Consider the following 71,559-nt stretch of genomic DNA (forward strand, 5'->3'; position numbering starts at 1 on the left):
GAAGAGCATTATTCTGATTCACAGGCACAAGAAACTCACATACATGATCAGAAGATCATCACAACATTCTCACTACATAGAAGGGAAGCAGTTGGCGAAGTAATGGGTTGTTTAACAATCAAAAGATAGATTGAGACGATTCTCAACAGCTTTAGGCTAAATCGCTATTCACACCTGAGCTACGTAATATCGACATCGAAATGATATAAAACCACATGTTCACACGCTGCGAGACTGGGACAGATACTGAATACTTTTTCTTGTTTTCCCACTATGAGATACAATTAACCTGCAGTTTGTTCGGCAAACTGGATTTTTCAACCCCTTATTACAAATTGGAAGGCGCCACACGCAACAAGTTTTTCCCGCTACAAACTTTGTTCACAGGGCTCTTCGATTAATTTCCTTGGCGTGTGAACTTCAGCCGTTAAGTTGACCTGTTCGCCATAGAGGTGGCGTCAATGCTAGGGACGACAAAGGTTAATATTTCGAGTTTTAATAGGCCATGACTTCGTGGAAACTGCTGTCATAAAATTTTGGACTATCTTTTGTGTGCGTCATTTTGTCTGCTGTTTTTACAGCAAGGCTTTTTCTTGGTTTTAACAAGTTTTAATGGTGTTTTTTAAGTCTTTTTGTAGGATTTTTGAATCTGTGAGGTGCTTAGAATATGAGTAATGCGTTCACTTTAGGATCAACATATCGTGCATTCGATCCCATGTCATGGCAGTGATAGTGTATCAGAACGAGCTCTCACTTGACCTCTAGTTTCAGATCTACCACAGACTGACCGATTTCGACTGCAGTAATGGGTACCACGTGATAGTTCTAGACGCAAAAAAAGCAGCGTTGATTCGCAAGTTAAAGCTTTGCTCAGCAAAACTCAATCTGTTAAAATTTCTCCTTTTTCATTATTGCCGTCTTTTTCATCGGCTTAATAAATTTCTGTATAAGTAAAGCATTTTTCGACTTTCTTTTGGTCTTGAAGGTTTTCTGCTCAGGTTTTTTTCGGCTTTGTTACCGCTTGCTAATTGTAATTTCAAATCCAATCAAATATCTGGCGTAGAGGTAAAACAACTGCTTGAGACCGCAAAGTTTTGCGGCTCAAATCCGGCTGGGCCCTTTTTTGTGCTTTTTCGAACTATCGTCCGTCTGTTTATATTTGTAGGCTTAGTTCTCGCAGCTCAATGGTTCAGCTTTATTCCAAGTTGCTGTAATCCCCATGCTTGAGACATCAAAGCCCGGGAGTTCGATTGCAGTTGAGACTTGTTTTTCTTGCAAATAGAGAGTTTTGGCTAATATGTCTGTCTGCTTATTTTTGTCTGCTTAGTTCCGCAGAAGGGACTTTGTTTAAAAACTTTGATTCTTTATAACATTCCCAAAGCTCTCTGTAGACTTTATAATGGTGCAGGCAATTTTGCTCTGGATATTTTGGACTGTTGCAATTTTTATTGACAAAATCGATTGTTTTGGATTTTTTTTCTGTTTGAGTTTCATTGTTGGTCATATTTGTATCGCAATTGGTGCGAAGCTCAGCTTCGCCGCGTTGTTTATAATTTCGTAACAGTAAATCAGATCTCTGATTTTCTTCTAATAGGACAATGAATAATTTAAATGCTTTGTCGATTCATTTTATTCGAAATCAAAAATATAAATAAATAAACGTAAGCGGAGTTGTCTCAACATCGTAAGTAGTTTTAAATGACTCAAATAAGATTTTTGTATCAAAAGCATTTTGGTGAATGAGTCAAGTTTTATCTTGAAAACATAGTTTTTACACAATTAATGCAACGATTTTCAAAAAGATGATACAAAAAAAAGGTTCTATCTTGAAAACATAGTTTTTACACAAGCAGCGCGTAGTGTATTATTACGAAGAGTTTTTTCTTACCTAAGTCGCAACTAGAAGTGCTCATTTGGTGGCATTTTGGTATATTTCATTGTGAGCATAACCAATTTAATGGCATATGTTGCTGCTTTATGTTAGGCTAGTGTTAGGTACTGTTAGAAAAAAACAGGTATTATGAAAATGTATGGAATTTGTTGTTTCGTTTTTTTTGCGAGGCTTTGGAAATTTTCAATTTTCTCAAAAACTACAGTACCGATTTTCAAAAAAACTGTACCAATGGCTGCTCTTCTATGTGCCTTAGAAAATATTCAATTTTTGAAATGTGAGCCTGCTGATTTTGAGATTTATAGTTCATTTAAACTAACATGGTGCTTAAATTTTTCCTGCTCAATCACTCGTACCTTTTTTTGTATAAAAGCTGATATGGACTTTGGAGAAAACCTTTTTTGTTTTTTCACCGCTTTTTTTTTTAGAAATTTCGTCACAATGCTCGAAAATTTCTAGCTAAATCTGATATTAAGGGTTCAATCTAAAAAATCAAGGTGCGGAAATGTTCAATAAAAAGATGTGGAAAACAGAGGTTTTTGCCATGCTCTAGTAGAAAAAAAATATTATGGGCTTAGGAAAAATCCATTTTTTTATCGATTTTTGGAAACCTTTTTTTTCGATAATTACCCAGCGACATCTGAAATAAAAAGTTCAATTGGAAAAGCGAATAGTAGTTTTCTCCTTTAAATAAGCGACTTATCCCCTACTTAAGCAGGTAATCAATAGGGTTTAGCGTAAAGTCTACTTTTTCACATTTTGAAAATAACTTGTTTATCAGTACAATATATGATTACAAACCTTAGAATAGCTAGATCCAGCATTAGTTAGGCCACTTGTTAACTTCCAAGCAACCGTGGTGCAGACACGAGTACGTGAGACTCATTAGGTCGGATATTCAAATCCGGAACATTTAAATATTTTTATTTTTTTTTTGTCGAATTTAGCTACATAACATTGGCAATTTGATAAAAACTATAGCTGCTTCATTGTTAGCTAGTGTCATCCAAATTACAAGCTGTGGTGGAGTAATTGTGTGGAGTAGGGTGTTTTTTTTTAAAAAATGTTTTCCCTATTTGACTTCGTTTTGTCTGTTTAGAGTTCGTTTTTGCATTTTCCTCGCTTGTGTTTGCGTAGCGCAGCTTCGCCTCTGTGTGAAAAATGTGGTATAACTGGCTGATTTGATTGTCATTTTTCTGCTCCGACTATTAAAAATGGGGAAAAATTTAGTATTCGGGTGTGTTTTAGGTTTGTTTTTCACGAAGCGAAATCAGGTACCATAAATAATCATCGCAATGAGTCGAGTGATGTATCATAAAAAAAGCCTTTTCAGCCGTGATTCAAATGACATCAAAAAGTTTTCCCATCGGTTTAAAAATCTACTATATTTAAATGTCTGTGACACGTATCTCGCAATATTTACGCTATCTTTACCATGGTTAAGCGTCTTAGCATATGTTTGCACGTTTAAACTATCTCGTATAGTGCAACGCTTAAATTTTTTTTTAGTTGCTCTAGATTGAATTTGTGTTCTTTTCGCCAAGTTTGAAATTAGCAACGCAAAAGTGGGTTGATGTCAGGGTTACCGTAGATACAAAGATTCTTGTAATTTTTTCGAAAATTTTCATCAAATTTTGATTTATGTAAGTCCAAAATTATTGAAATTCTTGACCGGGTAACTTGGTGCTGTCAAGGTAATCTCAGGGATTGCAAATTTTGCCTCCAAATATGACTGCTTGAACCCTTTGAGTTTTCAAGATATAACGTTTTTTTAAATAATTTTTTCAATAAATTTCAAAGAAATTATGCTAAAACTTGTCAAAAGCTGAATTTCTCAAGCCTGTAATTGGATTGTCTCAGGGTAATCTCAGGGGTTGCAAATCTTGTGTCCAAATTTAAGTGCTCGAATTTTTGTAGTTTTCGAGATGTTAGGTTTTTATGATTTTTTTTCACTATCAAACTAATCAAATTCCCAAGTATAGTTTTGAAATTAATTTCTCAACTCAGGCGTTGCAAATTGTGCCTCTAAAAGTTATTGCTCAAATGCCAATGGTTTTCGAGATATGACGTTTTTTCAATACTTTTCTTGAATTGAAAATTTTTTTTTGTTCTCTAGGTATCCTCAGAAGTTGCAGATCTAGCTACCAAAAAATAATTGGTCAAGTCATCTTAGTTCCTGAGATATGCCGTTTTTATGTTTTTTCAAAAATTTTCTAAAAACTACGATCTAAAAACTACGAAAATATATACTTAAAAATTTGAAATTTCTGACCCTTTGGTGGAGTGATGTCAGATTACTACCAGCGAATGCATATATGGCCTCATCTTAATTTTATCGCTCAATTTTTTTCATTAAACTAAAATTAAATAGAGAAAAAAGAGTATGATATTTTAAAACCAATCACATTGGATAATGTCTCCCATTTATGAAATTTTCTTAAAAGGCAGTTGTATCTTGTCGGCTATTTCAGAATTTCATTAACGAAGATCTGAAACCCGTTAGTTTTGCAGTTTTCACCATTTTAGTTTAACAAACCTTTAAGTCAGAAATGTTTTTATTGTTCAAATTTTGAAATGAAAAGAGTTGCTTGATTCACCTTTTTGTTTTACGGTTGCATTCATTTCGTTTTTTTTTCATTGAAATAATGTATAATCAACTTTCATTGCTCACTTATCTGCTTGAAACAACAGAGTTCCGTTACGCGCTTCTTTTTAATTTCAGTCTAATTTCGAGCGAGTAAAGCTAGCGAGGTCCTAATATAGGCTTAAATAAGCCTAATTCATATAATATAATTCAAGTTAAGCCATGAAGAAGTAGTTTTACACCAGTAAAATGGCTTTACTGGTGTAAAGCCATTTTTACTGGTGTAATTGTGTCGTTTGTAGTCAGCCGGAGGCCGGGGCTCGACTCAGTACCGTAAACTCTAAACTTGTGTTTTTATGCCCTTAATTTTTTCAGGGCTTTTTTAAATTAAACTTCTTTCCGTGTAGCAATCTCTCAAGGCCTAACAGTCATTTTTTTTGATGCAGATGATATATTTCCTGATCGTTAAAACCCCTCTCGTTTTATGTTCAAATGCTGGCCAGTGATATTTTGACTCCAAGTTTTGAATGAATTGACACCTCATTTTTTGTTAGAGCGTGGATCTACTCAATCTTGGTCGCTTTAGTTGCCACTTCGAACTTTTTGTTTTGAAATTTTTCCTAGTGCCTTTTTACAATAAAAAAATCCAGGTAGAAGGAAAATTGATGTAAAATATAGATAATTACCTTTGTGATAAGCAAGGCTGTTTTAGTATTATTATCGACCACGGGCGGATCTAGGATTTTCTCGAGGGGGCGGATTTTCAAGAAAAGATTTTAAAATTTTAGGTCCAAACAAATTGATTTTCTGAGCTCTACTAAATCACTATATAGACCCCGTTTTGACGAAATTTTCCAAAAAAAACAGGCCCAAATAATGCGTTTTTAGGCACTTTTTGGAAAATTTTGTCCAAAAAAATGCATTTTTTTTGGTGCGCGCTCTCACCTCAAAATTAGTATATATGTTGTTACACGAAAGTTTTTAATCAAAGAATCTGATCGATTTCAAGTAGTCATAATATAAAATTAAAATTGAGTACCTTTCAGCCGGAGGCCGGGGCTCGACTCAGTACCGTAAACTCTAAACTTGTGTTTTTATGCGCTTAATTTTTTCAGGGCTGTTTTAACTAAACTTCTTTCCGTGTAGCTTCCTTCTCAAGGCCTAGCAGTCAGCATTTTTAGATGCAGGAAGATGATATGTTTCCTGATTGTTGAAATCCCTCTCGTTTTATGTTCAAATGCTGGCCAGTGATATTTTGACTCCAAGTTTTGAATGAATTGACACCTCATTTTTCTTGTTAGAGCGTGGATCTACTCAATCTTGGTCGCTTTAGTTGCCGCTTCGAACTTTTTGTTAACTAATTCTCATTGCGAGAGCAAGTGTCTTGGAAGCGGGATCTAGACTTTTCATTGAACAGATTTGTAGCAAAGTGGTAACTGTATGAAGTGGTGACAGCTAGGAGTGGTAGAAAAGGGTGGCACGGGCAGTTTTATGAAAATTTACATAATCTTAACTCAAGGTAAAAACCAATTTTTTCAGTTTACTTATTTTGTTCGGCAATAGAGCTCCCGGTGAGATTTTTAGTTGCCTCTTGCTCAGTCCTTTAAAGAAGGAATTTTCAAGTTTCGCACGCATGTGGTTAAAACCGAGCATGTGCGAGGGATCATTCATTGCAAACTTTGTTGCTGTTTGGGGTCGGCTCGAATTTTTTCTGCGGAACTTGTGTTGGTGTTTTGCCTGGTGAGTTGTTTTGGTAGTTAGCACCTGAACTGAAATGACTCGAGAGAAATTGTTCTGTATATACTTGTTTCTTTTTTTCTGCAAGGTTTCGACTTTCTATGCGAAGGCTTATTTCTAAATTCAAAATAAAAATCATAAGATTTAGTCAACAGCGCCTAAATTGTGTCGTTTGCCGTCATCTAAATTTTATTTGGATTGTCACCTGCGTCTGTATTTTCAGGGCAGCTTCTAGCAACCCTTATGGGTTCGTCAGCTGTCCTCTCATACTTGCTCATATTTGATTGTGTTATATTCAATAGTGTATAATTGCTGCGATGAGAAATAAATTATTCTTGTTCTAGATTCAAATGTGTGCCATCAGTGGAGAGCAGTTTGACAAGAGTCTGATCTCGGCCTGTGCATGCATCCTCAGATCTCTCGACGTCAACTCAGTCACTCCAAAGTTCATTGAGGTACTTCAAATTGATAACAAAGCATTATTTTTAAAATCATTGAACCAAGTGAAGACACATTAGGTCGCGTAATTTTTTTTTTCGTGAAGTATAATTTTTGCATTTCGTGGTTAATTTTTTATCCAATTTTGTCGAATCGGGCTTTTTAATCGTTAAGGTGTAAATCATAAAAGTTATCTTTCATAAATTTTTCAACATTTACTTTGTTAGGAATTGATAAAATTAGTTCCAGTTTCATTGAGTTTGTTGACACTTTTCCAACTGTCTGCTGGCTATGGTCCTTATTTTTGGACGTGTAAACGTATTTTTCTTTCCCTATGTGGGAAAGTTGGTAATACAGTCCCTGAAAAGCGTTACCCTAAAAGACGAATAGTTTGGGTTGCACCTTAAAACTTCTGTAGCTCGTAATTTTTTAAAGGTCCTAACTTAAACGTTTAGGCGCTTGCATCTATCCTCAAGATGTTTCTAATCGAGACTGCCAGCAACACTCGGCGTTATGCCGAACACGCAAACAGACAATCGCTTCTGCCAGATGACATCATAGCTGCCCTGGTGTCAATCGGGTTTAATGTGAGTGCATTACCCCAATACTACCAGCAAACCCAGCAGAAGTGTCTATTGACTGGTTCTAAGATGCCGACTGTGAGTAACCCGGAATTAGAGGCCAGGCAACCGGACCCGAAGAGACTGAAGATTGGAAATCAAATAGAGAAGGTTAAAAAAAATCTCGAAATGATTGACTATTTCGCTGAAATGCCTAAGGCATTTACGCTGAGAATTAATTTGAAACAATAGATGGAATTATGATAACATTTTGATTTTTTGACCAATATGAGCGATAATTTATTTGTGGAATGTTTTTGGCCAAATCTGATCTAAGCATATGAGGCTATGACTGAAACTGGTGTGAAGTAAATAGATTGTTGCGGTACTTATTTGGGCACATTTTGTTTCAGCCTCCTTTCATTCCCTCTTACATGCTTCCTCTACCTGAGTCATACACCTTTGCTGAGACAAAAACGTTCGCAAGAATCAACGACAACTACCGCATTAGCCGAGAACACTATGCCACTCAAAGCCGAACATCAGACAGCTCCCTAATTGCAATTCACCTCAAACATTTCGCATCAAGTGCAGCCAGTGTGACTGGCTATGCTAAAACGCAGACGCTCTTTCATTCAGATCAAAATCAATTTCAACTTTTGAGTGCAGACGAAACTACTCCGTTGCAAAGTTTTCATGCTATTTTGGAGACCAGCGAGGCCCCTGTGTTACCTGATAGAAGGTATTCATATTTATTTTCTTCAGTGACAAAAAAAGTGTATTGAAATCTAAAGGAATATGCGTATAGACTTATGTTTTCTCGTATGGGTAATATCTTTTCTTCTGCAATGGGCAATATTTTTTTGGATATGGGAGTACATTTTCTTTTGTTGTGACAATATCATTTCTTCTTGTTTTATTGGGTTGACAATGTACTGAATTGTGCGTCGACAAGAACTACTTGCCGTGTCATATCTTTGCAAGATGGTTGTGTGTTTGATTCGCTGTCCAGGGTTGTAATTCTGGCTGGATAATCAATCTACATTTTCATTTGTCAGTTACACATTTTCGATGGTGCTTTCTGAAATGAAGGTGCTTTTCGATGGTGCTTTTCAATCTACAATTTTACCTCTTGTCAGTAACACCATTTTTAAAGTGTTTTTTAAAATGTAGTGTTGAGCATCGACAAGAACTACTTGCCCTGCCTGTAGTGTCATATCTTTGCAATATTATACTGTGTTTGATTCGCTGTCCTGGCTGGATAATCAATCTTTATTTTCACATGTCAGTTTCACATTTTCCTTTTCAAGTTCCTTTTTAATATATAATTTTGATCATCGACAAGAACTATTTGCCTTGCCTGTAGTGTCCAATCGGTGACATGTTATATTTTATTTGATTCGCTGTCCAAGGTTTTAATTTTGGCTGGATAATCAATCTACAATTTTACCTCTTGTCAGTAACACATTCTTGCAGAGAGTTTTTGATAACGTAGAGTTTGAGCATTGACAGGAACTTCTTGCGTTGCCTCCAGTGTCATCTCTTTCCAACGTATACGGTGTTTGATTCGCTGTACAATATTTCAATTCTGTCTGGATAATCAATTTACAATTTCAATGGTCAGTTACACATTTTCGAAGATGCTTTTTTTATTAAGAGTTTGAGCATCGATAAGAGCTACCTGCGTTGCCTGTAGTGTCATATCTCTGCAAGATGGTTGTGTTCGATTCGCTGTCCAGGGTTGTAATTCTGGCTGGATAATCAATCTACATTTTCACTTGTCACTTACACGTTTTCGAAAGTGCGTTTTAAAATGTAGTTTTGAGCATCGACAAGAACTACTTGCCCTGCCTGTAGTGTCATATCTTTGCAATATTATACTGTGTTTGATTCGCTGTCCCGAGTTGTTATTCTGGCTGGATAATCAATCTACATTTTCACTTTTCAGTTTTACCTTTTCAAAAGTACTTTTAAAAATATAGTGTTGAGCATCGACAAGAGCTACTTGCCCTGCCTGTAGTGTCATATCTTTGCAATATTGTACTGTTTGATTTGCTGTCCAGGGTTGTAGTTCTGGCTGGATAATCAATCTACATTTTCGCATATTTGTTTCCCATTTTCGAAGATACTTTTCAACTTATAATTTTGAGCATCGACAAGAACTGTTTGCCTTGCCTGTAGTGTAAAATCGTTGCAATTTTATACTTTATTTGAATCGCTGTCCAAGATTTCAATTCTGGCTGGATAATCAATCTACAATTTTACCTCTTGTCAGTAACATATTCTTGCAAAGGTTTTTTCGATAACGTAGAGTTTGAGCATTGACAAGAACTTCTGGCGTTGCCTTAAGTGTCATCTCTTTGCAACGTATACGGTGTTTGATTCGCTGTACAGGATTTCAATTCTGTCTGGATGATCAATTTACAGTTTCAATGGTCAGTTACACATTTTCGAAGGTGCTTTTTATTATATAGAGTTTGAGCATCGATAAGAGCTACCTGCGTTGCCTGTAGTGTCATATCTTTGCAAGATGGTTTTATTTGATTCGCTGTCCAGGGTTGTAATTCTGGCTGGATAATCCATCTACATTTTCACTTGTCAGGTACACATTTTCGAAAGTGCGTTATAAAATGTAGTTTTGAGCATCGACAAGAAATACTTGCCCTGCCTGTAGTGTCATGTCTTTGCAATATTATACTGTGTTTGATTCGCTGTCCAAGGTTTCAATTCTGGCTGGATAATCAATCTACAATTTTACCTCTTGTCAGTAACACATTCTTGCAAAGATTTTTTCGATAACGTAGAGTTTGAGCATTGACAAGAACTTCTTGCGTTGCCCTAAGTGTCATCTCTTTGCAACGTATACGGTGTTTGATTCGCTGTACAGGATTTCAATTCTGTCTGGATGATCAATTTACAGTTTCAATGGTCAGTTACACATTTTCGAAGGTGCTTTTTATTATATAGAGTTTGAGCATCGATAAGAGCTACCTGCGTTGCCTGTAGTGTCATATCTTTGCAAGATGGTTTTGTTTGATTCGCTGTCCAGGGTTGTAATTCTGGCTGGATAATCAATCTACATTTTCACTTGTCAGTTGCACATTTTCGAAAGTGCTTTTTAAAATGTAGTTTTGAGCATCGACAAGAACTACTTGCCCTGCCTGTAGTGTCATATCTTTGCAATATTGTAATGTTTTGATTCGCTGTCCAGAGTTGTAATTCTGGCTGGATAATCAATCTAATTTTTCACTTTTCAGTTACACCTTTTCAAAAGTGCTTTTTAAAATGTAGTGTTGAGCATCGACAGGAGCTACTTGCCCTGCCTGTAGTGTCATATCTTTTCAATTTTGTACTGTTCAAATCGCTGTCGAGGGTTGTAATTCTGGCTGAACAATCAATCTACATTTTCGCATATCAGTTTTACATTTCGAAGATACTTTTACAATTATAATTTTGAGCATCTACAAGAACTGTTTGCCTTGCCTGTAGTGTAAAATTGTTGCAATTTTATACTTTATTTGAATCGCTGTCCAAGGTTTCAATTCTGGCTGGATAATCAATCTACAATTTTACCTCTTGTCACTAACATATTCTTGCAAAGATTTTTTCGATAACGTAGAGTTTGAGCATTGACAAGAACTTGTTGCGTTGCCTTAAGTGTCATCTCTTTGCAACGTGTACGGTGTTTGATTTGCGCTACAGGATTTCAATTCTGTCTGGATAATCAATTTACAGTTTCAATGGTCAGTTACACATTTTCGAAGGTGCTTTTTTATAGAGTTTGAGCATCGATAAGAGCTACCTGCGTTGCCTGTAGTGTCATATCTTTGCAAGATGGTTGTGTTGGTTCGCTGTCCAGGGTTGTAATTCTGGCTGAATAATCAATCTATATTTTCATTGGTCAGTTACACATTTTCGAAAGTGCTTTTTAAAATGTAGTTGTGAGCATCGACAAGAACTACTTGCCCTGCCTATAGTGTCATATCTTTGCAATATTATACTGTGTTTGATTCGCTGTCCATAGTTGTAATTCTGGCTGGATAATCAATCTACATTTTCACTTGTCAGTTATACCTTTTCAAAATTGCTTTTTAAAATGTAGTGTTGAGCATCGACAAGAGCTACTTGCCCTGCCTGTAGTGTCATATCTTTGCAATATTGTACTGTTTGATTCGCTGTCCAGGGTTGTAATTCTGGCTGGACAATCAATCTACATTTTGCATATCAGTTTTACATTTTCGAAGATATTTTTCAAATTATAATTTTGAGCAGCGACAAGAACTGTTTGCCTTGCCTGTAGTGTAAAATCGTTGCAATTTTATACTTTATTTGAATCGCTGTCCAAGGTTTCAATTCTGGCTGGATAATCAATCTACAATTTTACCTCTTGTCAGTAACATATTCTTGCAAAGATTTTTTCGATAACGTAGAGTTTGAGCATTGAAAAGAGCTACTTGCCCTGCCTATAGTGTCATTTCTTTGCAATATTGTACTGTTTGTTTCGCTGTCCAGGGTTTTAATTCTGGCTGGACAATCAATCTACATTTCCGCATATCAGTTTTTCATTTCGAAGATACTTTTACTATTATAATTTTGAGCATCGACAAGAACTGTTTGCCTTGCCTGTAGTGTAAAATCGTTGCAATGTTATACTTTATTTGAATCGCTGTCCAAGGTTTCAATTCTGGCTGGATAATGAATCTACAATTTTACCTCTTGTCAGTAACATATTCTTGCAAAGATTTTTTCGATAACGTAGAGTTTGAGCATTGACAAGAACTTCTTGCGTTGCCTTAAGTGTCATCTCTTTGCAACGTTTTCGGTGTTTGATTCGCGTTACAGGATGTCAATTCTGTCTGGATAATCAATCTATATTTTCACTGGTCAGTTACACATTTTCGAAAGTGCTTTTTAAAATGTAGTTGTGAGCATCGACAAGAACTACTTGCCCTGCCTATAGTGTCATATCTTTGCAATATTATACTGTGTTTGATTCGCTGTCCATAGTTGTAATTCTGGCTGGATAATCAATCTACATTTTCACTTGTCAGTTACACCTTTTCAAAATTGCTTTTTAAAATGTAGTGTTGAGCATCGACAAGAGCTACTTGCCCTGCCTGTAGTGTCATATCTTTGCAATATTGTACTGTTTGATTCGCTGTCCAGGGTTGTAATTCTGGCTGGACAATCAATCTACATTTTGCATATCAGTTTTACATTTTCGAAGATATTTTTCAAATTATAATTTTGAGCAGCGACAAGAACTGTTTGCCTTGCCTGTAGTGTAAAATCGTTGCAATTTTATACTTTATTTGAATCGCTGTCCAAGGTTTCAATTCTGGCTGGATAATCAATCTACAATTTTACCTCTTGTCAGTAACATATTCTTGCAAAGATTTTTTCGATAACGTAGAGTTTGAGCATTGAAAAGAGCTACTTGCCCTGCCTATAGTGTCATTTCTTTGCAATATTGTACTGTTTGTTTCGCTGTCCAGGGTTTTAATTCTGGCTGGACAATCAATCTACATTTCCGCATATCAGTTTTTCATTTCGAAGATACTTTTACTATAATAATTTTGAGCATCGACAAGAACTGTTTGCCTTGCCTGTAGTGTAAAATCGTTGCAAGAATATCGTTTTAAAATGTAGTTTTGAGCATCGACAAGAAATACTTGCCCTGCCTGTAGTGTCATGTCTTTGCAATATTATACTGTGTTTGATTCGCTGTCCAGAGTTGTAATTCTGGCTGGATAATCAATCTACATTTTCACTTTTCAGTTTCACATTTTCGAAGATACTTTTCAAATTATAATTTTGAGCATCGACAAGAACTATTTGCCTTGCCTGTAGTGTAAAATCTTTGCAATGTTATACTTTATTTGAATCGCTGTCCAAGGTTTCAATTCTGGCTGGATAATGAATCTACAATTTTACCTCTTGTCAGTAACATATTCTTGCAAAGATTTTTTCGATAACGTAGAGTTTGAGCATTGACAAGAACTTCTTGCGTTGCCTTAAGTGTCATCTCTTTGCAACGTTTTCGGTGTTTGATTCGCGTTACAGGATGTCAATTCTGTCTGGATAATCAATTTACAGTTTCAATGGTAATTACACATTTTCGAAGGTGCTTCTTATTATATAGAGTTTGAGCATCGATAAGAGCTACCTGCGTTGTCTGTAGTGTCATATCTTTGCAAGATGGTTGTGTTGATTCGCTGTACAGGGTTGTAATTCTGGCTGGATAATCAATCTACATTTTTACTGGTCAGTTACACATTTTCGAAAGTGCGTTTTAAATTGTAGTTGTGAGCATCGACAAGAACTACTTGCCCTGCCTGTAGTGTCATATCTTTGCAATATTATACTGTGTTTGATTCGCTGTCCAGAGTTGTAATTCTGGCTGGATAATCAATCTACATTTTCATTTGTCAGTTACACCTTTTCAAAAGTACTTTTAAAAATATAGTGTTGAGCATCGACAAGAGCTACTTGCCCTTCCTGTAGTGTAAAATCGTGTAAAAAGAGTTTCCCATTTTCGAAGATACTTTTCAACTTATAATTTTGAGCATCGACAATAACTGCTTGCCTTGCCTGTAGTGTAAAATCGTTGCAATGTTATACTTTATTTGAATCGCTGTCCAAGCTTTCAATTCTGGCTGGATAATCAATCTACAATTTTACCTCTTGTCAGTAACATTTTGTTGCAAAGATTTTTTCGATAACGTAGAGTTTGAGCATTGACAAGAACTTCTGGCGTTGCCTTAAGTGTCATCTCTTTGCAACCTATACGGTGTTTGATTCGCTGTACAGGATTTCAATTCTGTCTGGATGATCAATTTACAGTTTCAATGGTCAGTTACACATTTTCGAAGGCGCTTTTTATTATATAGAGTTTGAGCATCGATAAGAGCTACTTGCGTTGCCTGTAGTGTCATATCTTTGCAAGATGGTTTTGTTTGATTCGCTGTCCAGGGTTATAATTCTGGCTGGATAATCAATCTACATTTTCATTTGTCAGTTACACATTTTCGAAAGTGCGTTTTAAAATGTAGTTTTGAGCATCGACAAGAAATACTTGCCCTGCCTGTAGTGTCATGTCTTTGCAATATTATACTGTGTTTGATTCGCTGTCCAGAGTTGTAATTCTGGCTGGATAATCAATCTACCTTTTCACTTTTCAGTTTCACATTTTCGAAGATACTTTTCAAATTATAATTTTGAGCATCGACAAGAACTATTTGCCTTGCCTGTAGTGTAAAATCTTTGCAATGTTATACTTTATTTGATTCGATGTCCAAGGTTTCAATTCTGGCTGGATAATCAATCTACAATTTTACCTCTTGTCAGTAACACATTCTTGCAAAGATTTTTTCGATTACGTAGAGTTTGAGCATTGACAAGAACTTCTTGCGTTGCCTTAAGTGTCATCTCTTTGCAACGTATACGGTGTTTGATTCGCTGTACAGGATTTCAATACTGTCTGGATGATCAATTTACAGTTTCAATGGTCAGTTACACATTTTCGAAGGTGCTTTTTTTTATATAGAGTTTGAGCATCGACAAGAACTACTTGCCCTGCCTGTAGTGTCATGTCTTTGCAATATTATACTGTGTTTGATTCGCTGTCCAGATTTGTAATTCTGGCTGGATAATCAATCTACATTTTCACTTTTCAGTTTCACATTTTCGAAGATACTTTTCAAATTATAATTTTGAGCATCGACAAGAACTATTTGCCTTGCCTGTAGTGTAAAATCTTTGCAATGTTATACTTTATTTGATTCGCTGTCCAAGGTTTCAATTCTGGCTGGATAATCAATCTACAATTTTACCTCTTGTCAGTAACACATTCTTGCAAAGATTTTTTCGATAACGTAGAGTTTGAGCATTGACAAGAACTTCTTGCGTTGCCTTAAGTGTCATCTCTTTGCAACGTATACGGTGTTTGATTCGCTGTACAGGATTTCAATACTGTCTTGATGATCAATTTACAGTTTCAATGGTCAGTTACACATTTTCGAAGGTGCTTTTTATTATATAGAGTTTGAGCATCGATAAGAGCTACCTGCATTGCCTGTATTGTCATATCTTTGCAAGATGGTTTTGTTTGATTCGCTGTCCAGGGTTGTAATTCTGGCTGGATAATCAATCTAAATTTTCACTTGTCAGTTACACGTTTTCGAAAGTGCGTTTTAAAATGTAGTTTTGAGCATCGACAAGAAATACTTGCCCTGCCTGTAGTGTCATGTCTTTGCAATATTATACTGTTTGATTCGCTGTCCAGAGTTGTGATTCTGGCTGGATAATCAATCTACATTTTCATTTTTCAGTTTCACATTTTCGAAGATACTTTTCAAATTAAAATTTTGAGCATCGACAAGAACTATTTGCCTCGCCTGTAGTGTAAAATCGTTGCAAAGTTATACTTTATTTGATTCGCTGTCCAAGGTTTCAATTCTGGCTGGATAATCAATCTACAATTTTACCTCTTGTCAGTAACACATTCTTGCAAAGATTTTTTCGATAACGTAGAGTTTGAGCATTGACAAGAACTTCTTGCGTTGCCTTAAGTGTCATCTCTTTGCAACTTATACGGTGTTTGATTCGCTGTACAGGATTTCAATTCTGTCTGGATGATCAATTTACAGTTTCAATGGTCAGTTACAAATTTTCGAAGTTGATTTTTAATTTATAGACTGTGAGCATCGATAAGAGCTACCTGCGTTGCCTGTATTGTCATATCTTTGCAAGATGGTTTTTTTCGCTGTCCAGGGTTGTAATTCTGGCTGGATAATCATTCTACTTTTTCACTTGTCAGTTACACATTTTTGAAAGTGCTTTTTAAAATGTAGTTTTGAGCATCGACAAGAACTACTTGCCCTGCCTGTAGTGTCATATCTTTGCAATATTGTACTGTGTTTGATTCGCTGTCCAGAGTTGTAATTCTGGCTGGATAATCAATCTACATTTTCACTTGTCAGTTACCTTTTCAAAAGTGCTTTTTAAAATGTAGTGTTGAGCATCGACAAGAACTGTTTGCCTTGCCTGTAGTGTAAAATCGCTGTCCAAGGTTTCAATTCTGGCTGGATAATCAATCTACATTTTTACCTCTTGTCAGTAACATATTCTTGCAAAGATTTTTTCGATAACATAGAGTTTGAGCATTGACAAGAATTTCTTGCGTTGCCTTAAGTGTCATCTCTTTGCAACGTACATGGTGTTTGATTTGCTGTACAGGATTTCAATTCTGTCTGGATGATCAATTTACAGTTTCAATGGTCAGTTACACATTTTCGAAGGTGCTTTTTATTATATAGAATTTGAGCATCGATAAGAGCTACCTGCGTTGCCTGTTGTGTCATATCTTTGCAAGATGGTTTTGTTTGATTCGCTGTCCAGGGTTGTAATTCTGGCTGGATAATCAATCTACATTTTCACTTGTCAGTTACACGTTTTCGAAAGTGCGTTTTAAAATGTAGTTTTGAGCATCGACAAGAAATACTTGCCCTGCCTGTAGTGTCATGTCTTTGCAATATTATACTGTTTGATTCGCTGTCCAGAGTTGTGATTCTGGCTGGATAATCAATCTACATTTTCACTTTTCAGTTTCACATTTTCGAAGATACTTTTCAAATTAAAATTTTGAGCATCGACAAGAACTATTTGCCTCGCCTGTAGTGTAAAATCGTTGCAATGTTATACTTTATTTGATTCGCTGTCCAAGGTTTCAATTCTGGCTGGATAATCAATCTACAATTTTACCTCTTGTCAGTAACACATTCTTGCAAAGGTTTTTTTCGATAACGTAGAGTTTGAGCATTGACAAGAACTTCTTGCGTTGCCTTAAGTGTCATCTCTTTGCAACTAATACGGTGTTTGATTCGCTGTACAGGATTTCAATTCTGTCTGGATGATCAATTTACAGTTTCAATGGTCAGTTACACATTTTCGAAGTTGATTTTTATTATATAGAATTTGAGCATCGATAAGAGCTACCTGCGTTGCCTGTTGTGTCATATCTTTGCAAGATGGTTTTGTTTGATTCGCTGTCCAGGGTTGTAATTCTGGCTGGATAATCAATCTACCTTTTCATTTGTCAGTTACACATTCTCGAAAGTGCTTTTTAAAATGTAGTTGTGAGCATCGACAAGAACTACTTGCCCTGCCTCTAGTGTCATATCTTTGCAATATTATACTGTGTTTGATTCGCTGTCCAGAGTTGTAATTCTGGCTGGATAATCAATCTTTATTTTCATTTGTCAGTTACACCTTTTCAAAAGTACTTTTAAAAATATAGTGTTGAGCATCGACAAGAGCTACTTGCCCTGCCTTTAGTGTCATATCTTTGCAATATTGTACTGTGTTTGATTTGCTGTCCAGAGTTGTAATTCTGGCTGGATAATCAATCTACATTTTCACTTGTCAGTTACCTTTTCAAACGTGCTTTTTAAAATGTAGTGTTGAGCATCGACAAGAACTGTTTGCCTTGCCTGTAGTGTAAAATCGCTGTCCAAGGTTTCAATTCTGGCTGGATAATCAATCTACATTTTTACCTCTTGTCAGTAACATATTCTTGCAAAGATTTTTTCGATAACGTAGAGTTTGAGCATTGAAAAGAATTTCTTGCGTTGCCTTAAGTGTCATCTCTTTGCAACGTACATGGTGTTTGATTTGCTGTACAGGTTTTCAATTCTGTCTGGATGATCAATTTACAGTTTCAATGGTCAGTTACACATTTTCGAAGGTGCTTTTTATTATATAGAATTTGAGCATCGATAAGAGCTACCTGCGTTGCCTGTAGTGTCATATCTTTGCAAGATGGTTTTGTTTGATTCGCTGTCCAGGGTTGTAATTCTGGCTGGATAATCAATATGCATTTTCACTTGTCAGTTACACATTTTCGAAAGTGCGTTTTAAAATGTAGATTTGAGCATCGACAAGAAATACTTGCCCTGCCTGTAGTGTCATGTCTTTGCAATATTATACTGTGTTTGATTCGCTGTCCAGAATTGTAATTCTGGCTGGATAATCAATCTACATTTTCACTTGTCAGTTACACCTTTTCAAAAGTACTTTTAAAAATATAGTGTTGAGCATCGACAAGAGCTACTTGCCCTGCCTTTAGTGTCATATCTTTGCAATATTGTACTGTGTTTCATTTGCTGTCCAGAGTTGTAATTCTGGCTGGATAATCAATCTACATTTTCACTTGTCAGTTACCTTATCAAAAGTGCTTTTTAAAATGTAGTGTTGAGCATCGACAAGAACTGTTTGCCTTGCCTGTAGTGTAAAATCGCTGTCCAAGGTTTCAATTCTGGCTGGATAATCAATCTACATTTTTACCTCTTGTCAGTAACATATTCTTGCAAAGATTTTTTCGATAACGTAGAGTTTGAGCATTGAAAAGAATTTCTTGCGTTGCCCTAAGTGTCATCTCTTTGCAACGTACATGGTGTTTGATTTGCTGTACAGGTTTTCAATTCTGTCTGGATGATCAATTTACAGTTTCAATGGTCAGTTACACATTTTCGAAGGTGCTTTTTATTATATAGAATTTGAGCATCGATAAGAGCTACCTGCGTTGCCTGTAGTGTCATATCTTTGCAAGATGGTTTTGTTTGATTCGCTGTCCAGGGTTGTAATTCTGGCTGGATAATCAATATGCATTTTCACTTGTCAGTTACACATTTTCGAAAGTGCGTTTTAAAATGTAGTTTTGAGCATCGACAAGAAATACTTGCCCTGCCTGTAGTGTCATGTCTTTGCAATATTGTAATGTTTGATTCGCTGTCCATGGTTCTAATTCTGGCTGGATAATCAATCTATATTTTCACATGTCAGTTTCACATTTTCGAAGATACTTTTTAATATATATTTTGATCATCGACAAGAACTATTTGCCTTGCCTGTAGTGTCTAATCGGTGACATGTTATATTTTATTTGATTCGCTGTCCAAGGTTGTAATTCTGGCTGGATAATCAATCTACATTTTTACCTCTTGTCAGTAACATATTCTTGCAAAGATTTTTTCGATAACGTAGAGTTTGAGCATTGACAAGAACTTTTTGCGTTGCCTTAAGTGTCATCTCTTTGCAACGTACATGGTGTTTGATTTGCTGTACAGAATCTCAATTCTGGCTGGATAATCAATCTACATTTTCACTCGTCAGTTACTCATTTTCGAAAGTGCGTTTTAAAATGTAGTTTTAAGCATCGACAAGAACTACTTTCCCTGCCTGTAGTGTCATATCTTTGCAATATTGTACTGTGTTTGATTCGCTGTCCAGAGTTGTAATTCTGGCTGGATAATCAATCTACATTTTCACTTGTCAGTTACACCTTTTCAAAAGTGCTTTTCAAAATGTAGTGTTGAGCATCGACAGGAGCTACTTGCCCCGCCTGTAGTGTCATATCTTTGCAGTATTGTACTGTTTGATTCGCTGTCCAGGGTTTCATTCTCGCTGGACAATCAATCTACATTTTCGCATATCGGTTTTACATTTCGAAGATACTTTTACAATTATAATTTTGAGCATCGACAAGAACTGTTTGCCTTGCCTGTAGTGTAAAATCGTTGCAATGTTATACTTTGTTTGAATCGCTGTCCAAGGTTTCAATTCTGGCTGGATAATCAATCTACAATTTTACCTCTTGTCAGTAACATTTTCTTTCAAAGGTTTTTTCGATAACGTAGAGTTTGAGCATTGACAAGAACGTCTGGCGTTGCCTTAAGTGTCATCTCTTTGCAACGTATACGGTGTTTGATTCGCTGTACAGGATTTCAATTCTGTCTGGATGATCAATTTATATTTTCAATGGTCAGTTACACATTTTCGAAGGTGCTTTTTATTATATAGAGTTTGAGCATCGATAAGAGCTACCTGCGTTGCCTGTAGTGTCATATCTTTGCAAGATGGTTGTTGGTTAGCTGTCCAGGGTTGTAATTCTAGCTGGATAATCAATCGACATTTTCACTGGTCAGTTACACATTTTCGAAAGTGCTTTTTAAAATGTATTTTTGAGCATCGACAAGAACTACTTGCCCTGCCTGTAGTGTCATATCTTTGCAATATTATACTGTGTTTGATTCGCTGTCCAGAATTGTAATTCTGGCTGGATAATCAATCTACATTTTCACTTGTCAGTTACACCTTTTCAAAAGTGCTTTTCAAAATGTAGTGTTGAGCATCGACAGGAGCTACTTGCCCTGCCTGTAGTGTCATATCTTTGCAGTATTGTACTCTTTGATTCGCTGTCCAGGGTTGTAATTCTGGCTGGACAATTAATCTACATTTTCGCATATCAGTTTTACGTTTCGAAGATACTTTTGCAATTATAATTTTGAGCATCGACAAGAACTGTTTGCCTTGCCTGTAGTGTAAAATCGTTGCAGTTTTATACTTTATTTGAATCGCTGTCTAAGGTTTCAATTCTGGCTGGATAATCAATCTACAATTTTATCTCTTGTCAGTAACATATTCTTGCAAAGATTTTTTCGATAACGTGGAGTTTGAGCATTGACAAGAACTTCTTGCGTTACCTTAAGTTTCATCTCTTTGCAACGTATACGGTGTTTGATTTGCGCTACAGGATTTCAATTCTGTCTGGATAATCAATTTACAGTTTCAATGATCAGTTACACATTTTCGAAGGTGCTTTTTATTATATAGAGTTTGAGCATCGATAAGAGCTACCTGCGTTGCCTGTAGTGTCATATCTTTGCAAGATGGTTGTGTTGGTTCGCTGTCCAGGGTTCTAATTCTGGCTGGATAATCAATCTACATTTTCACTGGTCAGTTACACATTCTCGAAAGTGCTTTTTAAAATGTAGTTGTGAGCATCGACAAGAACTACTTGCCCTGCCTCTAGAGTTATATCTTTGCAATATTATACTGTGTTTGATTCGCTGTCCAGAATTGTAATTCTGGCTGGATAATCAATCTACATTTTCACTTGTCAGTTACACCTTTTCAAAAGTGCTTTTTAAAATGTAGTGTTGAGCATCGACAAGAGCTACTTGCCCTGCATGTAGTGTCATATCTTTGCAATCTTGTACTGTTTGATTCGCTGTCTAGGGTTGTAATTCTGGCTGGACAATCAATCTACATTTTTGCATATCAGTTTTACTTTTTCGAAGATATTTTTCAAATTATAATTTTGAGCATCGACAAGAACTGTTTGCCTTGCCTGTAGTGTAAAATCGTTGCAATGTTTTACTTTATTTGAATCGCTGTCCAAGGTTTCAATTCTGGCTGGATAATCAATCTACAATTTTACCTCTTGTCAGTAACATTTTCTTGCAAAGGTTTTTTCGATAACGTAGAGTTTGAGCATTGACAAGAACTTCTTGCGTTGCCTTAAGTGTCATCTCTTTGCAACGTTTACGGTGTTTGATTCGCTGCACAGGATTTCAATTCTGTCTGGATGATCAATTTACAGTTTCAATGGTCAGTTACACATTTTCGAAGTTGCTTTTTATTATATAGAGTTTGAGCATCGATAAGAGCTACCTGCGTTGCCTGTAGTGTCATATCTTTGCAAGATGGTTGTGTTGGTTCGCTGTCCAGGGTTCTAATTCTGGCTGGATAATCAATCTACATTTTCACTGGTCAGTTACACATTCTCGAAAGTGCTTTTTAAAATGTAGTTGTGAGCATCGACAAGAACTACTTGCCCTGCCTCTAGAGTTATATCTTTGCAATATTATACTGTGTTTGATTCGCTGTCCAGAATTGTAATTCTGGCTGGATAATCAATCTACATTTTCACTTGTCAGTTACACCTTTTCAAAAGTGCTTTTTAAAATGTAGTGTTGAGCATCGACAAGAGCTACTTGCCCTGCATGTAGTGTCATATCTTTGCAATATTGTACTGTTTGATTCGCTGTCTAGGGTTGTAATTCTGGCTGGACAATCAATCTACATTTTTGCATATCAGTTTTACTTTTTCGAAGATATTTTTCAAATTATAATTTTGAGCATCGACAAGAACTGTTTGCCTTGCCTGTAGTGTAAAATCGTTGCAATGTTTTACTTTATTTGAATCGCTGTCCAAGGTTTCAATTCTGGCTGGATAATCAATCTACAATTTTACCTCTTGTCAGTAACATTTTCTTGCAAAGGTTTTTTCGATAACGTAGAGTTTGAGCATTGACAAGAACTTCTTGCGTTGCCTTAAGTGTCATCTCTTTGCAACGTTTACGGTGTTTGATTCGCTGCACAGGATTTCAATTCTGTCTGGATGATCAATTTACAGTTTCAATGGTCAGTTACACATTTTCGAAGTTGCTTCTTATTATATAGAGTTTGAGCATCGATAAGAGCTGCCTGCGTTGTCTGTAGTGTCATATCTTTGCAAGATGGTTGTGGTGATTCGCTGTCCAGGGTTGTAATTCTGGCTGGATAATCAATCTACATTTTCACTTGTCAGTTAAACCTTTTCAAAAGTGCTTTTTATAATGTAGTGTTGAGCATCGACAAGAGCTACTTGCCCTGCCTGTAGTGTCATATCTTTGCAATTCTGTACTGTTTGATTCGCCGTCCAGGGTTGTAATTCTGGCTGGATAATCAATCTACTTTTTCGCATATCAGTTTTACATTTTCGAAGATACTTTTCAAATTATAATTTTGAGCATCGACAAGAACTGTTTGCCTTGCCTGTTGTTTAAAATCGTTGCAATGTTATACTTTATTTGAATCGCTGTCCAAGGTTTCAATTCTGGCTGGATAATCAATCTACAGTTTTACCTCTTGTCAGTACCATATATTTGCAAAGATTTTTTCGATAACGTAGAGTTTGAGCATTGACAAGAACTTCTTGCGTTGCCTTAAGTGCCATCTCTTTGCAACGTATACGGTGTTTGATTCGCTGTACAGGATTTCAATTCTGTCTGGATGATCAATTTACAGTTTCAATGGTCAGTTACACATTTTCGAAGTTGCTTCTTATTATATAGAGTTTGAGTATCGATAAGAGGTACCTGCGTCGTCTGTAGTGTCATATCTGTAACATTCGCCCGGAAGATACATATCGACGGATAACAAAACTAAGTCTTAAGACGACTGGCTAGCGTCTAAACAGAGCTTTGCATGTTTTTCACCGTCTCTACCAAGCCAGTACTTTTCGGTGGTCTTTCTTACATCAGGCTGACAAAAACGTTACTGTTCTCCGGCTTCGACCAGAACGCTCAAATTAACTGAATTACATGCAAAAATAGTGAGCTCATGGCTGGGTCTCTGTATCCCCAGACCACGAGGTCACTCCTAAAAACAGGGCCACTACTTATCATATTACTATTGTTTTTGTTCAGTAGATAAAAATCATCATCTCCATCGAAGATGGATCAACCCTTTCCCCCAACTCCTAGCTTCTCATCCTTATCAAAACGAATCCAGTTGTTAATTAAATTCAATTCAGGACATGACAAGAAGCTAAAAGTTTATATAAAAGGCTAAAAGTTCCAGTCCCGAAACCCTTCCGGATTCTTGAATCCAGTGAATCAAGCTCCTCAAGTTCAATTTCACACCAATCCGGAAGGCTGGTTCTCACCCTTCACCGTTGTTGGCAACGGCCTTGCAACTATTGTAGCAGCACAATAGTTGCAACTCGGAACGTTCTCTGCTATTCTGTAGTTTGTTGTCGTTCTCCAATCTCGATTTTCGTACTGTTCGCAATCGCAGATAAAAGTTGTTCTGTTTTTTACTCGCTTTTTTTGTTAAAATGGCCGTTTCAGCATTTCTCAGAAATGTGACGTCATCATTCGAATTTTTGAAAATTTAAAATACTAGAATATTCTAGCCCTCACCGTTTGGCTAAACGTTCCAATAACGTCGCTAATCCTTCGAAATCATCAACTCGGAAGGCTTACTGCTCAAAATTCGAATCCTGCATAAATTGCATTTTGGCCATTCTGGTCGAATGTCACATACTCCCCGGACAGTCCGGTCAATGTCCTCATTGAATCGCGCAATGTTCTAAATGGTTACAGTGTCATCGAACAGAATTTACAAAATGCACGAAATTACTTTTATCTACGTCACATCGACTCACTGCAGAATATAAATGGCATCATACTACATCACTATAGCCTTCAAATTCTTTCATTAATCTGCACATTGAGGATATGACTTAAGATAAAACATATTTTCTGACTTCTAGTGTCAATGTCCCGATTGAAACTTTTTCTCCTAGATTTAAAAGGTGTTGGCTTGCAGGACAGTCCTGCCAACCAACAAGCTAAAATTATCCTACTATGCTCCTTCCCTTCGGAAATCTTGCTTGTCTATTGTCCTGAGTATTAAAACTAAGAAACTTTGTGGTTAGAAAGAACAATGCAACAACCTCCCTCCTCAAGAAGTTACTCAAGTTTTTCATGTCACCACAAAGTGATCAGTCTTCCTAAGTGATTAAAAACAATCATGCAGGCTGGAATATTTAAATATACTCTTCCCTCAAGCCTTTCTAAATAAATAATAAGTGAGTGTCTCTAAAGCCACTTCAACTAAAACCAAAATGCAAATTTATAAATGCAACAATTCCAAAACTCAACTAAATGTTTCAGTTTTCAATTACAACTTGGTTGCTTGGTTTCTCACTTGAGTTTTTCACACACATAAAACAATTCTGAGTTTTAACTTTTCCTCATCATCCCTTTGTTCTCTTCTTTTTTCATCGTTTAGAAGTTCTAAAACTTCTAAATTCTTCTAATTTTCTTTCTTGCTGCCTCTTGTTTTCTCGACCATTCGTCAATGCTCCATTTCCTCCTCCTGTGACACTGACTCCGCACTCTCGGTTTCCGTGTCTTGTAGCACGTCATTGACTATCCTGACGCTGTTGGAAGCCGTCCTCCAACACTTCTGCTCTTCCACCCTCTGTTTACAGCAAGGTAGGGGATCCACGTTTGATTCTCTGTTTCTACAGAAGCTGTTGTGGAGACACAACGTCACGTTTCTCTCCAAATCTTCTTTCAGCATCTCTGCCTTCTCATTTCCACTACGCTCGCTCGTCCTGGAAATTCTTTTCACAGCGGTGGTCACTGCATTCCGATGGGTCACGAAAGCTCGCTTGAAAGCTCCTGCCCCAATGTCCAGCTGATATTCACTGTACACTCTGCCATGTTTCGACATATGCTTTTTCGCATACTCGTACAACCATGCAGTCATGTTAGCTCTGAACCATGGCATCAATCGTTTTCTTGCCCATATCTTCTTCACTTCCATCGGAATGTTTAGAACTTTGCACATTGTCTCAAAAAGATCTAAATCTTTTAGACAATCTAATTTCTGCAATTGTTCTCTCGTCGGTGCCTCCTGTCTATTATTTTCTCTCACATGAGCTTCCAGCCATCGTATCGCCATCATAACTCCCACTATCACTATTGTTATGGGCTGTGATGAATCTGGTAAACCCATGGAGAGCAGCTCTCCAGAGTCCCAGATCAACACCAAATTACTACGCTTGGGATACCACCAGGTCTGCAGCAAGCAGTGGCAAGGAAACTCGTCATGTGTCAACATGATGCTCCTCCAATTGCGTTTTCCTGAAGCTTCCAGCAATGGTTCCACTTCCATCATCATTCGGTGGATTTCATCATTCTCATCTACTGCATTGTAATCTGTGACAGTTGATCCTCTCTGTTTCTGTTTTTCAAAGTCACTGAAGTTCCCGCTCACATATCCCATGAACTTCTTTCCTAGTATTGACTCCAACTCCTCTTTGGTTCTCTCTGGAACTGCTGAGAACATCTTACATAGTAACTCGTAAGACTTTTCAGACATTCTCGCCAATCTCACGCACTTTGGCACTGAGAAAGCTTGATCCACGATCGTTCTTGTACTCTTCACGTCCACAGCCACGAAATGTACAGGGTATCTGCTCTTGCACATTGGAGCCAACGTTGAACCCACCAAATATCGTGCTCCTGATGGTCTACAATAAGTTTCGCTGTGTCTGATGTTCATCTCCGTTTCGATTGCTTCCCTCCATTTTCCTATATACTTCTGCTCAGTCTGCAGAACTCCTGGGAATACTTCTACGCTGATGGCTGTGACCATCTCATGTTTCTGTTCTAGATTCAATAGTGACTCTAAAGAACCAAACATGCTGTAGAATCCTAGTGCTGTCACTAGATTCACATCGGTTCCTCCATGGCAATCTGCTATCAGTTCCGTTTCCGTTCTTGCTTTCATCACTACATTTCCAAACAATACCGTCAACTGCTTGTGTTGTTTCTCCAGGGTTTTCACACAGTCTAGACTTCCACAAACGTGACCCTCTAGTCCACAGACTTCCGCCAGACAGCTACCAGGTTTGACCCAGTCTTCTGGTCCCCAGCCAGGCAACTCCACTTTATCTTCTCCGTTGCTCTTAGAGGCTGTTATCATCACATTATATATGATGTTGAGGTCACGCAGGTTACAGTCCGCATTCAGTTCCCTCTGTATGTCCTGTGTCGCCCGTAATATTGAGTCAGCGTTGGGACTAGGACACCATGATGGCTTCATCAATTCCCACACTGCCATCAAGCTCGTTCTCAGTAATTCATCTGAGAATCCCAACCCAAATTCCACTCTCTTGTCGGATTTTGGTACTGAAGGTGCAGTCACCTCTTCTTCCAAGACCAATCCCAATTTGGCCTGTGGATTGTTAACGCTCTTAGTCGTTACAATTCTGGACGTCCAGAACCTTAGTAACACCGCCTGCTCATAATCAAAGAAGCAATCACGTATGTCTTCACTCAGGAAAGGATTGTACGCTATCCCTATGATCCCGGATACATAGCTATATGACTTCTTCTTGATCGGTCCACAGTATTCACTGGATTTCGGCAATGCTCCCATAGATTCTTTAGTGAGCCTCAACTCCTTGTTTGAGAATCTCCTGATCTCGTCTATCTTTTTCATGGGTTCCAATTCTTCAGGTTCTTTCATGTTCACCCTCATCGGTTTACTTTGCTGCATATCCAGCATTGCTAGTAAGAACATGGCTTTCGTTCGCTCATCGCCTTCCTTCAACATTTTAACACAAGTGCTTAATGCAGGTACTGAGATCTGCTCTATCAGGAATCGAATGAAACAGAGAGCGTCTCTCCGCTTTGCACACGCTACTGCTGCTCCCTCCTGGACTATCAGATCCCTCAGATTCGTCATAAGGAAAACTTTTTCCTCCTTTGATCTCTTCCTTTCTTCCGAATCATATTCTTCGCGAGTCAGTCCCATCATGCACCAGGCGAGCCTGAGTTGTAATTCTGTCCTTACGTAAGGTACTGCCACGAGAGCATGTATTCTTGGCGTAGTCCTCATTTCTTCTTCGAAATACCTCAATACTACTGCTTTCCATGGAAGGCTCACTAACTGCTCGATCGTCTCCGCCTCTACGTCAGACGACGCCAAAGTTCCATACGCCTTCTGCTTGAGGGTGGTGCCTTGCAACATCATTTCCAGATAACCCTCCATGGCTTTTTCGTCTTCCAGGGCCACTACATACCCTCTAGCCGAGTTCCGGTATTCCAACATCTCCATGTATCCACCGGTGGGTTCATCTATCGACACTGTCTCCGACACTGTTAGTCGGTTGTATTCCACTGGTGTCAGTTGTCCTGCAACACTCCCTTTTCCATGATTCATGGGAGATGGTTTGAAGTCCCTCATTTTACTCTCTCCACATTGACTGAGTATTTCCATTTCTAAAGTTGCTCCAGTCAGAGTGCGGTCACTCCTTTTGGATTTATAACCGGTTGACTTTATCCCCGCCATGAGAATGGGTGGCACCATCGCTATATCAGTTAATATTCTATCTGTGCCAGACAATTGATAATCACCTTGCCCCAAATCCATGACTTCCTCGACTCGTTTTCTTTTCGCTGAGTTACCAGATTTCATCGATATTTCCGAATCCACTTTCGTCTTTCCAATCCTCCTCGGCATCACTCTGCTGCCTAACTTCATTTTCATCGCATTGATTTTATCAATCACCATTTTCGATCGCATCGTTCCTCTCCTGGTCCTTGACAGGTACACCACCTCTCCTTCATTGTCCTGCGGTGTCATCTTGATGGGAGAATTCGCTTCACTCTCATCAGTGGCTGAGTCGATCAATAACTCACTCAGTCTCCCTTCACACTCATCAAGCTTGTCAAGTACTTCTCTCATCAAGGGTTGATTGAGACCTGTTTTGAGAATGGACTGGGTCCCATAGCTCTGAATCACAGTCCAGACTTCTTCCATGAACGCCACTCTGTCCAGCTTACATCCCGTCCTACTCTCGTGGTCTCGGTGATGTACTTCCCATTCTTCTTCGGGTAGCGTTCCCAAGAAAGGTACTCTGGCTGAGGCCTCTATTCTTCTCCTCCGAGGTGATTCCATGAGGATTCTCTGATCGTTATTTCTTGTATTGCCAGGAGAGCTGCTCTCCGGCAAATTCCGTTTCATCTCCTCAAAGGCTGACGGAGGTTCCAGTGTCGAGATGCCTTCATCCGCTGGCTCAGTCGTTTCCAACGTGTCTGCATTATTCTCAAGATCACTGAAGATATTGAAATCCAGGCTGGATGTTCCTCCTGTCGATGCCCTGTCGTCCTCCCCACCAGCTTGATCTTGTTGCATGGGTTCTTCAGTCTGACGGTTTCCACCCTGTCCGTCATCTCCTTCTGACTTGTCCCTATTCGAGTTCGATGGTCCTTGTTTGTCATTGTCAGCTTCTTCCTGGAATCTCGGTATGAGCAATGTACCGGCTGATTTATCTTCCTCTTCTCCATGGACCACTTTGATTTCTTCGCAGCCGAAGGGTGCTAGGAAAATTCTCGTCTGCAATACTCCCGCAGCTTTCATCTCTTTTCTCACACTGGTCAGGATTACTGAGGCTTCAGGCAATTCAGTCCTGCCTCTCATCCTCATTGGAGCTAAGCCTAGTCCCCTCCATTCCTCATCAAATCCTTCAGGCTTGGGAGTAGCAGCGTTGCTTATTCGCCTTCTCGTCGCTTGATCCGTGTACGCAAATCGTGTGTACTGTAACACGGCGGCATTTCTCCCCACGAAGTATGGATCCATCGTCGCCGAGAAATTCCCTACTCTCCTTTCATTGGTTTCGAATGCTCTCAACCTAGGAGTTTGTACTACGGAGACTGCTCCGAGCAACATCCTTCTTATCAGAGGGAATTCAGGGATTGCTTCGGGTAGCTTCTTGTAATCGCCCCAGTCCTTCGTCTCTTCTCTCACCTTGTGATACGCTGCTGTGAGACGAGGCACTCTGGTCATTTCGCCATTCGTTTTGTCATAGGGCCTCAGATTCCAAAGCTTTGGAAACACCTCGATGTGCCCTCTTTCTACTTCTCCCATGCGGTCACAGAAGTGATCGTCAAAATTGATGACTGTCATCTCTGGCTCCGATATTTTCGCAAATAACAGATCTTCACTCATGAGCTCTCGCAATGCGTGCTGCTCACACCAGTTCAGTGTACTACCGTCCACTGCCGATATGAGGTTCAGGTGCAACACCGACCTCCTATATGCTTCCAATTTAACGTCAGGGAACGCAAAGGTGACTGCTGGTCCATAGATCACTGTCACGAACTCCGTGACTCCTCTGATCAGTGCCAAGGGATCGATTCTCATAGCTAAGCTCAAATCTGTTAACAGCGGCATGCCTCCAACATGTCGTCTAACATCTTCCTCTCTTTCAATTGTCTCGTCTTCTCCGGTTCCAAAGCGATTTTGCTGCAAGAGATACTGGATAAGAGTGTGTCTCAGGTCTCTTATTTTGTTCCACGAGTCTGTGGATTTCTTCATATCCAGATTCCTCACTCTCTCTTTCATCTGCTCTGGACAACGTGCCAGTTTCATCAGTCCTCCCAAGTTTCCGTGGGTTATTGCGATCAATGTCAGAAGTCCATCTAGTCGCAGGTTCTGTATTCCATCCGTAAGCAGTATCACCGGTCCTTTCACGAAATTCTCCGCTCCAAATGTCACAAACAGGGCTATTAATTCCACTATCGACACTTTCACTACCGCTTGGAGGAATTCCTTTATCAAGTAGTGCGAGACTTTCGGGTAGACTTTTGCCAAGAAGGACGCGGTCCATCCGGCTCCCAACCCTTCTAGCATGCTGTCTGTCCTTTCAAATCCCTCCTGTCCTTTCACTTCCTGGGTCCAGAAGGTTTCCAGAGTAATCTGACACATTCTGTTCACGAACTCAGCTGTCTTTTCTCCGGCATTTTCAGCCAGGTTCACCTCCTTCAACAAGTAGGCGTGTATCTTAGTGATCATTACTGGGCCTTGCTGAAAAGCATCTGCACCCAATGCCGCTACTCTCGGATTCAGGTGTAGCCACTGGTTTGCTTCCGGCTTGGTTCTCAGCACCATCGCTTCCAGATGAGCTCTCGTCTCCAGTGAATTTTTTCTTCTCGTGTCTTCACTCGCCACTTCCATTGCTCGGAACCACAAGTCGTTGGACATCGCCGTGATCACTCGATGGTCGTCATCTATTCCTGGTTTCAGTTTGAGTTGCCGACTGAAGTTGGACAGTTCCAACCCCAGCACTTCGTCCAACACCAACATGTGTAGCGCGTGGTCCTTGAACCCTCTCATCGCGTTTGAGATATCTGACCATACTGCAGGCAGTTCAGCCTTAAGTGGCCTCAGGTTCTCCATTTCTATCATGCGATTCGGGGCTGATATGATCACATCATATTTTCCCTCCGAAAGTAAGGCTACCATTGCATACACAAATTTCAGTCCATCCGGGAGATGTGCATATCCCGGATACAACGCAAATACTACTCTCAACGTCACTTTATTGAATGATCCCTCCTTTGTCGCGTCTACCACTTCACCCATTGACTCCAGGATGTCTTTTATCGCTGGCCATACTGCGTTTTCTGCTGTTGCAGGATCTCTGAGCCTGCTCAGAAAACCTCTACTGTGTAGATGGTCATTGATGCCAGCAAACAATCGTTATCGGGTTCATTTCTGTCTGCCTTTGTACCCCTATAGCCAATGACACTGATTGCAATAGGTCTAGGTCAACTGCGGCCAGCATTATGACGTCCGGCCAAAACAAAGACTTAGAGGTGTACACGAACTCTGAATTCGCTACTACCATGATTTTGGCCTTTCTCATCTCTGCTTTGTCGTAGGCGGCGAAGATGGTCTCATCTTTCTTTATCGCTGTCAATCCGCCATATCTCTGGGCATCACCATCTTGGTTCACTAGTTTTGGGTACACTCTCTCCTTCACATGACCAGGTGGTGTCGTCAATTGCCTAAATATCTTTACGTGTTGTCCAATCGGCGCTCTCGCCGTCAGGAATCTTCCTGGCCTTTCTTCACGATTCCTCTCATCATGGTTCAATCTCACATCTTGCAACGGTCTTGCATTCACAGGTCCTATTGTGTTGTTGGAGGGCAGTCCCTCCAAGTCGGCAAACCTCAAGGCCGTCGTGGAGCTGAAATTTATGCTAGCGGCTATCAACCAGTCTACGCCGGTTATCGAGTACAATCTGCTGACGGATAGCGTCGCTCCATTCAGCATCCTCCTTGCATCTTCGATGAAGCTCACTCTCTGTAGGTCCAGCTTTATTAGTTCTTCTTTGTATATATGCCAAGGAGACGGTATGGATCGCGACCACATCAATGAGCCTCTGCTCGGTCTCTCCTCTCGACTGGTACTCGTCGTCTCCGATCTAGTGTCCGATCTGGATGTGCCTGCTACTTCCTCGATTGGTTGGTTGACAGGTCCTATCCTTTTCCTAGGATGGATTGTCCTCCTCATCGGTGCTTCTCCCAACCGATCTTGTACGTCTGTTCTTCGACCTGGTTCACTGGAGCTTTGTTGCCGGTAATTTATGGCGGCTGGGACCGTACCCAAGCGTGTTTCCAGGTTAGGAGGCACAAAGGTGGTGATCACCGTGTCACTCACCGTTCCCTCTTCCTTCAGCACTCCTGTGTCAAAGAGTTCTGCTTCCAGCTCATCCAACCGTTCTTGGAAGACTCGATTCAACCAAGCTTGTCCTTCGACACTGTCGAAGTGGATGCCATCTGTGGTCAGTCTGGCTTGATCCATGGCTCTCAATTCATGTTCAATGTCCATGAGGATCATTCTTCCGGCGTTTCGATTTGCTAGGTTTCTCAAGATGTTGTTCCATCTCATGACTCCCTCGTTGTGCCTTCTTCCTGATACTGTCAGGCTTCTTGTGTTCATTGGCACCGTGCAAACGGTCAGTACCGCGCAACTGAACTTCTGCCAGAGAGTAGTAAACAAACACACCATCATTGCTTCCCACAGTGCTTCCTGCTCATCTGATCCTCTGGAGATGTCATTCGTCCCAACTAAGATCATCACATTGGGTATCTTCCCTGGATTCATCAGCTCCACCATGCGATATAATTGGGCAATCGTCGCGCCTCCAAAGGCCATCACCGTGGTGACCCATGAGGTCCTCAAATTCGACAGCACTCTGACTAAGCTGTCTCCCAATATCAGGTGAGATGTCCCGAGTGGTGGTTGCTGCAGGTTCACAGCCGGGCTCCAGGTAGCTCGATTGAAGCAGGCTCTCGGATCTGTCTCCGGAACTCCCGTGAAACTATACTTCAATTGATTATTCTTCTGCACGTCTATTACACGAGACACTTTCTTCGCTGGCATCTTCCTTACTTTCCTCTCTGGGATTCTCGAGTTCCCCATGAGTGGTGTCACGTTACTCATCCTTTGTCTGATTACTGTCTGGGAGAGTTGTACTCTGCCCGTATCGTCAATCGTTCCATAGGGTGCAGTCACCCCGGAACCTGGTGCATTCTTGTTAGCGACCAATCGTCCAGCGGTCTCTATCAGTTTTCTCACTGTCTGTTCTACGACGGGATCACCCAAGGTGTCACTAGGATCCGGGATTGTTACTCGGTTCGTCTCTGCTGGAAGCCGTGTCTCCGTTGTTTGACTCATTTCTCGAGGTGTCAAGAGCTCCATCGGGGACTGCCCACGAGGAATATCCCTTGCAGGTATCATTTTCTCAATGGACGTCGTCAACGCCACCTGCTCCGATCGCTCTTTGTATTCCTGCCTTAAGCGTTCGATCTCTTGACCCTGCTTTTTGTTGCAGTCTTCAAACAACTTTCTCCACATGTCCCGGTCTTCCTCCATCGCCAGCATGGTCTTCGTCATATCGTCTAACTCCTTCTTCGTACTTCTCAACTGATCGTTCATCTCGTCCAGATCTTGTATGGTTTGGTTCGTCTGAACCTTCTGTGTTACTTTCGCCCCTTTTGGTGGCACAGCTGCTCTCAGTGGTGAACCAGACGAGGTCGCCTCGCTGTTCATCTCCCGATGCATTCTCGTCAGCCCAGGTTTGGGCTTGGAGGGCATTGGCATCTCACCTGGTTGGTAAGTCCTAAAACTTCCCAACCCAGGCTCATTCGCCAAGTCACTCCCTGAGAGAGCCCCGTTTCTCCACCTCATCACTCTCATGTTCGGGCGGTCTAGTACTCCTCTTTCTCCATATGCTGCCATCAACAGGACTTCCGTGGGGCGGTCCCCACGGTTGTCGTGCCCCAAGATGTTAATCAGGGCGGTCAGCAACATGACCACCTCTGGGTCCTCCAGAGCGAAGTCTCGTTCGATCAGCCGACGATAGATCGCATCTACCATCGGTCCTACATATGCCTCTGCCAGGTCCATCAATTCATCCAGGTTGAAATTGTCCATACTGTTCTTTCCAAGTTTGATTTGATTTCGATTTCAAGTTTTGACTCAAGTGAGCAATTAAATGATCAATCAGGATCTAGAAAAGAAATCACGAATGTCACACCTGTCAATTTCACCTTAACATACATCGTTAAAATTTGCTTAAAGACAGTTCAGATAAAAAGATATTTATCCTAAAATTTATTAAAATCAATTGGTTTCTAAAATTTTGGAATTCGACCTAAGATTGGACAGTCCAAACTTTGGATCTATTCCCAAGATCGTCATTTAGTTGTTCATGGTCACTAACCCCTACTTACCCATGATCTTAATAACCTAACACATAACATAACATAACGCACCTCTCACATATTACACACAACTTAGTCTTTGGCCTAACACCCTCTCGCACATCACTCAGCCTATACTTAAGTAATATTTCTTATGTAGATATACTTGTATGTTCGTATCAGAGAATATCACGTGTACAAGCGCGTACAATTCCCGAGGATGCAGTCTTCCTCTATTTGGATCGTACACTGGAAGCGAAAGCTCCTTCACGTCCATTTCCACAAGGAAGTCTCTCAGCCTCGTCAAAGACAAGACTAGATTTTCTGGGTCCACGTGTTGCTTCTCTGTCGCCCTCGTTACCAGGAAGCATAAGTACTTTCCCGGTATTTGCGACACCGCCGGGGGTAAGGCTGCTACGCCCCCTATCCCTGGTCTTTGCTTCCAAAGGAATTCCACGTTTTTATATTCCCTCTTAAAATCTGCCGCTAGCGCCGTCCTAAAACTCATGTCTGCGGTGATAGCTACCGCACATGTTCTGTTTGTGAGTATGAAATCACTGTCTGTTAGTATTATGTTACTAGAATATTCATTTGGTAAATTAAAATATGACTCAACTACCCTGCCTATGTCAGGTTTCTTAGGTTCTTCACCTGTTTCTGCTTCTAAGTTTCCTGTTTCTCTTGCTATTCTCAATTTTTTTATTATCAAGTTTTCAGTGTGGGTAAGTCCTACCCCCACTCCCCGGACAAAAATATCCATCGGCGTCCCCGTCGATCGCATACCGGGTATTAAGTCAAGATTAGAAGCTGGAATGAGAAGTTGTCCTTCCTGGGCAGCCCAGGAAGGATCATCTCGTTCGGTCTTAATGTATTTCGCGCTTTCGCGATCTACGTCTTGAATCGTAACGCTGGTCTTTTCAGGGTCTGATGTCATTTCGTTCAGCCACTCTAAGACACGCAGGTTCGTCAGGTCTTGTTCATTTGACTGCTGTTGCTCATCGTCGAACTCCACCTCGGGTTTCGACCAGTCGTCAACCCACTCATCGTTGTGATCATCGACTATGTCAATGTCCTGTGACACTGTTATTTCCTCTAAACCCACTACTTCCTCCACTATTTTCTTTAGATCTATCCTATCCACTACAAAGTCGTCACCGTAAGGATTGTATTTCTTTCTTAGTCTCGTCCCGTCTTTCTGACGAGTCTGCATCGTGAACGGAAGATCTGGTTCCATGTTCTTGGGAACCTCTGTCTGTTCGGAATCCTGCCAATCTTCCTCTGCGTAGGGCAAGGTTTCATCGTCCGCTTCGATCTGTTCGTTTGGATCCAGGTCCAATGGTGTATCCGTACCTTCCTCTACGACTTCGTTTCCATCGTTCTTCTCCCTGGTGCCTTTTTCATTGACCTCACAAGCAGGATCCATCATTAGATAATCCCCTTCTTCCATGTCTGCAGGTATACACCAGTCTTCTGTCGATGGATTGTGTGGCTTGATGTTCTCGTAGTGGGCGGCTCGGCCAGTACTCAGTCTATAAAAGCGTCCCTCTTGGTGCACCTCTGTAATCATGAAGGGTCCCCTCCACTTCTTCAGAAGCTTTTTTGTCCCTTTCGGTGGTATAACGTTCTGAAATACCCATACGTAGTCTCCCACCGAGTAAGCCTTTGCACCAGCTGCTTTCTTGTCGAATCTTTTCCTCTGCCTTGCCTGTGCCTGCTGAGTGTTTCGTCTACACAAGTCGTTCAACTCCTGTTGGCGTCTGATCACATCCCTCACGTAGACCTGTGGGGATGTTTTCTTTCCCTCATACTCTGGGTAGAAGAATGTCAAGGGTAAAGACTTCTCGTGTCCCGTCAGCATCATGTGTGGACTGACTCCAGTGGTGGAGTGTTGCGTGCTATTATAAGCTCCCATCACCTGTGGAAGGTATCTGTCCCAATCGGTCATGTACCTGGAACAATATACCCTCAGCATCGACACTAACGTCCTATTCTGTCTTTCCACTAAGCCATTCGTCTGAGGGTGGTATGTCGTGGAGTGAGCCTGAGCGACTTGTGACCGTCTCATAAGCTCTTTCGTAAGCTCGCCTACGAAAGCCGTTCCATTGTCCGATTGAAACGTCATTGGACATCCGTGTCTTGCTATCCACGTATTGATCAGGTGGTCGCATGTCTCTTCCGCCGAGGCAGTTATGCAGGGCACGGCCTCTGCATACTTCGTGAAGTGATCTATCATGACCAAGACTTGGTTGTAACCGCTGTCTGTCATGCATATCTTCTGGTGATCTATCTGCACCACCTCGTTGAATTCAGACGACTCAATTGATTGTAAAGGAAATCGCAACTTCCTAGGATCCTTGACCTGTTGGCATGACAGACATGCTGTCACCCATTTCTCGCATGCCTTTTTCATCCCAGGCCACTCAAAGCGCTTCAGGATCCTCTGATACACTTTGTCGATCCCTTGATGGCCCATCTGATCATGCGACCTGAATAATAGTTCTGTCTGATAGAGTTGCGGCAACACTATCGCGTTATATTTGTATAAGACCTTGTCTTCTTCTCTTCTCCTGCAAGCCACGATCCCGTCATTGTTCAGATATAATCTCCCCTCCTTCTGCATGAAGTATTGTCTCAGGATCCTATAGCTGTCTTCTTCCAGATCACCTTTGTCAGGTGCACCGTTTTCTATCCACCTTTTTAGGTTGCTTGTCATGCGATCATTTCTCTGCGCCCTTAGAAGGTCCGAGAGTCTGTATCTCGCCTTCAAGTACGTCTTCATGACTCTCATCTGACTGTTCAGCTCGTTGGGCTGATGTGTGTCTTCTTCCATCTTAACGCACCAAATCTTCGCCAACGGTTGTGTTTCTTGTTGAAACGGCTGAAGATCAGTCCTGACTACCTCTTTCTGCGGCAACAGGCTTATCGAACGTTTCGATACCGCTATCGTTTCTAAGTCATCCGCTGCGTTGTCAAAGACTCTTTCGCTTGGTATTAGGTAGCGATCACTGTCAGGATCCTGGTACACCTCTCTGTCCAGGTTTCTCGCCCGAGTTTCCACTAGTAGCGTGTGTATCGCCATTACTGACAGTTCTGATCCCGAGGTCGAATCCCTGTCTGAATAGGTGTTCATTCTCGAGCTTTCTGACTTATCATCCGTCGAAGTTGTTGTGCTGGAGACTGCACGCTCCTCCAGATCATGTCCGTATTTCCTTCGCATCCATCTGAACTCCCCGGACAAAACTTTGTTCTCTAGGTCCTGTTTCTCATCAGGAATTTTCTCGTCTATCTCGGACTCCCCGGACAAATTTCCTTGTCCCGGGTGTTGATCTTGTGATCGCTGGTTTTTCTCCTTATCCTTCTCCCCGGACAAATAGTCTTGCATACTTTCGGTCCGGGTTTCTAATCCGTATTAGACCGTTGTTCAAGTCAATCATCACGTCAAAATTCCTGACAAAATCTCTGCCCAAGATGAATTGGTCGGCGTCGTCCAGATTCTCTACCACCAGGAAGCTCATCCAAAGGTTCCGTCCTCCCATGTGAAGGACCGTCACCGGTGTTCTTCCGGCTACGTAGATAGCTCCTCGATTTGCAGCGGCTAGTCGGAGATTCGTAGGAATCAAATCTTCCCGCGTGAAGCCCATTCTCTCCCAGGTTTTTATCGGCATCACACTCACCACCGCGCCTGTGTCCAGAAGCCCTGTGACTCCGATTTTTGTTCCGTTGGTGTCAAGCAGGTGTGCTGTCACATCTGCTTCATATCCAATATGTACCGCGTCTTGTTCCATCATGGCGTCATGGCCTATCCTGCGGACTTTGAGTTCCTCTTCACCCAAATAGATCTGCCCCATTTGGTCATCATCTGTTGTTATGTAAGTCCTGGTGTAGATGCTGATTCCATCCACGTTCAGCATTATTTGATACGGCCCATAGACCTCCAAGTAGCGTCCATGAAGTTTCTTCATGCGAGGGCCACCCGTCGTTAGTAGTGCTCGCACAGCTCTCGACTCAGTGCGTGGCTCCACCTGCCTCAGATAATCTGCATATGTGTCCAAATGCATTAAAGTGAACTCTGATGGTTCACTCAAATTTCTTATTACCTGGTGTCCAGCCACTGAGATTATCGACTGTATCTTCTTTCCCTGCGGCGCCATGCCGAACCTCTTACCGGAGATCACTTTAAGTTTCATATCTAAACTGCTTGGTGTTTTCGTCTCTTCGAACTCCGTTGCCTCGAAGGTATTCAGTTGCTCCTGAAGCTTTTCATTTTCCAGTTCAAGTTTCACTTTTTGTTCGATCTCTTTCGTCACCAATTCCTGCTGTACTCTATTTAAAGCATCCTTTGCGGCTGCCTTATAATCGATCTTGAAGTCATCGGCCGCAGTTGCTGGTTCCGGTTCACGTGCCTCTTCTGTTACTGCTTGCATTTTCTTTGCCGCCAGCTCTTGAGGTTTGTCCTTCCTGCGTGCCTCTGCTTCGCCCAAAAGTCGAGCCTTGCTTGCTTTCACTCCTGACAAAGCTTCTTCATGCCTTGGATGCTTGATGTCTGCCACTGCATCCCAGAATTGCGGACAATCTGATTTAAAATGACCTTCCAAGTTACAAAAGAAACACCTCGGGCCAAATTTCGCAATTACTCCTCTCATGAAATCCTCATGATCCAACTCTGACGCATCTTCGTCCTCGAGGCTAAAGCCTATTGCTTTCATGCCTTGTTTGTAAGCTGGGCATGCTGACACATGATGGTCTGTTGAACTGCAATTAGCACAAGAACGTCTCTTGTCCATATCATCCCTCGGTTTGTACCAATTGTTCCCTTGGTTAGCTGGTCCGTTGTTAAAATTGCCATAATTGTTCTTGTAATATCCAGATCTCGAAGGAGGTTTCAACAAAAGATACTCTTTTGATTTGAGCCTCAACTCCTCCGGTGTTGGCGCATTAGTTGATAGTGGTGTGTAATGCGTTGCTAGCATCGTACGAAGTTCATCATTTTTCACACCATCGATGAATTTTGAGGCTACGGCCAGGTTCATCCTTCGGTTTGACTCATCCGGTTGGCTGCGTCTTCTCAGCATTTCCAAATCATCGAGAAACTTGTCTATTGTTTCATCTTCTCGTTGCCTCCGTTTCTCGAAGCGCATCATCGCCTGGTGCCCCTGCACCCCTGATCCGAAACGGTTTAACAAGATTTCGAAGATTTTCTCAGCAGTGTCACGTTGATACTGTTTCTTAGCCATGACACAGTTCAGGGCTGTCCCTTCTAAGTTGCTGGTGAGCGCGCTGCATTCCTGTCTCTCCGACAAGTCCTCTTCCTCGAAATGCAGCTTCATTACCTCTATCCAGGTATCAATACAGCCATCAGATTCGTCCTTGTAGCATCTTGGCTTCTTAAAGACTCTTCTGGACTTTTCACTGCGTTCATTGGTTCTAGATAACCGCGTCAGGAATGTCTCCAAAGACCTGTTCAGGGGTTCAAATGCTGTGGCCATTGCCGTAGCATCCCTTGAGTGTCCCGCCTGAGTGTCCTCACACCTTGTCGAAGGCTCTGTGTGCGGTGCATCCCTGCAATCCGAATCACCATGAGCGTTTCCCGCTTGGCCCATGTGACTCCTCCTCGGGCTTGTATGCCCCATGTTGCCAGAATCGCTTCTCCCGGTCGCATGTGTGCTTTGCGTTGGTCGTTCGTTCGAGGTTTGTCTGTTCCCCGTTGAACTTGCTCTACTGTTCGGGCCCCATGCTGTATTACCCCTTGTGGCATAGCCTGATGAACTGCCCCTGCCTCTAGTGGATCTATTTGTCTTCCTCCTTTGATGTTCATTGAAGTTCACCCTCGGTTCCCTGCTGGGACCTCCCGAGTTCGGCTCTCCTTCTTTTGGTCCACTCTTGCTGCTTAGTAGCCCGTCCAACCTATCCATGATAGCCTGCGTTCGCCTCTCCATCATCGCGTCTATCTTTGTGTCAAGAGACCCAAGAGACTGCTCTTGCTGAATTCTTAACTTCTCCATGTCGGCTCTTAAGCGTAACTCCCTCTGTTCCGCCTCTCTTGTCATTCGCGACAAGTTCCTCGTCATATGTTCGTCCGTTCTTTCTTTCAAGCGTTTTTCGCTTCTGCCAACTTCTTGTCTGTTGCGGTTTATTTCTTCCCGCAGACTTTCTCTTTCAATGTGAACTGCTCTTTCCAGTTCACTCATCCTTATCGACATCTGTTCATTTTGTTCTCCTAAACTGCCCACTATGTTGTTTAAGGCTTCCTCTAGTGCTGCCCCGTTATCCATGAGTGGCGTCACTAGTGGTGGTGTAACTCTGTCGGTCCCAGGTAGCTTCGTGCTGGTAGAGATCCGGGCCTTGACTCTGTCTTGACGTTTTATCATTATTTATTTCAGGATCCGCTAACGCGTTGCCAAGCCCTCTGGTTCTACTCTCTTCAGGTTGTGGCTCCGAACTTGTCCTAATCGTGAAGTCCTTCGACTGGCCCGGCGTGTTTGCCTCTTTGCTTATCGTTGTCACTACACCAAATTTATCCATGGTTCCAGTCTCTCTTCCGACGTGTGCCTCACTCTCCTGGATCGAACTATTGAGACTGACTTGAGATCCAAAGTCCCCTTGCTCCTCTTCATCCTCTTCCTCCTGGGACTCCCCATCGTTTCCTGCTCCTCCTCCCATGCTGAATGGAAAGATGTTTCCGAAGGTGTTCTTCATTCTTTCTGAGAACGATGATGAGGTTGTTTGTTTTCCAGTTCCGCTTGCCATCATAGTGTTGTCTGTCGGAGATCTTCTAGTTGCCGTTACTTCAGTTGAGATGTCGGACAGTTCCGACATCTCCTCTCGATCCAACGTCCCGGTGGAAGTGGCAAAATCATGGCCTTGTTCTACCGGAGTAGATTCACTCGCCAGCCTTCTGCCTCTCCCTTCCAGTCCATTTACTCCCTGGTTGTCGTTCATGGTATGGTCCGTATTGACCTCCACTTCTAACAGTTCTCTTCGCTCTTCTGAGGTCTTTTGACTTCTCGTTTCAACCATTCTGCCTGAAACCGTCCCCTCTTTATCGGACCGGGTTCGCTTGATCCAATCCACAAAAGGATCGGTCATCGTTTTTCTTTGCTTTTCAGGTATGAATTTCCTAGAGCTATTACCTCGTTTTGGTATCCTTGACTTGTCTAAACTCATTCTTTATTTGTCACTTTCCTATGCCTACTCTTGACTCAATTGCTAGAGACCTTATAGTTTTATTAACAATAATAATGACACAACACAATAAATTTCACCAGATTCTATTAAATAGTGACCACGAATCCCTGTATGTTGTCAGAGTACATTTTGTATAAAATTTATTCACACTAGCCGATTATCGGTCCAAAGATCTGGAAACTAGCACAATATGATGTTATCAGTCAATTTAAAAGATAGTGTAGTCACCACCCAATCAAGCACAGTTTAGGTTGATTTAAAATCAAAAACAAAAAAAATATATATTGACACAATATGAATGTATATATAAAAAAACGTATGTGTCTTGTACTCTTAGTCGGTCGCAGTACAATAGTCGAACCTGTCTTTTAAAGAAAAAGCTTTCCCTGCTTGGTGCTGCACCAAACAGACAAAACTTTGAAGGCAGTAATTTTCTCAAGTGGGCGTCTATTGCACCCACCGAGTACTGTGTTACCTATCTGCCTTCGGACTGCCCGAGCTAGACCTACTAAAATCCTCAGGGCAGTTACTTTTCCCAAAAACGTATTATGTTTCAATCCACACCAATGAGTCACGCTCTTTTTAATTTAGACTTAGTGTCGCGAATATCCGAGTTCGGACCTGTTTTGTATTAGTCTGGTTCTTTTTGAGAGGCAAGTTACCAGTGCAGTCACTGATACCTAGCCTGTGTATTAATAACCTAATACCTCTCGCTTTTTAGTCTTTCTTTCGTTTACCTAAGTCCTTAATAAAATGATACCCCTCCGGATTGGCACAAATAGGACCCTTCCGGACTGTCAGAATATAGACCCCTCCGGATTGGGACCCCTCGGAATTAGCAACTATAAGACCCCTCCGGATTCGGACCCCTCCGGTTTTGTGGAAAGTAGACCCCTCCGGATTCGGACCCCTCTGACTTTGAAAAATTTCGACCCCTCCGGATTGGGAGCCCTTAGCTCTGTCAAAGTAGCTTTTTGTAGTTTTCTTAATTTCAGCTTATACCCCTCCGGATACGTTCTGCGTTGCTTTTATGCTGTTTGAATTAACTGGGAAGGGTATAGGGTCCTTTCCTAGACCCCTCCGGATTGAAGTTAAGGCACTTATTTGACAATTCACACTAACGGTGAAGGGTCTTATCACTTGCCTAACTTCGACTCTATTATGGTTGTCTTGTGCCTTCAGCCTTCCCTTTTTGTCTAGAACTGTCCTAAGTTACTTAGTTCAATCGCTATCAACTTTTGGTAGGGGTATAAGAGTTTTTCAGAAAAATTTATAAAACGTGAAGGGTGTACCCCTCCGGATTTGTGTAATTTGCTAAAAACAATCTCAAAAAATTTTCTCGCTCGCTTTTCCGAAAAATTTCTGATCCTATTAGTAAGCTCAGCTAATTTCTGATCTATTGGTACCAAGATCAACTCGATATGATCAGTAGTTCCAAAGTTATTAACCAAAACGTCTTTTTTCCGAACTCAAAAAATTTTCTCTCTTATAGGTTCCGCCTAACTTTTTCCGCAAATCTGGTCCTTTCGACCTAAAAATTATTGATCCGAGCTCAGAAGGCCTATACTCTTCTAGTTCAATGCAAAAGACCCAATCTAAAACGCTATTGTAGAAAAATTTTGCGAAAAACTATGCTACCTGGACCCCTCCGGATTGATGAATCCACCAAATCAAACACGTTATGTTCGATTTCTCTGCAACCCGGAAGGCTTTCGGGTAGCGGATTTTAAGACTTGTAGATTCACTAGTGGACGTTGTCCGAACAACTATTTTTACTGTCCTACCTCAAAAATTTCAAAAAATTTTCTAAATTTTTAGTGTTTCTTACTATCAAAAATTGGGAAAATTTGGTTTTTGGTACCAAACTAGTTCCAACCACTTCCGAACTAAAGTTAACCGGTTCTACTTATTACAGTAGTGCAGTTACGATGTAACACACTAACTTAGCGCTTTTTTCCGTTTCAAAAAATATCGATATCTCAAAAATCGCGACTTGTGGGGGGATCAAAATATCGCTATTTTGACCCTAAAAACCGGTCTGTTTTCGTTGTTTTTCACTGAAAAACGATATGTGACTATTAATATAGGCTATATGAATAATAATATTAGTAATACTATACCCCTCCGGGTTTGTTTATTATCCGAATTAAGGTGCTTAACTCGGATATTCGCAGTTCGGTGAAGGGTCACTACAGTGCAGCACTGTCGAGCCCCCCACAGATTACTATCTTACTTTTTGTACCAAAAGGGATACAAAACTTGTTAACGATACCCAACAGTCGATTGTTGTTGTCGTTGAGCCCCTTCTTGTTGCTCCTTGAACTGCTTGCCGGATCGGTCTTCACCCAAGACCCTTCCGAATTGAGCGCAAATCAGCTGACCCTTCCGGATTGAGCGCAATTTATCATTAACGTGCTTAAATGCTCAAATAACCCTACAGTACAAGCCTCACAAACGGGCTACAAAATTGATCGTAACGATCCTGACTGATATAAATGCCTGTAACAACAATATATCTATGAACAACAAACGGGGGGGTTGAATCACATCTTGTCTGGGGGGATGATTTCTACTGATTTTTTACTTTTTTACTGTTTTTGGTTTTTTCGGTTATTTTTTATGTTTTTTGTTTTTCTTGGGTACTATACTACTTTTTGTTTGGTTTTGCTGATATCTTTAAGTGTTTTTGGTCACAAGCCACTCAGGGGATGAGGGGTTCATGATTCCCCCCACCCTTCCTGGTTCGTGAATTTTCGGTCTTAACTAGGTTAAAAAACTATTCACGGTAATCCGGAAGGCTTCCGCGTTCCGAACTACCCTTCCGCCCCGGCAGTTTAGGCCTATTAAGGGCGTTAATGTGAGCATCCGCTCGGCGCGGAGTGCTCGTTAACGGTTCCGCCGGTCATGATGTTATGAAAGAATAACACCCAGGAGCGCCATAAAAACATACATGTAACATTCGCCCGGAAGATACATATCGACGGATAACAAAACTAAGTCTTAAGACGACTGGCTAGCGTCTAAACAGAGCTTTGCATGTTTTTCACCGTCTCTACCAAGCCAGTACTTTTCGGTGGTCTTTCTTACATCAGGCTGACAAAAACGTTACTGTTCTCCGGCTTCGACCAGAACGCTCAAATTAACTGAATTACATGCAAAAATAGTGAGCTCATGGCTGGGTCTCTGTATCCCCAGACCACGAGGTCACTCCTAAAAACAGGGCCACTACTTATCATATTACTATTGTTTTTGTTCAGTAGATAAAAATCATCATCTCCATCGAAGATGGATCAACCCTTTCCCCCAACTCCTAGCTTCTCATCCTTATCAAAACGAATCCAGTTGTTAATTAAAGTCAATTCAGGACATGACAAGAAGCTAAAAGTTTATATAAAAGGCTAAAAGTTCCAGTCCCGAAACCCTTCCGGATTCTTGAATCCAGTGAATCAAGCTCCTCAAGTTCAATTTCACACCAATCCGGAAGGCTGGTTCTCACCCTTCACCGTTGTTGGCAACGGCCTTGCAACTATTGTAGCAGCACAATAGTTGCAACTCGGAACGTTCTCTGCTATTCTGTAGTTTGTTGTCGTTCTCCAATCTCGATTTTCGTACTGTTCGCAATCGCAGATAAAAGTTGTTCTGTTTTTTACTCGCTTTTTTTGTTAAAATGGCCGTTTCAGCATTTCTCAGAAATGTGACGTCATCATTCGAATTTTTGAAAATTTAAAATACTAGAATATTCTAGCCCTCACCGTTTGGCTAAACGTTCCAATAACGTCGCTAATCCTTCGAAATCATCAACTCGGAAGGCTTACTGCTCAAAATTCGAATCCTGCATAAATTGCATTTTGGCCATTCTGGTCGAATGTCACAATCTTTGCAAGATGGTTGTGGTGATTCGCTGTCCAGGGTTGTAATTCTGGCTGGATAATCAATCTACATTTTTACTTGTCAGTTAAACCTTTTCAAAAGTGCTTTTTATAATGTAGTGTTGAGCATCGACAAGAGCTACTTGCTCTGCCTGTAGTGTCATATCTTTGCAATTTTGTACTGTTTGATTCGCCGTCCAGGGTTGTAATTCTGGCTGGATAATCAATCTTCACTTTCGCATATCAGTTTTACATTTTCGAAGATACTTTTCAAATTATAATTTTGAGCATCGACAAGAACTGTTTGCCTTGCCTGTAGTGTAAAATCGTTGCAATGTTATAGTTTTATTTGAATTGCTGTCCAAGGTTTCAATTCTGGCTGGATAATCAATCTACAATTTTACCTCTTGTCAGTAACATATTCTTGCAAAGATTTTTTCGATAACGTAGAGTTTGAGCATTGACAAGAACTTCTTGCGTTGCCTTAAGTGCCATCTCTTTGCAACGTATACGGTGTTTGATTCGCTGCACAGGATTTCAATTCTGTCTGGATGATCAATTTACAGTTTCAATGGTCAGTTACACATTTTCGAAGTTGCTTCTTATTATATAGAGTTTGAGCATCGATAAGAGCTGCCTGCGTTGTCTGTAGTGTCATATCTTTGCAAGATGGTTGTGGTGATTCGCTGTCCAGGGTTGTAATTCTGGCTGGATAATCAATCTACATTTTCACTTGTCAGTTAAACCTTTTCAAAAGTGCTTTTTATAATGTAGTGTTGAGCATCGACAAGAGCTACTTGCCCTACCTGTAGTGTCATATCTTTGCAATTTTGTACTGTTTGATTCGCCGTCCAGGGTTGTAATTCTGGCTGGATAATCAATCTACACTTTCGCATATCAGTTTTACATTTTCGAAGATACTTTTCAAATTATAATTTTGAGCATCGACAAGAACTGTTTGCCTTGCCTGTAGTGGAAAATCGTTGCAATGTTATAGTTTTATTTGAATTGCTGTCCAAGGTTTCAATTCTGGCTGGATAATCAATCTACAATTTTACCTCTTGTCAGTAACATATTCTTGCAATGATTTTTTCGATAACGTCGAGTTTGAGCATTGACAAGAACTTCTTGCGTTACCTTAAGTGTCATCTCTTTGCAACGTATACGGTGTTTGATTTGCGCTACAGGATTTCAATTCTGTCTCGATAATCAATTTACAGTTTCAATGGTCAGTTACACATTTTCGAAGGTGCTTTTTATTATATAGAGTTTGAGCATCGATAAGAGCTACCTGCGTTGCCTGTAGTGTCATATCTTTGCAAGATGGTTGTGTTGGTTCGCTGTCCAGGGTTCTAATTCTGGCTGGATAATCAATCTACATTTTCACTGGTCAGTTACACATTCTCGAAAGTGCTTTTTAAAATGTAGTTGTGAGCATCGACAAGAACTACTTGCCCTGCCTCTAGAGTTATATCTTTGCAATATTATACTGTGTTTGATTCGCTGTCCAGAATTGTAATTCTGGCTGGATAATCAATCTACATTTTCACTTGTCAGTTCACCTTTTCAAAAGTGCTTTTTAAAATGTAGTGTTGAGCATCGACAAGAGCTACTTGCCCTGCCTGTAGTGTCATATCTTTGCAATATTGTACTGTTTGATTCGCTGTCTAGGGTTGTAATTCTGGCTGGACAATCAATCTACATTTTCGCATATCAGTTTTACTTTTTCGAAGATATTTTTCAAATTATAATTTTGAGCATCGACAAGAACTGTTTGCCTTGCCTGTAGTGTAAAATCGTTGCAATGTTTTACTTTATTTGAATCGCTGTCCAAGGTTTCAATTCTGGCTGGATAATCAATCTACAATTTTACCTCTTGTCAGTAACATTTTCTTGCAAAGGTTTTTTCGATAACGTAGAGTTTGAGCATTGACAAGAACTTCTTGCGTTGCCTTAAGTGTCATCTCTTTGCAACGTTTACGGTGTTTGATTCGCTGCACAGGATTTCAATTCTGTCTGGATGATCAATTTACAGTTTCAATGGTCAGTTACACATTTTCGAAGTTGCTTCTTATTATATAGAGTTTGAGCATCGATAAGAGCTGCCTGCGTTGTCTGTAGTGTCATATCTTTGCAAGATGGTTGTGGTGATTCGCTGTCCAGGGTTGTAATTCTGGCTGGATAATCAATCTACATTTTCACTTGTCAGTTAAACCTTTTCAAAAGTGCTTTTTATAATGTAGTGTTGAGCATCGACAAGAGCTACTTGCCCTGCCTGTAGTGTCATATCTTTGCAATTTTGTACTGTTTGATTCGCCGTCCAGGGTTGTAATTCTGGCTGGATAATCAATCTACTTTTTCGCATATCAGTTTTACATTTTCGAAGATACTTTTCAAATTATAATTTTGAGCATCGACAAGAACTGTTTGCCTTGCCTGTTGTTTAAAATCGTTGCAATGTTATACTTTATTTGAATCGCTGTCCAAGGTTTCAATTCTGGCTGGATAATCAATCTACAGTTTTACCTCTTGTCAGTACCATATATTTGCAAAGATTTTTTCGGTAACGTAGAGTTTGAGCATTGACAAGAACTTCTTGCGTTGCCTTAAGTGCCATCTCTTTGCAACGTATACGGTGTTTGATTCGCTGTACAGGATTTCAATTCTGTCTGGATGATCAATTTACAGTTTCAATGGTCAGTTACACATTTTCGAAGTTGCTTCTTATTGTATAGAGTTTGAGCATCGATAAGAGGTACCTGCGTCGTCTGTAGTGTCATATCTTTGCAAGATGGTTGTGGTGATTCGCTGTCCAGGGTTGTAATTCTGGCTGGATAATCAATCTACATTTTCACTTGTCAGTTAAACCTTTTCAAAAGTGCTTTTTATAATGTAGTGTTGAGCATCGACAAGAGCTACTTGCCCTGCCTGTAGTGTCATATCTTTGCAATTTTGTACTGTTTGATTCGCCGTCCAGGGTTGTAATTCTGGCTGGATAATCAATCTACACTTTCGCATATCAGTTTTACATTTTCGAAGATACTTTTCAAATTATAATTTTGAGCATCGACAAGAACTGTTTGCCTTGCCTGTAGTGTAAAATTGTTGCAATGTTATAGTTTTATTTGAATTGCTGTCCAAGGTTTCAATTCTGGCTGGATAATCAATCTACAATTTTACCTCTTGTCAGTAACATATTCTTGCAAAGATTTTTTCGATAACGTAGAGTTTGAGCATTGACAAGAACTTCTTGCGTTGCCTTAAGTGCCATCTCTTTGCAACGTATACGGTGTTTGATTCGCTGCACAGGATTTCAATTCTGTCTGGATGATCAATTTACAGTTTCAATGGTCAGTTACACATTTTCGAAGTTGCTTCTTATTATATAGAGTTTGAGCATCGATAAGAGCTGCCTGCGTTGTCTGTAGTGTCATATCTTTGCAAGATGGTTGTGGTGATTCGCTGTCCAGGGTTGTAATTCTGTCTGGATAATCAATCTACATTTTCACTTGTCAGTTAAACCTTTTCAAAAGTGCTTTTTATAATGTAGTGTTGAGCATCGACAAGAGCTACTTGCCCTACCTGTAGTGTCATATCTTTGCAATTTTGTACTGTTTGATTCGCCGTCCAGGGTTGTAATTCTGGCTGGATAATCAATCTACACTTTCGCATATCAGTTTTACATTTTCGAAGATACTTTTCAAATTATAATTTTGAGCATCGACAAGAACTGTTTGCCTTGCCTGTAGTGGAAAATCGTTGCAATGTTATAGTTTTATTTGAATTGCTGTCCAAGGTTTCAATTCTGGCTGGATAATCAATCTACAATTTTACCTCTTGTCAGTAACATATTCTTGCAATGATTTTTTCGATAACGTCGAGTTTGAGCATTGGCAAGAACTTCTTGCGTTGCCTTTAGTGTCATCTCTTTGCAACGTAAACGGTGTTTGATTCGCCGTACAGGATTTCTATTCTGTCTGGATAATCAATTTACAGTTTCAATATTCAGTTACACATTTTCGAAGGTGTTTTTTGTTATATAGAGTTTGAGCATCGATAAGAGCTACCTGCGTTGCCTGTAGTGTCATATCTTTGCAAGATGGTTGTGTTGATTCGCTGTCCAGGGTTGTAATTCTGGCTGGATAATCAATCTACCTTTTCATTTGTCAGTTACACTTTTTCAAAAGTGCTTTTTAAGATGTAGTGTTGAGCATCGACAAGAGCTACTTGCCCTGCCTGTAAGGTCATTTCTTTGCAATTTTGTACTGTGTTTGATTCGCTGTCCAGAGTTGTAATTCTGGCTGGATAATCAATCTGCATTTTCACTTGTCAGTTACACCTTTTCAAAAGTGCTTTTTATAATGTAGTGTTGAGCATCGACAAGAGCTACTTGCCCTGCCTGTAGTGTCATATCTTTGCAATTTTGTACTGTTTGATTCGCCGTCCAGGGTTGTAATTCTGGCTGGATAATCAATCTACATTTTCACTTGTCAGTTAAACCTTTTCAAAAGTGCTTTTTATAATGTAGTGTTGAGCATCGACAAGAGCTACTTGCCCTGCCTGTAGTGTCGTATCTTTGCAATTTTGAGCTGTTTGATTCGCCGTCCAGGGTTGTAATTCTGGCTGGATAATCAATCTACATTTTCGCATATCAGTTTTACATTTTTGAAGATACTTCTCAAATTATAATTTTGAGCATCGACAAGAAATGTTTGCCTTGCCTGTAGTGTAAAATCGTTGCAATGTTACACTGTTTGATTCGCTGTCCAGAGTTGTAATTCTGGCTGGATAATCAATCTACATTTTCATTTGTCAGTTACACCTTTTCAAAAGTGCTTTTTAAAATGTAGTGTTGAGCATTGACAAGAACTACCTGCCCTGCCTGTAGTGTCATATCTTTGCAATTTTGTACTGTTTGATTCACCGTCCAGGGTTGTAATTCTGGCTGGATAATCAATCTACCTTTTCATTTGTCAGTTACACCTTTTCAAAAGTGCGTTTTAAAATGTAGTTTTGAGCATCGACAAGAACTACTTTCCCTGCCTGTAGTGTCATATCTTTGCAATATTGTACTGTGTTTGATTCGCTGTCCAGAGTTGTAATTCTTGCTGGATAATCAATGTACATTTTCACTTGTCAGTTACTCATTTTCGAAAGTGCGTTATAAATTGTAGTTTTGAGCATCGACAAGAACTACTTGCCCTGCCTGTAGTGTCATATCTTTGCAATATTACACTGTTTGATTCGCTGTCCAGAGTTGTAATTCTGGCTGGATAATCAATCTACATTTTCATTTGTCAGTTACATCTTTTCAAAAGTGCTTTTTATAATGTAGTGTTGAGCATCGACAAGAGCTACTTGCCCTACCTGTAGTGTCATATCTTTGCAATTTTGTACTGTTTGATTCGCCGTCCAGGGTTGTAATTCTGGCTGGATAATCAATCTACATTTTCACTTGTCAGTTAAACCTTTTCAAAAGTGCTTTTTATAATGTAGTGTTGAGCATCGACAAGAGCTACTTGCCCTGCCTGTAGTGTCATATCTTTGCAATTTTGTACTGTTTGATTCGCCGTCCAGGGTTGTAATTCTGGCTGGATAATCAATCTACATTTTCACTTGTCAGTTAAACCTTTTCAAAAGTGCTTTTTATAATGTAGTGTTGAGCATCGACAAGAGCTACTTGCCCTGCCTGTAGTGTCATATCTTTGCAATTTTGTACTGTTTGATTCGCCGTCCAGGGTTGTAATTCTGGCTGGATAATCAATCTACATTTTCACTTGTCAGTTAAACCTTTTCAAAAGTGCTTTTTATAATGTAGTGTTGAGCATCGACAAGAGCTACTTGCCCTGCCTGTAGTGTCATATCTTTGCAATTTTGTACTGTTTGATTCGCCGTCCAGGGTTGTAATTCTGGCTGGATAATCAATCTACATTTTCACTTGTCAGTTAAACCTTTTCAAAAGTGCTTTTTATAATGTAGTGTTGAGCATCGACAAGAGCTACTTGCCCTGCCTGTAGTGTCATATCTTTGCAATTTTGTACTGTTTGATTCGCCGTCCAGGGTTGTAATTCTGGCTGGATAATCAATCTACATTTTCACTTGTCAGTTACACCTTTTCAAAAGTGCTTTTTAAAATGTAGTGTTGAGCATTGACAAGAACTACCTGCCCTGCCTGTAGTGTCATATCTTTGCAATTTTGTACTGTTTGATTCACCGTCCAGTGTTGTAATTCTGGCTGGATAATCAATCTACCTTTTCATTTGTCAGTTACACCTTTTCAAAAGTGCGTTTTAAAATGTAGTTTTGAGCATCGACAAGAACTACTTTCCCTGCCTGTAGTGTCATATCTTTGCAATATTGTACTGTGTTTGATTCGCTGTCCAGAGTTGTAATTCTTGCTGGATAATCAATGTACATTTTCACTTGTCAGTTACTCATTTTCGAAAGTGCGTTATAAATTGTAGTTTTGAGCATCGACAAGAACTACTTGCCCTGCCTGTAGTGTAAAATCGTTGCAATGTTACACTGTTTGATTCGCTGTCCAGAGTTGTAATTCTGGCTGGATAATCAATCTACATTTTCATTTGTCAGGTACACCTTTTCAAAAGTGCTTTTTAAAATGTAGTGTTGAGCATTGACAAGAACTACCTGCCCTGCCTGTAGTGTCATATTTTTGCAATTTTGTACTGTTTGATTCGCCGTCCAGGGTTGTAATTCTGGCTGGATAATCAATCTACCTTTTCATTTGTCAGTTACACCTTTTCAAAAGTGCTTTTTAAGATGTAGTGTTGAGCATCGACAAGAGCTACTTTCCCTGCCTGTAGTGTCATATCTTTGCAATATTGTACTGTGTTTGATTCGCTGTCCAGAGTTGTAATTCTTGCTGGATAATCAATGTACATTTTCACTTGTCAGATACTCATTTTCGAAAGTGCGTTATAAATTGTAGTTTTGAGCATCGACAAGAACTACTTGCCCTGCCTGTAGTGTCATATCTTTGCAATATTACACTGTTTGATTCGCTGTCCAGAGTTGTAATTCTGGCTGGATAATCAATCTACATTTTCATTTGTCAGGTACACCTTTTCAAAAGTGCTTTTTAAAATGTAGTGTTGAGCATTGACAAGAACTACCTGCCCTGCCTGTAGTGTCATATTTTTGCAATTTTGTACTGTTTGATTCGCCGTCCAGGGTTGTAATTCTGGCTGGATAATCAATCTACCTTTTCATTTGTCAGTTACACCTTTTCAAAAGTGCTTTTTAAGATGTAGTGTTGAGTATCGACAAGAGCTACTTGCCCTGCATGTAGTGTCATATCTTTGCAATTTTGTACTGTGTTTGATTCGCTGTCCAGAGTTGTAATTCTGGCTGGATGATCAATCTACATTTTCACTTGTCAGTTACACCTTTTCAAAAGTGTTTTTTAAAATGTAGTGTTGAGCATCGACAAGAGCTACTTGCCCTGCCTGTAGTGTCATATCTTTGCAATATTGTACTGTGTTTGATTCGCTGTCCAGAGTTGTAATCCTGGCTGGATAATCAATCTACATTTTCACTTGTCAGTTACAGATTTTCGAAAGTGCTGTTCAAATTGTAGAGTTGAGCATCGACAATAATTATTTGCCTTGCCTCAAGTGTCATATCGTTGCAATATCATACTGTGTTTGATTCGCAGTCCAAGGTTTTAATTCTGGCTGGATAATCAATTACAATTTTACCTCTTGTCAGCAACCCATTTTTGCGTTGATAACGTAGAGTTTGAGCATTGATAAGAACTTCTTGCGTTGCCTAAGTGTTATCTCTTGGCAAAGTATACTGTGTTTGATTCGCTGTACAAGATTTTAATTCTGTCTGGATAATCAGTCTACAATTTCAATCCTCAGTTACACATTTACGAAGGTGCTTTTTATTATATAGAGTGTGAGAATCGACAATAACTACTTGAGTTGCCTATACTTTCCTATCATTGCAGGATGGTTGTGTTTGATTAGCTGAACAGTATTGTAATTCTGTCCGGATAATCAATTCACATTTTCACGTCTTGTCAGTTACACATTTTTGAGGGTGTTTTTAAAAGTATAGAGTTTGAGCATCGACAAGAGCTACCTGCGTTGCCTGTAGTGTCATATCTTTGCAAGATGGCTATGTTTGATTCGCTGTCCATGGTTGTAATTCTGGCTGGATAATCAATCTACATTTCACTTGTTAGTTACACATTTTTGAAAGTGCTTTTTAAAATGCAGTTTTGAGCATCGACATGAACTACTTGCCCTGCCTGTAGTGTCATATCTTTGCAATTTCATACTGTGTTTGATTCTCTGTCCAGAGTTGTAATTCTGATTTGATAATCAATCTACAATTCACTTGTCAGTTACACCTTTTCAAAAGTGCTTTTTAAAATGTAATGTTGAGCATCGGCAAGAGCTACTTGCCTTGCCGGTAGTGTCATATCTTTGCAATATTATACTTTATTTGATTCGTTGTCCAAGGTTATAATTCTGGCTGTATAATCAATCTACAATTTTACCTCTTGTCAGTAACACATTCTTGCAAAGTTTTTTTTCGATAACGTAGCGTTTGAGCATTGACAAGAACTTCTTGCGTTGCCTTAAGTGTCATCTCTTTGCAACGTATACGCTGTTTGATTCGCTGTACAGGATTTCAATTCCGTCTGGATGATCAATTTACAGTTTCAATGGTCAGTTACACGTTTTCGAAGGTGCTTTTTTTATGTAGAGTTTGAGCATCGATAAGAGCTACCTGCGTTGCCTGTAGTGTCATATTTTTGCAAGATGGTTGTATTTGGTTTGCTGTCCAGGGCTGTAATTCTAGCTGGATAATCAATTTACATTTTCACTTGTCAGTTACACATTTTCGAAAGTGCGTTATAAATTGTAGTTTTGAGCATCGACAAGAACTAATTGCCCTGCCTGTAGTGTCATATCTTTGCAATATTACACTGTTTGATTCGCTGTCCAGAGTTGTAATTCTGGCTGGATAATCAATCTACATTTTCATTTGTCAGTTACACCTTTTCAAAAGTGCTTTTTAAAATGTAGTGTTGAGCATTGACAAGAACTACTTGCCCTGCCTGTAGTGTCATATCTTTGCAATATTACACTGTGTTTGATTCGCTATCCAGAGTTGTAATTCTGGCTGGATAATCAATCAACTTTTTCTGTTGTCAGTTACACTTTTTCGAAAGTTCTTTTGAATATGTAGAGTTTAATTTGTTCAAGTTTTTTTGTCATCTATGGTTTTCATTTACTTTTGTTTTCTGCTTTGACCATAACTTTCTAAAAGGTTTAATTGCCGATCGTAGATTTGGTAGTTTTGTATGCTTTAAGCGAAAGATCTGAGTTAATAAGTTTTTTTTTTCAGGTTATCTGTTCAGAGGTATGCATCAGAAGGTTCAAGTGTCGCGAATAACCCATTTGTGCAGAAACTTGGTGGTCTAAAGTGCTTTTCAAAATTAAATATAGAAGCTGCAATATCGTTGTCTGAGTTAATTTAAAGAATTTGTTTTGTTGCTGCGTTTTCTTCACTGAACCGAGTATTTTCAAGCTGTTAAATCGATCTAGTGTGATTTGTCAATACACTGAAGAGTTGTTTTGAACTAATTTCTGATGCTGGCGAACTTCAAGGTAATGTATTTCAAATCCTGAGTAGCAAAAGGGATGTACCCTTGGTTGGAAACCAGATTTCACTATCATTTTTTAAAATAGCGTGTTTTATATTTTGTGACTGCTTATGTAACGCTAGTGGTGACAAGGCCTTCGGTTGAGGGAGGTTGTTAGTAGGGTACCGCACTGGGGGTCGATTTTCTTTGTCTTCTTCCTAAGGAGAGGGTGGGGTTACCTCTGTGCCTCCTTCTGGGGAAGGGGGGGCGTACCGCCTTCTATTATCTACCATAAATGATTACTTAAAATGCGGGAATAATCATTGTCACGATATTAACTTTAAATTGTCGGAATATTTGTTCATCAGATTGTTCAATCATGAACAGGTGGTTTGATGCGATAACGCACCGCATTTTTCAGGTTGTCTGTATTTCGAAATGTTGGTGCTTGCTTTAAATTACAAGCGCAGTAGCGTGCCGAGGGGGAGGGCGGCGGCGACCGCCACACCTCACCCCTCAATTCTTGAGCACAATTTTTCTCATCAAAGGGTCCCCCCTTTGGGTACATTTTAACTATATACATTTTGTGAGAACCAAGTCTAATTTTTTCCCCAAGCGCCTTCGGTAACTTAAAACTCTCTAATTTTAAAGCTCAAATTCACACTCAATTTGAGGTCTCAAATGTTGAACGCATTTTGATTCCTCAATTTGCGGGGTTATATGTTTCACTTTCACACCTAAACTTTTCGCACCTGTAATTGCACAGTCGGATAACACCAGTCAAAATGGTGCGTATCCATAGGTTTCAAAATGAAAAATCAGTCCCATAGGTTCCAAAATAAAAAAGCAGTCGCATTAGTTCCAAATCTTTTCTATTGGTCAAAAGACTAAATTAGCCGAGTCTCGGTTTAAGGTCGCCGGTGGGCGCGCTACGCGCGCGTCGCCGCTTCGCGGCGATAACCGGCTCTAAATTTCGTATAGAGTCCTACCCTTTGGTGGCAAGCTCGCAACACGTTGGCGCGGCTGCGGCGGTCACTATTCTGCAGCTTGAGTTTATGCTGGTTGAACAGTAAACAATCAATCCACAAATTCGTTGGCTCAAATTTCAACCAATCAGAATTCAAGAAGATAAATTTTGGAACTTATGCGACTGATTTTTTATTTTGGAACCTATGAATATTGGAACCTATGGGAATTCACCGTCAAAATTTACTATATAAGCAACCCAAATTTTATCCGGACAAAACGAACAAAACTTGAATTTTCAAACGCGTTTTTCTCAAATTGGGTTAAGATTAGACAAAAAGTGAAGAGAACAAAAGCTGCTTAGAATTTCATCAAAATTAATATGGTGCTATTTTTTCTCCGAAATTCTCAACTGAAATTTTACCCCAAAAATGGGCCATTTTGGCTTTTTTCAATTAATCAAGAATTACACTGAAACTACTTTGTTAATTGATGAAACAATTACCTTACAAGAAGCCTCCTACATAGCCCAACAATGTTTAAGAAGGGTTAAATCTCCAAAAACCAGTATAAGAGGAAAACTTTTTACTTGATAGTCAATAAATGTGATTTTTACTAAATAAAACCCAGAATATCTGTTTAAAAACAAATTTCAAACAATTTGCGCAAACTTTTGGAGATTTAACCCTTCTTAAACCTTGTTGGGCTATGTAGGAGGCTTCTTGTAAGGTAATTGTTTCATCAATTAACAAAGTAGTTTCAGTGTAATTCTTGATTAATTGAAAAAAGCCAAAATGACCCATTTTTGGGGTAAAATTTCAGTTGAGAATTTCGGAGAAAAAATAGCACCATATTAATTTTGATGAAATTCTAAGCAACTTCTGTTCTGTTCACTTTTTGTCTAATCTTAACTCAATTTGAGAAAAACGCGTTTGAAAATTCAAGTTTTGTTCGTTTTGTCCGGATAATTTAAATCAGCACTGTACCCTCCGTATTGTCATTATAACTCCCTTATATCGATACTAGAATGTCAAAACGACCATTAAAATCCTGCTTCTTTTCCTTCTTCATCAAAATCCTGATTAAAACCTCAGAAGACGATGTGATCATTCTTTCAGAAGAAAGCAAAAACTCCCACTTCGTAACCCGACCCGGCACCTGACTACAGAGCAAAGGGGCCCTCTCTGTCCCATTTCTAGACTGACTGCTGAACTGGAATCATGAGCCAAATTCGAGCCAGGACATCAATATTCTAGCAACACGGGTGTTGCCGACGATGAGCTTCCTTCTCTGCTGGCGTCCTTCGTTTCAATATGAGATGTCACACTTTCCTCACTGGCTTCTGGGAGCAGCACCGCACCATCTCCGACAATAATGAACTACATCGACGTGGGTTGCTTCCGCTTGAATAAGCCTGACATACCAACAAAAGAAAAACTCCAGCTTCTTTAGGGTGCTAATCAGTCACCGCTTCCAGTCAACAGAAAGGAATGGCCATTTAAGAAAAAACTTAGCAACAGCAAGGTCGAGCGAAGATTCCTGGAGCCAGAGCAGTTCCAGAAGTTCCCATGGCTAGTCTACTCATCTTCTAAAGCCAGCCTATACTTTAAATATTTGCCGACTTGGATCAAATCCGATCTTCTGGGCGAACAGCATCAGTTCAAGAGGTCAAATTATGCTGCAACAACTTCGCCCGTCTCCTTGGAACTGGCTTCTAATTGGTCAATCACGAAAATCCAGGTACCATCGGACGTCTTGGTCCAAAGCAACTGACTACTTGCGACTTCAGCAGCAGCCATCGGCAGCTTTTTGCACAAGACAATTTCGCAGCGAACTGAGAAAAACCGACTGGCTCTTCGATCTATTATCAGTACCTTCGTTTTTTGCTGCCCTACTAGGCCTGGCTGTTCGTCGACGGAGCTACCAGCATCAGCAGAAGACATTGATGTCAGCATTGGAAACTTCAAAGCGCTTCTTCAACTCCCAGCATCAAGTAAGGATAAAGAACTTGACCGACATCTGGAAACGAGCATACGCAATGCATCATAAAAACTCAGAGAACGAGCTGAACAACATTGCTGGAGGGCTCGTTGTGGAACGAATTGTCGGCCGAGCCAAGGAAGCGCGGTACTTCACAATTATTGATGAGACCACTGACGTTTTCAAGTGATATGCAGAGAGCAGTTTTGTGGAAGCTGATATTGGACAGACTGGCTGAGGTTGGACTTGACTGCGTTTACCTAGTGGGTCAAAGCTACGATGGAGCAACAACAATGTCCGGCATCAGAGGAGCTAGGTCTAGTTGAGCTTGAGTACAGACGAAAACACATTAAAACGGTCAGCCGAAGGCTATTATCTACAAGAACTTTATTTGCCGTTTCTTGACTTCCTTATATCAGATTTGAAGGAGCGACTTGCTGATGCAACCCTAAAAGTGGTGTCTCATTTAACTTCTTCCTGCATACACGAACTCAGTTGATGTGAAGGATTATGAACAAATCATAGCCTTTTTTCCGAAATTGTTCCGGACGCAAACTTTGAATCTGAGCTTGAGGCTTGAGGAAACACATGTTCCGGACGCAAACGGCTCCATCAACTTTCAAAGAAACCTTAGGTCATTGCTCAAAGACACTAATGCCCACGGTGACCGCACTGATGAAAATTTTTGCCATCTTGACGTTCACTATCTGCACGGTCGGACGATCTTTTTCTGCGATTAAACTTCTAAATTATACTTAAGATCAACCTTGCGCGAAGACCGACTATCATCGCTAGCTCTTTTGTATATCCATAAAAAAGAAATCCTGTCGTATATGAAATCATCAAAAGATTCGGCTTCAAAAACCGACGTACAGTTTTTAGAAATTGTTCGTAGCGCACGAAAATCGCTGACTCATTACTTTCTGTGTAATTTGTTTATTTATTTTTTTTTAAATTCAATAAAACCGGCCTAAAAACTTAAGCGCACGCCACTGTACAAACGACATCAGCATTGTACGGTTAGCGCTTTGCATTTCGGAATTTTTTTTTTCTATGTCAATTAATGTGTAATATGAGTTAAATGAATCGGCTGTTAAAGCGTTCGTCTGTGGAGTTTAGTGCTGGTTTAAATTATCAGGGGAAAGTGAATAGAACTTGAATTTTAAAATGCATTTCTATCAAGTTGGGTTGATTTTAGACTAAAATTGATTCAAGAGTAATCTTGCTCCAACTTTAAGCAGAATTTTTATGGTGCAATTTGTTTTGCCTAATTCTGGATTTTTAATTTTCAATTTCTCAGAAACTTCTATTGAATTCTAAAAAGGGGTATCAATTGAAAGACCGCCTACTTCCCTCTATGTATGTATAATCTCTTTTTACTTGAGCCATTTTACTTGACCCCTCTGTCTTTAGCCTTCGAAAAAGTCTGTGGGATTATTTGAATAATACCCCTCTCAGATCTGAGTTTTCGGTTTCAATGAATAGAACGGTTTTGAAAAGCTCCCTGTATGAGCGCCTATGCCCAGATGTTTTACACAAAGTTATGGCCCTCGGAATAGTCAAATTTTTGACCGTTTATTTGACTTTTTTGAGTTTTCGTGAAAACTAACCTGCTATATTTGAGATTTTTGGTTCAATTCAAAGAACGGGTTGTGGGACGCTCATTTGGTTATGCGACTGCTCCCAAATTTTTCTGAAACCAAAAGTTATGGCCATCGGAATTGTCAAAATTTTCATTTTTTTTGTTTTTGACCTTTCTCAAGAACTACACTTCCAAATCTGAGATTCTCAAGAACTACACTTCCAAATCTGCGGCGACTCCTTAGTTTTGTGCAAGAGAAATGTTATTTGTTTGGGAAAATTGATTATTTCCAAAGTTTGATACTCTTCTCACTTATTTAAGTAGAGAAACAACAAAGATTTTGGGCATCTCATTTTTTGTGCCGCATCAGTATAGCAAGTTCATTCAATATCAAAGTTTCTCCCCCAGAGTAAGTGGGGCCCCTAGTTGTTTTTAAATCTAGATATACGAAGTTTTGGTTCACCTTGTTTTTTTAACATTTATTTTTTTTCGATACTTTTTTTCATGTTCGTGTTGCATCGCAAGTGATGCGAAGCTCCGCTTCACCTGTGTTAAAACTTTTACGCTCAACTTTGTGATTTAATGCTCAGGGTCGACTGATGATTTTTTAATGTTTGTTTTTTTTTTTCAAATCCATCTGCCATAAGGAAGGCAAGTTACGCTTTCCAATCACAAAACAGCAAATGGCGCGATAAAACCTTTAGTTTTGAAAGTGGATTTTTAGTTTTATCAGCAGATCCTATTTATCCAGTTTTATCCAAAGGGGTTTGTTTTATCGAAAGATTTCAATCATTGAAGGCTCTTGAATATCAAAGACTTTGAAAATGCTTTAAAAATAAATAGTCGTCATCCGTTTTGTCGATTGTATTGACACTTTTGAAACTGCATGTTAGCTATACTTTTACGCTGGCAATTGTGTTCCTGCTATTTTATCATCAAAATGAAATTACTTCTGTTTACAAAAAAAATGGTAGATGTTTCGACATTCTCTATGTACTAGCTTTCTAATTGTTTCTCTCCGCTTATGATGGATGTATCGTTAGTAGTTTTGACAGTAAATTTTACTTTTTAGATTTCTCAGCGTATCAGAAAATTTAGCTTTTCACCCATTTTTTTTCTTATTGGTTTAGTGTTATGAAATCATAAAAGATTCTTGAAATTGAAAGAGCTTTTAATATCGTGATTTATTTTATTTTCTTTTAAAATTGAAAACTCTTCAAAGAATTCTTTTTTATTTCGGTTTTCTCCTTGACTATTTTTCGAGTTTTTGGTAGCTATGATCTCAATTTACATTCGCCATGTGCAGCTTCGCCTCTGTGTTAATTTTTTATACAAAAATTTAGTTCATCTTCCGATAAATAATATTGATAGTTCATTTTTCTATTTTGTAATTTGAATTCTTATTTTTAATTTCATGTGAGAATTAATTTGTTTGACTTCCCATTGGAATAAAAAAATCAGTTGTTCAGATGTCGAAATGGGTTAGTTTTATCTTCAAAAAATAACCGTCAAATGTATTGAAATCAATTTAATCGTTGAAATTATGCTTATTTTGATTTTTTGTGATTAAATTGCAACTTTTCAACTATTGGCGAGTCCCTCAGATTGCGGGTCCATCAACACATTACGTGTGTGTTAATCGAACCACGGTTTTTGCTGAAATTGTTATTTCGCGTTATTAGGTTTGTTTTATATCGGCATAGTTGCTTCATATTGTGTCGTTTCAGCGAAAAAGTGCTTAAGCATGTGTTGTTCGGGAACTTTTTTCCTGTTGATAACTTGGTTCACAAAATGGTCAAAATGAGAAATGGTAAATGTAGGTTCAGTTCATAATGAATTCAAATTTTTTTCCGTCTCCGGCACGCGTGGGACGGCAAAGGTCTTGGGTTCGAATTTGACAGAACCTACTTTTTTTCAAACGGGAAATATTCTGTTTCAAAAAGAAGAAAATAATTGGCTTGTTTTGTCGGCTTAGCTGCCACATCGATGAATTGTTTTTCTTTTGCTGTACGCAAGTTACTTTGTATTTGTGCTTCTAGCGTTTTGATTGAATTCATCTGCTTGATATTATTAACCTTGCCTTTACATATTTTTTTGTATATTTTCATTTTCTGAATGGTTTCGGCTGATATTTTATCGGCTTAGTGGCCTAATTTTGAGTCATTTCAAGAAAAGTAATTTTCATGCTCACCTGGATTACATAAAAATTTCAGATATAAATTGATTTTTTGTCGGTTTTATGATTTTGTCCCAATCATTGTCGGCTTACTGGCCGGGTGCTTTGTTTCTGTAGTTTTCAAGATAGATTTCCAAGTATTTTTTCGTAATTTTAAAGTGGGTTAATGAAGCTCATGGTTTCCATGCATTTATACTCCAAAGCTTTGTTAGAAAATAAATTTTCTTTTGAAATTTGATTTCTAAAAGAAATGTGCTATATTTTTTCAGTTTTTTTATGCAAGTTATCTGATTTGTTTTTCTATCTAACAGTGCGTAGAAATCGTGTTAAACTTGATTTATTGGCGTACGTTAGGTTTGAGGAATTTTATTTGAAACTGGTTCAAGTTTATGGCATGGCGTATTGTCTTCCAACAAATTCATAAATCCAACAATTGTTTTTTGAAGTGTCGACTTGTCTACGAAGATACGTAGCGATTGTCACCCGAAATTAGAGAGTGTGGTTTTTTCTGGCTGAATTTTCGAAAAAAAAGTAAATAAATTTTTGTGTTTTTTTATTTCCTTTACTGGCATTGTTGTCTTTTTTGTTGTTGTCTTTTTTGTTGTGATCTAGCTCTCCTCACGTTGCGCATTAAGTTCATGTTTGATCTAATTGTTATTTTCATAAGTTTCCAATGTTTTTTTTCTTGATTTTCTGCTAGATTTTTCGTGGAGTTGAAATTTTAGCTTTCTTTTTTATAGTTTTTTCCAATGATTTTCTTTCATTTTGATATTAGTTGATAGCTAATGCTCCTGTTGATGTTTATAGCCAATTGATTTGCTAATTTTTAGGTTTCTGTAGGTTTTTTGGGTTCAATTTTCAAATAATGTTTTTGAGTACATTTAAGAACTTTCGAATTTCGATTTTTTGTGTTTCCATCAAATTGTTATGGGAAAAAATGAACAGAGTTGTAGCTCTAATCCTGCTTAGTTTTTAGGTAATTGGTTTTCCTAAGTTTTTTGAGAGCAAGTGTCTTGTAATCAGGAACTAGATTTTCTAACACATTTTAAAGAAATTGTGAAGTTGAATCTTAGTGAACCTCAGCATTTTTGAGACTGCTTGCCACTTAGCACAGAGATAACGCGGTTGCCTTTGTCCCTTGGGAAAAATTGAACTATCGGACTTTCGTTTGTCTGCTTTTATTTTAACTGCTTAGTTGCTACATCGGGGATATTCATGGTGCTGTCAGCAGTTTTTATCGTAGATGCGAGTGTTTTGATTCACTTCTGTAATATGTAAAATTATTGGCCTTGACGTTTTCCTCTTCGTTTTTTTTGCTAAAAACGCTGATAAATTCTCGGCTGGGTAGTTATCGAAAAAAAGTAAAAAGGTTTCAAAAAAGAACAGGAAATCAAAACATTGACGTATCTGAGGGCTCTTAAATTTTTAAAAGAAAATTTGGATGTTGAACAGGGAAGTTTTTCAGGACATTTTTTTCGATTGAACCTTAAATTTTGCCTTAAGCAGGGTATTTTTTGAGAAAAGTCTATAATTTGAAAAAATGGTCAAAACGGACTTTTATGAGGGTCTTAACTTGAATTTCGTGTAACAAAATTTGTCCATAGCTGGTTATGCAGGAGACCTTCTTACAACTCGTCTTTTCGATTGAATTCAAAGTCTCAGATTTGGTTGGGTAGTTTTCGAGAAAAGTCAAGTTTCAAAAAACGGGTCAACAAATCGAAACCTTGACTTTTCCGAGGGTAATAACTTTTTGTGTAAACTTTTTTTAGCCGTTTCTGCTGATGCAGGAGAGCTTCTCACTGCCTTTTTTTGGATTGAACCCAATATCTCAGATTCAGGAGGGTAGTTTCCGAGGAAAGTCAAATAATTTGAAAAAATGATCAAAAAATCATAAACTTGACTTTTCCGAGGACCGTAACTTTTTGTGGAAAATGGGGGACTTACAGGAAAGCTTCTGAGCAACCATTTTTTTAAATGAAGACAAAATCTCGGGTTCAGGTGGTAGTTTTCGAGGAAAGTCAAAAATTTTCAAAAAACGATCAAAACATTTAAAAAAAAGATTTTCGAGCGCCATATGCGGAAAAAAATTGGGCTCAACCGATTATGCAAGGCAGCTTCTTAAACTCGATTTTACGATTTATTTCCAAATCTTAGATTTGAGAGGGTAGTTTTCGAGAAAAGTCAATAACTTCTCGTGTAAGTAAATTTGGTCCTAGCCCTTTTTCTTGGGGATCTTCTCACAACCTTTCTTTTCCATTGAACCCAAAATTTCAGATTCGAGGGGGTAGTTTTTGAGAAAAATCAAAAAGTTTCAAAAAACCGAAAATTTGCATTTTCTGAGTGCTATGAATTTGTGTATAAAAAATTTGGGCGTAGCCGATAATATAGGGGAGCTTCGCACATCCACCTCTTTCGAACGGAATCAAGATCTCAGATTTGGCAATGTAGTTTTCGAAAAAAGAAGTAAAAAAATCAAAAAGATGGATCAAAAATTTCGCCCCACACACATTTTCGAAGGCTGTAGAAAGAGGATAGGTTAAAAGAGATTAAAAGATTATTCAGGCACACAGGGGAGTGGGCGGTCTTTTCAGTGGTACCACTTTTTCGAAAATCAGCAACGCGAAAATCAGAAACGCTAAAATTTAAACGCATAATAAATTTACGTTCAGTTCAGGTAATTAATTCAAGTTCAGTTCAATTCATCATGAACTTAAAGGTTCATCTAGGGCTCGAAAAATTTAGGTGTTTTTGGACTCAAAAATCAGGATTATAAGGATGCTGTTTTTCGAAGTATTATTTTTTAAATTGCAGATGCAATGTTGATGAAAGTGAGCAGTCGTAATTTCGATCACCGTTTGACTCGACTGCTACTTGACAATTTGAACAAAATAGACTTGCATTTCACGAGGACAACTATCAGTTATATCTCGATTGTTGGCAGACGATATGATCCCAGGCATGGACCCTCGATCTACAAAAATAAAGACGAAGACAACACACGCCTGGAGGGATCTGATTTTAAGAAGCACTACAGGGAAAAGGATGATGTTGAAGTGAAATTCACAGACCGCAGAATTGACAGGCTCAAAAATCCTACCAGGTAGCTATGGAACCCGCAGTTGAAAAGAGATTTATTTCGGATTTTTAAGCGAGACTGGTACCTAACGTCGCTCGCACATTTCACCCCTTTCGACTTGAAAGGCTTATTCTACCAATCACATGGCTTGTATTTAAGCTTTGCGCCGATGATGGCCAGACATTTTCAGAAAAAGTTCGTGTCGCTGGACTGGTACTCACGGAACACATAGTAGCCCGAATTCATTTATTATCTGGAGTGATGTGTGAGGGGCAAAAAATTTTATTAGGGTGAAATTTATGACTACAATTAAGCGGTGATCAGATTAATTTCGATTTTTTCTGCAATGATTTGTGAAGTGAAGTAGCGCTCAATTAAATGTCATTAAACGAAGTTTTCAGGAAAGTCCTACAAATTTGATCGCGCTCTAAGTAATTTTTCGCGTCGTGAAATTTTAATTCCAATTCATTTGTAAATAGAAGGCAAATTAGGCTTTCAAATAACAGAATTGCAAATGGCGCAAAAACCGTGACTGACGCTTCGTTTCAAAAGTAGATTTTACTTTTTTAAAGTTGACCATTCATTCAGTTTGCTTGAATTGGGTTAGTTTTATCAAAATCGATAGTCTCAAAATAGGAAAAAGATTTTTCACAAATGGTTCCATTATATTCTAACCTGTCCAATTCCACCCTATGCCACTCTACCCTGGATTACTATGCCCTTTGTTTCAATCTAACGAATGCTATCACGCAATTCTATTATATAATTAAATAAATTAAAATCTTCCCTACCTCCATGAAGGATCCGACTCAATCAATCACAAGGTTAATCAAGGTATAATGATTTTCTTGATTTCAAACATGACAGAGTATTTGGTGCATGTGACTAAAAAACCATAGCAACGTAAAATTTGCTGTTTCAAAATAGGGGGAGGGGAGTAAGGAAAAAAATAAATATTTTATTTTGGGTCTCACATTTCTCATAAAATCAGCGCTCTGAGACGTCGGGAACCGAGGAAGTGTTTGTTTTCCTGAGAAAGTTAAACTTCTGAAAAATCTATTCTGCAAAGTTTATTTTAAGAATGGTTCAATTGGGCTAGAGAATAGTTACTATTGAGTGTTTGCTTAATCTATGTACAATGTTTATGATTTTTTTTGTTTAGTTTGGATTTTTTATTTGATTAGAGTTGCTGATTATTCTCGCCATGGCCTTGAGAAAAATTTGATCCAGACCATCGAGATTTACTTGCTCGAGAAATTTGTATATGAAAGGATGGCTCCCTCAAAACAAAGCAGTGACACCAATTTTCAATAATTGTAAAGAAGTTGTACAGCAATGGAATTAAAAGCTCGCGACTCCACTTGATAGTTTCCTAAGAAACAGAAAGAAGCTTTTTTCAGCTTTTCACTAATAGTATCGTCAGATCAAAACGGTCAGCGACTTTTAATTTTTTTTCGATCTTATGGGCAAATGCGAGCGCTTTAACCTTATCAACAGTAATAAAGTTTGTTGCCGGAATACCAAGCGACAAGAGTTTCAGTGCCAAGAAACTCCAAGAGTTTCAGTGCTAAGTGTGGCGCGTGGTATAAGCGCATCAGTCCAACTTCTATGATGTGACCGTTGAATGTTTTAATGAATCATGCAACTTTTCAGCTGGGCTGTGGGTTGGTAGGCCGAGAAAGATTTGAGCGCTACCCGTTTGAAGTCATCATTAAAACGTATGGCTCGAATTTATGAGATTGTTCTGACGAACCGTGTTTTGGGGAGCAGAGTATAGACGGAGCGTTGTTAGAAACCATCTATCTGTATATGGACTTAATAGATTTGGTTAAACTACACTGGCCTGATTTTAGTTTTTTTTGCTGAAGTAAATAATTCACATTTCGAAGAGCAAATGGCTAGTTTTATCGATGTTTTCCCCATGGGGTAAAATTTAAAGCAAAATTACGATTATGTTGTGTTAATTTAAGCGCGGACAAGTATCATTTCCACTACTTCCAGTCGAGGAGGTTTGCGAGGAGCGTGTTTGCGAAGCACGGAATGGCCAGTGGAGTGAATCCCTCAATCTGTTTCCCTGACAAGCAAGAGATGAACCAGCTGAAGCAATTGCTCGATGTGAGTTTTTAATTTTTTTAGGTGAATGAAATCATAGCTGGCTTTTTTCAATATTTTTTGGGGTCTCCCCAGCCCCTCACAAAGTCGACCCTGGCCATGCAAAAGGGCCCTCTCTTACTATTTTGCAACCAGCATTTTTGGTGGACATATCCAAGAACTTCTTCGAAGGCGCTTTGGGCACCAATATGACTAATTTTTACATGAAAGCGCGCGAAAAGGGTAAAAATCAGGCTAAAAAACCGTTTGCTATGAAACAGTCCAAAAAGGCTCAAAAACAACAATTTTTTCGGTTTCTCTTGATTTTTTATACACTTTTCCAGCCTTATATTGGCTTTGTTAATTACTCCGAATTTTTTGTGTATTCGTGCATATATCAAAAAACCGTTAATATCAAGAGCCTGTTGCTAATATATCAAGACTTAGAGTGCTGATTAATCAGAAAACTATATGACAAAAAATTTCATTATGGTGATAGTATTCGAGTAATCTTTCAAAAGACGACATCTTTTTTTCTAGCAAGAAAGGCCCATCAGTGAAATGCTGGCAGAAATCAAAGCGGAAAAAGAAGAGTTTCAAAAGCAAAACAACGAACGCGAGGAAAAGATCCAGTCTACATTAGCCAAGATGCCAGAAATGGTGAGAGACTGGATGGAAACGAAGGCACAAGAAAAGAGAAGAGAGGTGCAAATAAAAGAGAAAAAGGCTCAATATTTAGCGAGGATTAGACAATTACAAGGAACTGGCGGGTCCCCTAGTGTTACGGATCAAGGAGCTATTTTGTCTGTACTTGTTGAGGAGGATTTGCAAAGGGAAAAGGGAATTGACCCTGAAAAGAAACAGAAACATAAATTGGCGAAGAAACTAGCGGCTAAAAGTAAAACAAAATCAGAGAGCACAAAAGGAAGTGTAAGTGCAGATACGACCGACGCGAGCTCAACTGAGGTCGCTAGTGATTTAGAAGAAAAGATAAACGAATCAAATACGAAATCTGAAACAGCCTAAATGGTCAATTAATTTTGCTCGAATTCTAGTTTTGACGATGTCATGTTGTATTTCTAATTGCGGAAAAAATAATAACGCTTGCGATTAATAAGGTTTATAAAACAAAACCTGTATCCAGACTTTTTTCGGGTTGAATAGTTTAACAGAATCACTTAAATCATTTTACCCTTGGTTCATATGAAATCAAACGTCAGAAGTTAATTCGCGCTTCTGGCGAAGAGCTAAGGCACTTGCCTATAAAGACAAAAGTCATTAGTTCTAATCCGACAGAGACCCGCTTTTTTGTTAGCGGAAAATTGTCCGCGAGTCAAAAATTATTTGTCGGGCTTCTGTTTGTCAGCTAATTTTTTTTGGACTTTTGTGTCTGTTAATTTTTGTCGGCTTAGGTCCCGCCGAAAGTTCGACTTCTTGTCATCCTTTTGAAAGTTTTTTGTAAAATTTCTACTTTCTGAAGATAATTTTGCTGCAGGAATTTTCTACCTTTGCAATTTCTATAAAAATTTTTAAATAGTATTTTTATATGATGGTAATCATGGTCATTCATTGTTGTATCGCAAGTGATGCGAAGCTCCCTTTTGCCTCTGTGTAGAAAAATGCAGCTGGCTAGTTTTTCTTCGAAAGCAATCTTATTTGCAGTACGTGGAAGAAAATAAACGAGAGGTGGAACAAAATAAGACTTCATTTATTTTGAATCTTTTCAGATGGAAAATGAACTGATCTAAAACTGTTGGTCTTCAAATTCAACTATGTCAAATACAATTTCAACGGTTGTTTTAAGACGCTTTTCAGCGTTACAGGTTAGTCTTTTGGGCCTCGACCCTTCGACTGAAGGCGCTGAAAATCCTTCTAATTTTCGTGACTCTGGGGGTCAAAAATCCTATACATGTGTTCACTTGCATCAGTCCTTCCAATATTTATAAACATTTTTTGATTTATCTCTGTTTGATATGTGTTCGTTTTTAGGGTGTTTGGCGAAATGGGAAAAGCTTTAAACCGAATTCTACAGCTGCGTCGGGGACTAAACGAGTAGCATCACCTGGGAAAGCAGCTTTTTTTCTTCGATCTTCGTCCACTTCTTCGTCTTCTGCTGGCAAAATAGTCTCGGATGAGAAGCCGAATTTTGAGGGAATCGGGGAGAGCGAGTGGACTTACAAGTTGAATCTGATAGGCAAGGAGTGGGCCAAGAGTATCCCTGTGTACAGAGTATTGGGAGTGGATGGGGATATCAAGGAGGAGTCTGAGATTCCAAAGGTAGGTGGATTTAATATCAGTGTTCTCTAATTTTTTTTTATTTTCACAAATTGAGCTAAGACTTTTTCAGTTGAGTGAGAGTGAGGTGGTGGAAATGTACAAGACAATGGTGACGATTAACCAGATGGACAGGGTGCTGTATGACTCACAGAGACAGGGCCGTATCTCGTTCTACATGACCAGCTATGGGGAGGAGGCCACCCACGTGGGCAGTGCAGCCGCCCTCAACCTCGATGACGTCATATACGCTCAGTATAGGGAAGTGGGTGAGTAGAGTATACGGGATGCCACTTATCAAGAAAAAGTTATCGATAGTGTAAAATTCAGATACACAGTATAGAATTGCAATACATAAGTTAGTCGAAGACAATGAGTTAGAGGTCAACCAAAGGTGACAGCCAACTCCGAAGGTTTAACGCCAGTCAGCGCCAGAACTAAGACAGATTGATTGATCGCATTGAAACTAGAAGAATAGAACTGAAATGGACTGTGAACTAGTTTAATCACTATAACATTCCACTTCTTTTGAAATGGAATGAAAATGAAAAATTAAAGTACTAAAGGAAATTTAGAAATAATGACTAGAGTTTTTAGCTGAAGTTTGAGTTTTTTAATAATTGACAATGGTATAACCGAAATTTTGAGGTTTTGACTGCTCTACGGTCTGCCCTCTCCCTGGACTACTGCTTTTGAAAGTTTTGAAACACGGCTTTTGGTTAGGCCTTTTTAGCCCATTCTTTACCTTGTTTTCTCCTCCGGGTGTTTAGATGTTGTTTACTATAACTGCTCCCATCTTGCTCACCGCCGTTCGCTTTCTCCCGCTTCGCCTTGATGCCGTTTCAAGACCGCGGATTCCTGACTTGAATAAAACACCTATCTTTGCTTCTTAGCTCGTTTTTGCGTCTGCGTTCGGAATCGCCGCGGATACTCCCGATACTGTTGTCGCATTCCCCGTTCCTTTCTTCTTGCGTTCTTCCGCCTTCCTTTCGTTCGCTTACTCGGTCGCCGTTTCTTAGTAGCTTGGTCGAACTCTTTTGGCCTCGTTGGCCGTTCCGGTATCTGATCGCTTGCTCTCCCGCTTTCGTATTAAGTCTGCTAGCTTGATCCACCGGATGGTCGCTGCTTGCTCTTCTGTCCACATGTGAGATTGTTTCGGGGGCTCTTATGGTCTCCCGTTTAGGCGTTCTCTTCGCTGATAACGGTATATCGTCATCGGATTCAGATTGATCTTCGTGATCAATTCTTCTACCCGATCTCGTTGGGTAGCTGCTGCTCGGAGCCGTATTTTGGGTTTTCGGGCTCGTCCGTTTTTCAGCCTTAATCTTAGGTCTTTCTTCCTGTGGTGTAGGTGAAGCATTTATGGCTCCGGGGATCTTTTCTTAGGGGGTCGTGATTTTCCGCAGCGCCACTCCCGATTTCCTAAGAAACTTTGACTCATTTTAACCGTATGCGCACTGCGCGCCTCTTTTGCTGACTTTAATAATGTAATATAGCTGTTCAGGTTTCGCCCGACTTTTGCAAAAATAATCTCCGCTGGCAATGTTGACGCTGATGGTCCCGCTTTTTTCATGAACGACGGCTCTACCTCCTGCTTACTCGGCTGCTCTTCCACCAGTCGTGCTGGATGGTACTTTTTCCTGGTATCGTTGTCAGTATCAGATCTGATCCCCCAGTTAGTGTCTGCCGGGTGCGGCATTCTTGGCGTGACTGGGTCTCGTTCATCTAAACAAGCATATTTTGAACGTATTACTTTAGATCAATTTAGGTTATTCAGTATTGCTTTAATTGTGAGGGTTCTAAGCACCCTATTTGCCTCCCGAACACGATGAGCCTCGAATGGTGTTTTCAAGACTAGCGTTATTTGAAAATCTTAGAGCTGCGATGGCCCTTTCGAGCATCTTCTCCAAGGGTTCAGATTTTTCTTTTCGAGCGTAAGTTAGTACTGAGTTCTTCAGGATGCCGATTGTTCGGTCGATGCACCCCGTTGCTCGGTGATTATTCACCCGTGATTGAAGTATCTCGAGTCCTTCCCCATTACAAAAACGTTAAACATTGGATCTTTGGACTTGAAATTTGTCGCTTGGTCGACATGAATTCGTCGGGGTAGGCCGTTGGTGCTAATGTATGTTTTCAGGAACTTAAGAAATTTGTCAGACCGATTTGAACTACATACCATGGCCGAAGGTCATCTCGAAAAACGGTCGACCGCTACAAGAACATACTTTTTAGACTCATATAGGTAATTGATTGCCCCCCAGAAATCTAGATGTACCGGTTCATTCGGTTCTCTTGGTTCGTGTATTTTTTCCACGCTCCCATTGCAGCACATATTTTTCAAGTACTCACCAGCTAGGGTGCACTCTCGAAAATTATCTGCTGTTTATGCTATATTGCGGTAAATGTACTGTACCAGATATCTTTGGCGGTCTCATACATGTTGCACTTCCCGTGATGGTAGAATGTAATCTATTGTTCACAGCTGCGTGTAACGAATTCGGAATCACCAACTTTTTTGTCCATCCAGAGGCATCTATTTCTCAGGTGAAAGTCTTGAGTGTACTGAGAGTAAA

The 71,559-nt window shown here is 39.6% G+C and overlaps 3 protein-coding genes across 4 annotated transcripts in view; all 3 read left to right on the top strand.

The window, feature by feature from the left end:
* The first annotated feature begins 6,559 nt into the window (after positions 1–6,559).
* Positions 6,560–57,232, top strand: LOC134842026 (transcription initiation factor TFIID subunit 8-like). 2 transcript variants are annotated; one of them, XM_063858171.1, is made up of 4 exons: positions 6,560–6,667; positions 7,106–7,381; positions 7,624–7,952; positions 56,926–57,232. In XM_063858171.1, the coding sequence occupies exons 1-4, from the start codon at positions 6,563–6,565 to the stop codon at positions 57,029–57,031; spliced, it is 816 nt and encodes a 271-aa protein (XP_063714241.1). In that variant the 5' UTR covers positions 6,560–6,562; the 3' UTR covers positions 57,032–57,232. The 2 variants fall into 2 exon arrangements, with proteins under 2 accessions (XP_063714241.1, XP_063714240.1); XM_063858170.1 differs by lacking the exon at positions 56,926–57,232 and adding an exon at positions 54,604–54,749.
* A 7,128-nt stretch (positions 57,233–64,360) lies between these two features.
* Positions 64,361–67,829, top strand: LOC134842426 (large ribosomal subunit protein mL64-like). Its single transcript, XM_063858760.1, has 3 exons — positions 64,361–64,645; positions 66,592–66,736; positions 67,253–67,829. The coding sequence occupies exons 1-3, from the start codon at positions 64,362–64,364 to the stop codon at positions 67,736–67,738; spliced, it is 915 nt and encodes a 304-aa protein (XP_063714830.1). The 5' UTR covers position 64,361; the 3' UTR covers positions 67,739–67,829.
* Positions 67,830–68,437: 608 nt separating this feature from the next.
* The window catches only part of LOC134842407 (2-oxoisovalerate dehydrogenase subunit alpha, mitochondrial-like), a 6,345-nt gene continuing 3,223 nt past the window's right edge, over positions 68,438–71,559 (top strand). The window contains exons 1-3 of the mRNA XM_063858732.1: positions 68,438–68,535; positions 68,702–68,989; positions 69,060–69,255. Of these exons, the coding sequence (XP_063714802.1) occupies positions 68,485–68,535; positions 68,702–68,989; positions 69,060–69,255 (535 nt within the window). The 5' untranslated portion in view covers positions 68,438–68,484. The remainder of the gene's footprint in view (positions 68,536–68,701; positions 68,990–69,059; positions 69,256–71,559) is intronic.

Source organism: Symsagittifera roscoffensis, chromosome 3 (assembly GCF_963678635.1).
Source record: "Symsagittifera roscoffensis chromosome 3, txSymRosc1.1, whole genome shotgun sequence".
Taxonomy (NCBI): domain Eukaryota; kingdom Metazoa; phylum Xenacoelomorpha; order Acoela; family Convolutidae; genus Symsagittifera; species Symsagittifera roscoffensis.

Excerpts from the sequence above, each read along its gene's own strand:
- LOC134842026 (XM_063858170.1), top strand. The coding sequence starts at position 6,563 with ATGTGTGCCATCAGTGGAGAGCAGTTTGACAAGAGTCTGATCTCGGCC. Across the intron at positions 6,668-7,105 it reads TCACTCCAAAGTTCATTGAG|GCGCTTGCATCTATCCTCAA; the intron begins GTACTTCAAATT and ends TTAAACGTTTAG. Across the intron at positions 7,382-7,623 it reads TTGGAAATCAAATAGAGAAG|CCTCCTTTCATTCCCTCTTA; the intron begins GTTAAAAAAAAT and ends ATTTTGTTTCAG.
- LOC134842426 (XM_063858760.1), top strand. The coding sequence starts at position 64,362 with ATGTTGATGAAAGTGAGCAGTCGTAATTTCGATCACCGTTTGACTCGA. Across the intron at positions 64,646-66,591 it reads AGGCTCAAAAATCCTACCAG|CGCGGACAAGTATCATTTCC; the intron begins GTAGCTATGGAA and ends TGTTAATTTAAG. Across the intron at positions 66,737-67,252 it reads AGCTGAAGCAATTGCTCGAT|CAAGAAAGGCCCATCAGTGA; the intron begins GTGAGTTTTTAA and ends CTTTTTTTCTAG.